Source organism: Protopterus annectens, chromosome 3.part0 (genome assembly GCF_019279795.1).
Source record: "Protopterus annectens isolate FY-2018-M chromosome 3.part0, PAN1.0, whole genome shotgun sequence".
NCBI lineage: Eukaryota > Metazoa > Chordata > Ceratodontiformes > Protopteridae > Protopterus > Protopterus annectens.
Genome location: NC_056731.1, coordinates 74608692 through 74680780, shown reverse-complemented (window position 1 = coordinate 74680780; position 72089 = coordinate 74608692).

Here is a 72089-nt window from a genome sequence, read left to right as displayed (position 1 = left end):
TTGTAACACATAATCACTGAAATATGGCAAATTGCTTATTTATGTGTGATGCCACATATATTTAGGACATGCACAAATTAACAGGCTCTGTGCAAATAAAATGACAGAAAGGTAACTGTGTGAACATCATACTTGTCTATGTATGGTATTCTTGTGTGGCATAGCAGATGTCACCTTACTGGTAACACTCAGATACCCCATGCTCACATTTTTCTCTCCATTGCTAATCTCATGTTTCCTCAACTACTTCTTTTCATATTCCTCATCCCTGATGTCCACATGTAGGAAACTTTATGCTGTGGTGGTACATCTTCAGCACAAAAGGTTGTGATATCACCATGCTTAGATGTTATATTATCCAACATTGCACAGATTCTGATCATCAATGCTGATTTCTCAAGTGTCTGAAGAAGACAACCTAAACTCATGCTCAGTCAAATTCCTTGTCAGCCTGTATGACAGGTACACTGTATGACTCTTCTACAGGCGATGGCTGATGGTAGCTTGGGCTCAGGGTCATTAGCTAGGGGTCCAAGGGGTACCCCCTTGATGATATAACTGAATATATAAGCTCGACACCAAAACTCATGAACATACTTAACTTTATCCACTATATACCTTTTCCATGCATACTATCCCAAGAGATGATCTTTGGATGCCCATTTACTGGGAAAGCTGTGCCTAATTTTGCAGATTTTCAATATTCAGGAGACATTCATAGTACTAGGGAACATTGCTGATAACTGTGTTATCATTATATCTGCTACACTCACCAGTCAGTGATTAAGTGAATTCTACCCTCTTCTGATTCACATATATACTTCCATCTTTCTTGAAGCAATTTCATTGCTATGTGGAACTGATTGCATCAAAGACATGAAAGTAATGCATTGTGCTAAGGAAAAGTCCTAGGCTACATAATATTTAGCTACTTGTCTTGAAATATTTAAATATTTATAATTTCTGTGGCCGATAACAGCCCAGAACTTCTAAGACATTTGGGAATGTACAGTCTAGCACACTCCAACTGTGACACTCATGTGGTACTGGATTGTCACAGATATGAGTGCACCCATCAAAATACATGCTTTTATTTTCAGTGCAGTTGAGTTATCCACTGGCTTTTTGGAGTTCTGTGCAGCATGTGTTTACAAGTCTCGCTCCAGGTGATAGTTGTCAGTATCCTCATCCTGGTCACAAATCTGGTCTAACAGAACATATAGACAGCACCCAGCTAGTTCTGACAACTTCTTAGCCATCAGCTTCAAATGCACATTAGTTCATGCTAAGAAATAAAGCACTACTGTGTCTTTACCCTACGGTACACTAGAAATATCTGTCATTCTCCATCAGTTTTTAGTTTCACCATATAAATATATAACACCATTCAGTACATGTATGGCATCATCTGCAAGGCCTCAGATAATAGATACAGTTGTATCTTTTTTAATTTTCCTATCATTTTCATGGGCTATCCTTTGTAGTCCCAATATTTCTGCAGCTTGGTGGAAATGCCTTGCCCCAAGCATAAATTACTTTTGAATCTGGCCAAAAAAGGAATGAAGCAACATTCCACACCTTATCTATAGTACTCAGCACTACCTCATTTTAAGGAACAATCCTCTTATTTGAGTATTTAAAAACTCCATGTTCCGTGCAGTTCCACACTGAAAAGGCCTGTTACACATTCATTATTGCAAAATTTTATGATCAAATACCCATGGTCAGCAATATTGAATCATACTAAATCATCAATAGAGCTATTTATAAGCATGAATTAACAGTTTTTTAACAATGTTCTGAGCCTTCTAAAGCTGCTGATTCCACAGTTTGCCATTTGTTCCACATTATGATAGGTACTTTCCACATTTTGGAGACAGAAGGATGAGATCTATAATTTCATTTGATCTGCAAAACATGCAGGATGTTTATAAATATAATATTAATATAAATACCAGTGTTGTCACTGGCTTGTGTTGCTGTTTTACACTATTAAGAAGAAAACAGTAGCATAATGAAAGAAAATTTTAAAAAGCTATCATAATAAATCAAATTACAACAGTGTCAGTGATGATGAACAGCGTTGCTTCCAACAACTGACAGCTGTAGTGGCCCTTGAAACATTAATATTATGATCTAGCTCCAGGAAGTTAGGCAGACAGTAAACTCAGGAACACAAGAGAAACTTCAGTGTTTCACTAACTTCTATGCTTATGACTGTCTTTTTTCATTTAATGGGAAGAGAACGGAATCAGTATATGGATTCCTATTACATTTCAGCCAGCCTTATATTTGTTTTGGCTGAGAAATGTTGAATAAACACAGGTTTAAGCAATACAGCTTCATAAAAGCACTGTCTATAAAATGTATTTCTCAGACAACTTTTTCCCCTGTTAATACAGCTGTTAGCTTATCACCACTGTACTCAACATGAGAAAAATGGAAAAAAGGAGAAACTGAGACGCACGTGGAAAGCAATTTAGTGCCTTTTGGATGTTAATATTTTGTAACTGTCAAAAGAAAAGCACGTAAGGCACTTTTAAAAACAAGTGCAAATGAAACTAGCTGACAGTGTAATTATTGCCAGACTGAGTGTGCACCCAGCCACGTAACACAGAGCAGGCTAGACATAAGGTTACTAGGACACCATGTAGAATCTAGAGTACAGTGTATAGAAAATTTGCAATGCTGCATTGCACTGAAGAATAACAAGCAATGCCACTAAAATGTGAGACAAATGTTTAAGAAGTGTTAAGTCAGAGTCTGTATTATACAGATTAAAAAAATAGCAGAATATCTAAGGCAATCAGGTGAGAGTGAATGGTGAATTGTGAAATATATAATTAGGTGATCTGTATTTAATTAATGTAGCAAGCCTGCTGGAGGCAAATGCATTTTTAAGGGCTTCCAATTAGTGGATGAAAGCAAATGCGCTGAGTATCCGAATCCTGCAACTGTAATCCTTGAAAACAACTTTCTGAAAAATACTTTTTTATCTGTTTTTGCAGGGGGAAGCCCCTCCATCCCCTAAACTTATATATTCCAGCTCTGAGGTCCCACTTAACTGAAGAAGAGGGAAATTTCCCTAGAAAGGGAATCATGTTTTTGCACAACTTTTGACAGTGATTTCCAGTGGAGGAAGCCTGATTGTCAGGGAGTTGAAGCTTGGGCAGTCTAAACTCCAGAGATTACGCATCATCCACCAGTAGGATAACATTTTTATGGGGATGATTTAGTAGTCATGTTTGGTTAAGTGACTTGCTCCAGGTAAGGACTCATAACTATAGGAAGAAGAATATTAGTGGCAGATGTCCTTAAAACCTGATGTGCAAGACAGCCAGAAGGCACAAGATGACAGGCCTCTGTATGTTACAAGAACCTTGATGCCATGAAATGACATCTATGAAACAGCACACAGAAACCCACATTCATGTCAGACACCATGCATTGGAAAGAATACAGTAAATGGATGTCAACAAGCATCACACAAACAGTTAAGAGAGGTGTGGTATGACATTCCATACATAGTGAATTCTGACATACTACAGTGAATGGGTAGAGGAGAACATTTAGTTACTGAAACCAGGCCCTTATAATAATACTACTCCTAGTACTACTACTACTAATAATAATAATAGTAATAATAATAACAATAATCCTGTTTGTTAACCATGTACTCATGTAGACAAAATGGACACACAAACCCTTTTCAAGGGCAACCCAGAAAAAAAATGTCTGGATAACTGACTTACTCAAGGTTCCACAGTAGGCAAATAAGGGCTGAGGAAATCAAACTGTACCACAAGAATGGTAACCTTAATCTCTGCAGCAACTGACAGCAAATGAGGTATGTGCCATATTGTGCCATATTACAGCACATATATAGGTATAGATGCATATAGACAGAGCATGAAAGACGTCATGAATGCACAGTAGGTAACCATAGTTCTTATACAACAGAATAGAGGTATAAGTACTGCATGTCATCACAGACTGTGAAAGCAGTGTCAGACACCATTGTTGCAAACATGCGCAGTCAAATATGGATAGCATAGAGAAAAATAGATGGCCCATAGGATGTGAAGGGAATAGCCTGCTTCTCCCCATTCAGATACAGATAGAAGAATATGTGGAGTAACACAGTGTACTGTACATTCAACAGGGTGAGCCCAAAATGTCCTGCTTCAGTGGAAAACAAGTCCACATATACACAATACTATATGGGCTAGTTATGTTCAGATGTAGATTTGAGCAGCACATAGAACTTCTTTCTGCAGTGGGTGTTGATATGCACAGATGCAACAAAGCAGTAGACAACCAAGTAACATTTGCCTACTAGTGCTAGATACAACATATGCAGGAGCAAAGAAAATGCTGGACAAGCACAGTGGACAAGCAATACTAATGAGAGGAATATGAAAATGAAACAGAAATGGCTGAATTGTTGTTAACATGAGAAATGACAGTTAGGCAGACAGATGGTCAAGGATTAGGCCGGTTTCAGACACAGAAGATCTCAGTGTGTGACATCATTCAGGAAGCACAACACTATTTTATGTCTTCACATAAAGTATCAAATATGTGGTGGGAAATAAGTGGAGAAAATAGAAGTCTGCACATATGCACAATAAAACATAAAGTTAAAATCTGAGCAAAATATATAAATTTATTTATTTATGTGTATCTGTCTGTGTGGGATACTCTGACTGTGTAAGAACAATTTTCCAGGGATGCCTAGGGAAAAAGGCTCCTGTGTACAACAGTAAGATGCTAGTTACATATCTGATACAGAAAAGTCCGCATTTATAGAATAGATTCAGGGAAGATACAGAGAAAGTAGGCAAGTATTTGCAAAATAATATATATATATATATATATATATATATATATATATATATATATATATATATATATATATATATATATATATATATATGTGTGTGTATGTGTGCTGGGGGGATGTCATCAAGATATTAAAGGGTTTCAGCTTGCTGACACATGCTAGACATGGTTCTGACAAATGCTGTGAACGATAGCAGTGAAACACTGACTGTATGAATTAGGGATCAGCTGACTGCCTGTGTTCTGGTGGATAAAGAAAGACCTTGGGGAGTGGGAGGTTGGTATAATGGTGATGATGTTTACCTTACAGACGCAAAGCTCAGGGTTTGATTCTCCCATCGGGTAATTGGCTAGACTTAAAATGACCACAAGGGTAATTAGCCTAGTACTAAACTATGAACCTATTATGGTAAACCAGTTTAGAAGTACCAGGTAATGGACCGAAATAGGATAGTACTCAGAATAATAAGATCAGTGCCAAGTAATGAACTGAAATGTGATAAGACTCAGAATAGTGAAATTAACTTTGTCAAAAATGCTTTTGACAAATCTAGAAAGATGGCCAGAGTACATTTACTGTTGAGTTTTTTCTCTGATTGGTGAAGATTTTAGTATTAACAGTACAGTTTCTCTGCCATGATTGTGCAAGAATCCATGCCACCTGTCAGAATACAGGCTTTTGTATGCAAGGTATTTCAGAATCTGACAGTGCAGAACCGGAATAGAGTGCGCCTTGATGGGTCTTTCTGTGATCTGAGAGGTTTACCGAGGCAGCCATTTACATTTGCAATATTTACATTTACAAATACAAGTTCATAGGCGATTACTATGCAAATGACCTCAGAAGGCCTTTTTACACCTAACCATGAATCGACAAGTGAGAATTAATCCCTGTATCTTGTGCCTGTGAGGTGAACACCTTAACCATTATACCATCAGCAACCTCTAGTAGTTAGATGTGGTGGATGACAGTACCTGTGTTTGGTACTGGATGTAAGAAAGAGTTACACTGACTAGCAGTGTAACATCACTTGCTGTTTTATATAAATATTTTTTTTGGAAGATGTGGTACTCATTCATTGTGATCTAAGTGTCTCTTTTATGAGGCTTTAACAAGATTGGCGAAATGGCTAGTATACGAATACATTACATTGGAGTGATGTTAAAAGAGAATAGCCAACTTATGCATTAGTTGTATGATCTCTTTGTTAATGATAGGATTAGCAATTAATTATATGAGTTCCTAAGCACTGTATATCGGAAGGTGGGACTTATTTTTAGTAGTCTAAAAGTGCATAACAACAAGACCCACCTCGTGTGGTTCTGGGCACAGCTTCTTTCTGTTTTTTGTTGACAGAGCACTGGGAGATATTGTGGCTGTGTATAGTTATTTAATTAGGGAATATTTTCATTTTATTGTCAAATTAAAAACCATTACAGTATATGGTGATGATGTTTTGGTCAGAAAAGGTGTCTGTGCACTTAATGAATCAATCTTATTAATTAGAGAACAGTCATTTTTCTATCAATAAACTGAAATTCTTCTTAAAATACACTGGTCAAGTATTAACTAAAGAAATGTAACTGGGAACTATTACGCACCCTTGAACTAGACCAAGCTGCTGACTATTTCAATAGTACTCTTACTTATATCCTTAACCTAATAGCCCCCATAAGAAAGATTAGAGCTAAAGTTAACTTTGCTCCCCGGCTTAGTAGGTCCACTAGAGCCTTACTAAAAACTCAAGACAAAGCATGGAAAACCTGGAAAAAAGAAATAACTACACTATCCAGACAAACCTACCAACAACTCAGGAATCAAGCTAAAAAACAAACACTACTGGATAAGCAAAACCACTTCTTAAATATCCAAACCAAACACTACAAACCCCCCCAGAAGTTCTGGCATGCAATAAACTCACTATTAAAGCCTGGAAAAACCACCAATCCAGCTCCCACCTCCACTAATGGTAATACTGACACAGCCTCCCAATTTAACCACCACTTTATTGGATCAATCAAGACACTATCCACTCAACTATCTAAAAATAGCTACTCACCCCCACCAAAATTAACTACAGATACATCATCCTCTTTTATGCTCTCACCAGTTCCAACCTTCTCAATCAAAAAATATCTCTTAAAACTAAAACCCACATCTCTTGCCGCTGATGGACTACCAGCTTCCTTCCTAAACTTATCCGCTGACTCCTTATTCTACCCAGTCTCTGTCCTTATAAACCACTCCATCCAGGAAGCCTATATCCCACAGATATGGACAATTTCATATATTATTCCCCTTCATAAAGGTAGCAACTCTTATGATTTCTCCAACTATCGCCCCATTGCCATCTTGCCTCCCATATCTAAGATACTTGAAAAATGCATCCATTCCCAGGTCATGCACTTCCTAAATACAAATAACCTTCTGTCCAGCACACAACACGGCTTCCACCCACACCATAGTACAACTACCGCTCTTCTCTCTTTCACTAACCTGGTTAATCAACATAGAAATAATAATAACTTTGTATCTGCCACATTCCTAGACCTCTCAAAGGCATTTGACATGGTCTCTCACCCCGTGCTAATAGATTCCCTTACCTCCTTTTCCTTTGCCCCCAACACTATTGCCTGGTTCAAAAACTACCTCTCCAACAGACAGCAAGCTGTCAAATGGGAAGGCACACTATCACCCCTTCTTCCCACAACAATAGGCATACCCCAAGGCTCCATACTATGTCCACTTCTTTTTTCTATTTTCACCAACAATCTGCATACCTCTACTCAAAATGCTGCACTCATACAGTATGCAGATGATTCCACCCTAATCTGCTCAGCCCCATCACTTACCACTCTTCAACAACTCACCCAGGTATCATTTACCTCAGTGGAAAACTGGATCTCAAATATCCAACTTATCCTCAACCCCAATAAAATGAAACTACTCCTGTTCACCCCCAATAAATCACAAAAACCTCCTCTTTCCTTCTCTATCACTTCCATAAATGGTACTGTAATCTCCCCTTCTCCACATACCAAACTCCTAGGCATTGAAATAGATAACAAACTCCACTTTGACATCCATATCTCACAAACCATCAAAAAAGTCCACAAAAAAATGAGTACACTATATAGACACAAAAACTTTCTTTCAGATCAGGCACAAGTCACCCTAGCCCTATCCCACCTACTGTCTACATTAATGTATGCAGCACCAATACTGACCCAAGTCAAAAAAACTGACCTTGACAAACTTGAGTCTTGTTATAATAAAGTGGCCAAGTTTGCTACCAGTTCCATCTACAGAACCCATCACTGCCTACCACTAAGGGAACTTCAATGACTGGAATTCTCACAACTACTGACTTTCCACCAACTAGTCATCACATATAATATTCTAAAATTCCCAGACAAAATCCCAGCACTAAAGCAACTAGTAACACACTATACAGCAAACTGTCCTCTTCGTTCTTCTGGTAAATCGCTTATCTATATCTCCACAGCCAACAACACTGCAGGCAAAGCTCTTTTCTCACACTCTGTAGCTAAATGCTGGAATAACCTCCCCTTAGCTGTGACCTCTGCTCCAAATACCTCACAATTCAAAAACAGGCTTAAATCATATCTTAGAGATTCATGGCTGTGTCCATGTACTACATAATACTATAGCCACACTTCCTTCCTATTTTTTACCTCTGCGCACTCAATAAACATAACATCCTATATTGAAACCTATCTTTGCCTGTTACTATCTATGAAGTTTAACTTATGTATGTATATGATCATTTTCATTTGTTTTTTTTTTCTTCTCTTTTTTTTCTCTCAGTGTAACTTTCTACTATAGAAAAAATGGTAATAATGTTTGTTGATAACAATGCTTTTATATGTTATGTAAAGTTGTCTTTATGTGGAGCTTTTCTCCCCGGGCCTCCACTGAAAATGGACCTAGTCCAGTCGGACCATCCCAGTTAACAAATGTAAAATAAATAAATAAAAAATAACTAATATTTTTCGTTTTATATTCAAGAATATTTTCTGACAAGTGAAAGGAAATGCAATGTGTTCACTATGGCCACTAACCGAGGACTTACTGGGAAGAACATTTTCTGTTTCACAATGAAAGGTTTAGCTAATTAACTTTTTATTGCTGTTGATCTCCAATCTTCAGCAAAGGATAGGAGAATGGAATACAAATCTGAAAGCACATGGGATAAAACTAACCATAGATACGATGGTGGTAATGGCAGCAAATTGGGGAAATCAGAAGAAGCTAAGAATAGAGATAAAAGAGAAGTTAGAGGAACAGGTAAACGGCTTCAAGTATCTGGGAGGAGTGGTTGAGAAGTGAAGTCTGAATGAAAAGGTCAAAGCTAGAATCAGAGGGGCTGCAGCCAATTGGCATAGAGTGTCAGGTATATTCTGTGATAAAAGAATGTCAAGGAAACTGAAAAGTAAGGTGTACAAGACAGGGATGTGACCAGTGCTACTGTATGGTACAGAAACCTGGCAGTAAAGACAAAACAGTTTAAGAAGTTAGAGGTGATGGAAATGAAGTGCCTGAGAAAGGTGATAGGATGCACACTGTGGGACAGATGAAGAAATGAGGACATAAAAGCAGAAGCCAAAGTAGCTCCAATTGCAGAAAAGATGAAAGAGAACAGATTACGGTGGTTTGGGCACATGTGTAGAAAAGCCAATCTGGTGAGAAAGATTTGGGACAGACAGGAAGAAGGTAAGAGGAAGTGAGGACATCCAGCAAAGAGGTGGCTAGATTGTGTGAAAGAAGATCTGCAACAGTCTGGCATAAGCGTTGAAGAAGGCAGGAGTGTGGCACTGAATTGAGAGAGTTAGCAACAGTTAACATGATACCCCAACCCCATGTAGTAAAAATGGAAAAAGGGGGCTGCTGATGATGATGATGTTGTTGATTAATAATATGTTTTAATCTGGAATGATGGTAGTGTAAGAATTTATAATCTATTAATAACAACACTTATTTTATTTTCACAATGAAAACAGATGCTTTCACTATTTGCTTCTGGATGTTTTATTGTGTAAAGAAGTTAAGAGAAACAAACATTTTTTTTAAATATTTCTTTAAAAAAAAGTTGTAACATCTCCTACATTATTATTCTAGCACAGATCCTAAATATATGGAGAGAAATATGGTCAAAACTCAATGTGTGAGCCTGAGGAATTTAGCCAGTTACAATGCTATTTTTCTTCAAAGCGTACATGTACTGTTATAGAAATTTTTTAATAGAGGGTAGTCCCGTGAGTTGGCAAATGAGACATGCAACAGTTTAAGCATTCTGTAGTTAGTGACCCAGTTAATACATAACTTTCACCACTGTGCATTCAGTTCACAACAACCTGTAAAAAATAATAGGAGGATTTTGTTTGCAACAGTTGATGTGTTTCTTCATGTTGGTTCTGAATCATCCTTTATTGATAAAACAAGTCAGAATTTTGAAGATGTTTTAGAGCTGTGCCCCATTAGTAATCATAAAGGCATACCCAATTCTCAGAGCCATACACTCCAGGGATCTAAACCTTGTCATCACAATAAACAAAACATGCTGGAGTGATAGGTTCCTGACACAGAGACTCCCCAGACTCTGGAACAGACTGCCCATACATGTCAAGCAGAGTGCCTCCTTGGCCCTTTTCAAAAGGAACCTTGACGATTGGATGGGAGAAAGGAAATTCACCCTGGGGATCACGTCAGTCACCTTGCTAGTCAGGGGTCCAGGGAAGTAAATAGTTTGGAAAGAAATAGCCATGGAATTGTTATGGCTAGGCTTGTATAGGCCCTAGGGCCAATAACCTAGTACCAACCTATGAACCTATGAACCATACAAGGCACATTTATATGTGCAGCTTTATAACATGTACATGTTTACAGATAACAGATGTCACTTTTTTATTCTGCTATTAAAACAGCATATAAATGTCCATGACTTTGGAATATTTTCGAATATATGGGCATATTTATGCCATCAATTAGAAGGACTATATTGATGATTTTTATAAGCACATTGGTTTGCTCCTGTTTTGAAAGATTTTGTATTATGTTCATTTGATAGAGATAAAGAGTTAGCTCTGCAAAATTATGAGTTTCATTGGCAGCTGATCCCTAATGCATGTATGTTTTCCCATTTGAATTTGGAATCAGTTTTAAAACACATCTATGAAAAGGCTCATAAAGAGCAAGTAATGACTTTGGTCAGTATGTTTTTCATTTTGTTTTACATAATTCTTTCACACTTCTTGAGGCATACATTTTATTTAGTGCATTTGTGTTGCGACTTTTTAAAATTATTTTAATTAGCTGATTAATTGCAATCAATTTAGACTGATGAAGTCTCAGTTTTGTGTGATACCAGATAAAAATGCTTACTTTAGATTAATGAAAGTTTTTTTTTAAAGACCATGGCCGGGATTCACTAATCCTCCATGTAAGACTAACGAAGTCTTACACGGAAACTGCAGTGTAAGGGTATGATGTCAGCGCGTCATGCATATTCATGAGGGCACGCTGACTCAACTCTAAGGCTTACACAGAGCGTGCACGACTGCAGGGGGTGTGTCAGACTGCCGAGCAGTCCAAATATCCATGCCCCTGCAAGTGCCAAAACGGCAAATGTCAATATCCGCTCAAATGCCCACATACCCAACACTACACTCCCCCACATTATAAATCCCTGTACAAGTTTAAAATGTAAAGGTTCCTTTTTTTTATTATTATTCACGATATAGCTGCCCGTATTTATGCGTGTATGTGCGGGTTTGCCCATTGCTTAGCTACAGTTATCAGTGTAGACATCAAAGAGGATAATAAACTATTTATATGCAAATTAAGCCAAATAGCAATAGTGAAGTGGTAGAGCCCTCGCACAAAGAGGAGGCATTCTCAGTTCGAGTCCCACCACTCCCCTACCTATTTTCTGTCTGAAATGTGTCCATAAATAGAATTCCTGACATTTACCTTTTAAATCTCAGTAAAATGCATTGAAATGGTCTATGTGGTAGTGAACTATATTTTATATATATATATATATATATATATATATATATATATATATATATATATATATATATATATATGAATGTGGAATGGTCATGCATACTGATAAATGCATAAGTAATGTATCTTAAGCAGTGTGAAGCACTACTAAGCAAAGTTTACTAGTATTAAGCACAGTTAAGTTGAATTGCTCATAGCTGAGCACTGCTTTAACTAGCGCAATAGTTTTGCATGGAGCTGCGCATCGTGCCAACTAGCGCAAACAAAACATCTTCGCACAGAGCTGCTCACCATGCTAACTAGCGCAACGTTGGGCAACGTCGGGCAGAGTAGAGCAACGTAGAGCAACATCGAGCAAGGTTGTCCAAGTTGAGCAAAGTCGGCTAAACACAGCCACACCTCCAAGCTGGTCTGGCCAGTAGTAAAATAAAAGGCAATGGTAGGCCTCGAACCTGGGATACTGTGCACCATAATTACAGTACTAAACCACTATGCCATGACAGCTTTAAATATAGATGCATTTCCAGCACACTCATATATATAAATGGAAGTTTACCCATTGCTAAGCAGGTCTGCTCTTAGCTGAGAATTTTCAAAACCGGCCAATCACAAATAAGTGCGGGAAATGAGGCATATTTAAGCTCCATAGGCGGGAATAATTGCCATAACTGGTTGTAGCTCCCAACTGCAGACAGTATGGCTGGTGTTGGAGAGGGCTCTCATTTTCAAGTGCAACGGTGGGGCATTGAGGAGTCAAAAGTAATGGTTTGGCTCCTCGTCCATCATCATGATGCAAGACTCCTGCAGGGCCAGTTTCAGGGCACTGAATACAAAGCGGAAGCCTGGAACTGTCTAGCACATGATCTCACCAGTGCCACAGGCATTCCTCGGACTGGTGAGCAGGTCAGACACCACTTCTCAGACCTGAAGAGACGCAAGGAGGACCGACTGAACCAGTGGATACAGGAGGCCCGTCAAATGGAAAATGCCCCACTACTGAATATGTAGCCATGGAATGAAGTATGTAAGAATTGGTATAGTAGTCCATGTTATGGATAGGTATGTCTCAATATCCCTTCATTTACTTCACAGCTGCAGGTGTCCGTGCTGCGAATCAGCAAGCCTATACAGAAAGGCTGCTAAGGCTGCGCCACCAGGCAGGTTAGTAATTATTCTGCATGTGTTGTCATATAAAAGAAGTGAGAGAGACTGAAAAAGAGTGTTGTAACCCATTAATAAAGGTATAATGAGTGTTGAATAACTTCTCTGCATGTAGTGTTATATAAAATAAGTGAGACAGCATGAAAAGGTGTTGTAACCCATTAATAAAGGTATAATATGTCTTGAATAAAAGACCTCTGCATGCACTGATATATCAAATAAATGAGAGCGCCATTAGAAAAGTGTGTAATGTAATAAAGGTATAATTCCTGGAGTGTGTCTGTGTCACTTTCTTCGATATGTTGTTGTACCCTTGCATTATAGAAATAGTACTGTTGTAGTAAGCGCAGTCAACCCACACATGGGTAGGCCCATATAAAGTGGATGAAGGGAGTGCCAGTAGCTGTTTAGCATATATACAGTCCTCAACTGTCGGTTCATGGCCGGCATGTACAGGTTAAGCTGGCACATGGGTAGCTTGTTATTCTGTTCCCCAGAAATGTCAGTGTGCTGCTAGAAATGTAGGGGGCTGTCAAGATATACCTGATAATGTCACCTGAACATATACAGACATGTAGATATTTAAATATAAATGAAATATGTAATATGTAGCAGTAACATCTGCATCCAGGACAGTTTGTAAGTCAGATACAGGTCAGGTATATCAAGAACTAGCAAAACCCATTTTACAATTTAACAGACATTGCCAAGTGTAATAATACATGTAGGGGATGTATAACTGCAGTCAATAGGAATGTAGTGTAAACTACAAGTATATATAAGTTGTTAATGGAGGTATCTTTTTACACCCTACTGTATATGCCTAAACAATGCAATTCCACACCTCAATTGGTATGTCTAATCTCATAACATTTGTTGGGACACATGTCCTATTGGTTTATAAATATCTGCATTTACTATGATGCATGTGCCCTGTTCACATACCACAATCTTGGTGGCCTGTTGCCACCCATCAATCCTGCATGCTGTTGGAATGTTCACTGGTGTTCTATATATGCATGTGTTATGCTTGCTGTTCAACTGTTGGAACTCTGGTGTGTTGGGTTAATGGGAATACTACTGTATGCTGTTACAACTAAATTGGAATGCTGTTGGCTATTACTAACCCATATTGTCATTAAATCCTCCTAAACATAGAACATATGGGAAGGCTGGTCCCAGCGGACCCACCTGTCCCACCTCAGCTGGCGATGGCACCTGGCACCAGCAGGTCCGGTGCCCAGCCCGAGACCTCCTCCTCCATTGGTCCTGTGCCACCTTTGGGTGGAAGTGCTGCAGGGGATGGGACTCGTCCCCCCCATGCAAGCGTGGCCAGAGGAGGGCCACCTATCTCCCTCCGAATGGTCTGGGCTGTGGTGCGTAGGGAGATTGAGTGTTCAGTCACTGATCCTCTATGCCAGCTCAAGGCAAGAGTGGCGTGACTCACGGGTGAGCCTGCCCCTCCTACACAGCCCCCAGCACAGCCACCCTCCGGGCTGTGAAGGTGCAGTGGTGACTGCCCATGGGTGGGGATCTCAGTTCCACTGTTGCCATCTGTGGGCTCATGGGCTTGCAATTTCCAAACACCCTTCCCCGTCAATGGTGTTCACCCACCCCATGTGTCATATTCTGCCCCTGTATGTGTCTTGTTTGTCTTGTCTGTTTACCTCCCCAACCTACCTCCCCAAATACACCTACTTCCCCTACCCCACATTCCACTCTCACCTGAAAAAAAAAAATGGGCAATCTGCTCCAACAAAAAAATTACGCCCCATACATAGCTGCCCATTTTGTACACATGTCCGCTGGACACATAAACTGAAATTTAATTGGCAGTACAACATACTTCGTTTTCCTCACCCCTCTCTCAGGGGTGGAAGGTTTCAAATTTCCATCCAAATTATTAGTATATGCACAGCTGTTGCTGTTAAAGAAATGGGCAGCTATGGACCTTCCCTACACCTGCCCTGCACATCCCGAGCTGTTTTCCCTACTGTCTTTCCCTCTTTGTGCTCCTTTTTCACCACTTTCCTATCTCCCCATTTTCTTTTCTTTCAAAGAAATGAGCGCGGGGGTTAGCGGGAGTAAGCACTTTTAAACAGTAGTTAGTGGGTTTGAGCGAGTGTGCGTTTGTGTGCGCTTAGCTAAGTATTGCTAAGCATCACACAAACCCGCGCAAACCCGCTTACAACTGCTTAAAAGCGCCTTAGTCACTCTGTATGTCAGGGCCCTTGTTCTGCTCAGCAGCAAAATAAAATACCTCTGTCAGTCTCGAACCCTGGACACACTAGACTGCATGAAGTACCACTAAGCCACAGTAGATACAGAGCAGGCTGTTGCTGAAATATATATATCATGCATCAGAATGAGTGAATGTAAAGGAAAGATAGGAATGCCATAACACGAAACCTGTTCTGTGGAACTTTACCAGCAGTTGTGGAATTGCATTACATGACTGTGATAACAGAATCAGACATTCTAGCAGTAAATAATGTTACAGCAGCACTTTACAACCCCCACACAGTATCATAGCAGGACAATCCCCACCCAAATGTACAAAATACCTGTGTGCTCAAGGTCCAGCAAGGATGTAGGTAGGAATACTCAGTACTGGAATTGTCCAGTTTTCATGAGCATCCTGTGCTATTGTCAACAAAAAGAAACACAAACTGTGCAGAAGTGAGTACATTAATATCCACAGTATAGCAGTTCACAAACAGTTCATGTGCCAAATGAAAACATCTCAATAACTAAGTATGTATGGCAACAAATTGTATAAGTAGAAAAGAAACTACATACTCCCATGTATCTTGTGTTAGCATTTGTATGGGTGAGTACAAATTTACACTGTCAACTGTGTACTGGAAGTGGCAACATTCAGGTCTAAGTACAACATTCAAATCACTGGCTACACCCCTAGCATCAGTCACAAGAACTATACCAACCTTCTGACTTACACAATGGTGTCCATAGTAAAACAAGCATGGTCCCCACTTCGGAAAGCTGAAAGGGCTATGCCTACCTGACTTAGCAATTTATAGCATTGGGTTGCTATGACACTGAGTACTGCAAGTACCACACAGCAGGCTGCATGCAATTGCCAAATGGTGGCTACCAATTGGTGTAGGGGCCATCACATGCACATGTGCAGATACCTATAAAAGCAGGCTGTACTTGCTGTCCACACATGCAATCATTTCATTGCAGCTACAGAGGGAGAGAGAGAGAGAGCAAGAGAGAGAGAGACATACAGATACAGACAACAGCTGCAGAATAAAAACATATATATATATATATATATATATATATATATATATATATATATATATATCGAAAGAATAAATCATATATTGAAAGAAAAAAAGAAAGAAGAAAAGAATATATTGAAAAAAAAATATATAGACAAAAAGAAATATATTGAAAAATAATATATTTGAAAAAATATATATATATAGAAAACTAACAAATATATTGAAAATAAGAAATATATTGAAAAAATATATATGAAGAAAAAAATTATTGAAAAAATATAATGTAAAAAAAATGTATATATTGAAAAATAAGTAATATATTGAAAAAAACATTTTTACTGAAAAAAGAGAGATATATCTAAAAACATTACTGAGATATATTGCAAACATCTATCAGTAAACACACGGAAACGAAAGATACGAACACATAGAAAGGAAAGGTATGTAACAGCTATGTATTTACTGGCATGTAGTAGATGTTTATGAAGAGTACTCTACATAGTTTGAATCATCCATATGTGGCAGCAGTACGTATCTATGCACAGATGTCCTGCATAACTATTGGCATGGGGAAATCAGTGTGTAGCTGTGTGCAGTGAGATATGACTGTGACATATGTAATTCAGCATTAAATGTCAAACATCTGATTCTGTACAGTAGTGTGTACAATGTCTATTTGGGGGTGCAGTGCATACGGTTACATAAACATGGATGTGACAGAGTAACAAATGCATGATAGTCATATTAATGTGTAGCTTAGCATTGGCAACAGCTGTACCAGGCTAGTATGCTAATCTAGCATTTGCAGCTATATATACACCCTCTAATATTACTGTGTGCTCAAATGTGACACCTGTTCATGTTGCAGCAAGGACCAACAGGTCAGCCGTGAGGTACACGAACTTACAACAGTGTGGACCTTGTGTGTGTATGGCACACACATATGGAGAGATCTGTCTGTGTCAGATATATTAGCATCTGTACATGTGCATAGAGCAAGGGACATACTGCAACTGTTTGTGAAGGGTGGACATATATATGTTGTTGAAGGTTGTTATGTGCATATTTCTATGTAGTTTGTATTGTGTGGCAAACAAGACAGCATACAGTGCTGATATATGATATGTGGTGGTTAAACGCTGTGGGTATGATTCATCAAGTTTGCAGGGTTGTAGCCAGTGAGGCCTGCTAAAGCTACATGGGCTGAGAACACCTTCAATGCATTCCGCACAACACTGTGCAATATTATGACATAACTGTATACCTCACAACCTTCACATAAGTGATATCCCCACCATGAAAGGTGGACTGTATATGTGCCTATATGTATATCTATATGTACACCAATGGATGTTTGTATGTATGTGTGTGTGTGTGTGTGTGTGTGTGTGTGTGTGTGTGTGTATATATATATATATATATATATATATATATATATATATATATATATATATATATATATATATATATATATATGGGTCCCCTTGACTTCATCGACACGCCGAAACACCAACGCTAAGAAGACGGAGTCGAGAAGACTGACGAGACAGATGATCGACAATGTGAAATCTCGACAGCCGAAACACCGACATGGGCAATGTGTGAGCGCGAGTCGGTAAGTGTGCGATAGTGAGGGATTTAGCGTTAGGGAGCGGACAGGTAAGTGTGTGCTAGTGAGGGATTTAGCGTTAGGGAGCGGACAGGTAAGTGTGCGATAGTGAGTGATTTAGCGTTAGGGAGCGGACAGGTAAGTGTGAGCTAGTGAGGGATTTAGGGTTAGGGTGCGGGAAAGGTGAGTGTGCGGTAGTGACGGACTTTAGGTGTAGTGGCGGGTTAAGTGAGTTAGGGTTAGGGTGCGGGTAGGGTAAGTGTGCGATAGTGATGGAATGTAGGTTTAGTGGCGGGTTAAGTGAGTTAGGGTTAGGGTGCGGGTAGGGTAAGTGTGCGGTAGTGTCGGACCTTAGGGTTAGGGTTTGGGTTTGGGTTAGTGCATGTATAGTTGTGTGTAATATGTAGTTTATGTTTTGTGTGTCGGTGTTTTGGGTGTCGGTGTTATGGTGTTCGGTTTTGTGAGTTGCCGGTTTTGTGCATTTTCGGTGTTTTGGTGTCGTTGTTTTGAGTGTTGGGTTTGTGGCGTGTCGGTGTTGTGATAGGGATCCATATATATATATACATATATATATATATATATATATATATATATATATATATATATATATTTATATATATATATATATATATATATATATAGAGAGAGAAGGGGGGGCAGGGACATATTTACTGCAACAGATGCCTGGTGACAAAGCCATGGACTCAAGTTCAATGTTGACACTGCATTGGCATCCCTTCTTGCAAAAACTCTGTACCCATTAACTAACACATAGGTGGTAGTCTACTAAACACCGAAAGTGTGATGAGAGACCATGTGACACAGGTGGACAGTAGTCTCTCCTCTGATAATCACAGTGCCACACTAGTCATGTCATCTGTCTACGTGGCACACGTGATCACAAAAGGTGTGCCATCCAGGGAAATATAGGTCAGTGTTCCCCTCTACTCATCACACATAAAGCCCATTATAGAGTACAATGCCCCATGTGGTATGTGCCTCACAAGACATCTACAGCAACTGGAAACGACATAGACATACCTCACAAAGAGTAATACTGGCCTCAAACAGATGCCCTATGCAGACCATCTCACAAACACACAGCTAGACTGTGTCGCATACTCTGCTTGTCAGGGCCACATGAAACATAATTACCTGTGTGTCAAAGGCCAGGGTAGCGTATGGCTAGACCTCTATAGGCCCTAGGGCCAATAGCCTATTACCTACCTATGAAGCGATACACACCCACATGTACTTATTGCAATAATTGCTATGTGAGGTTGACTGAATGTGATGGTGAATGTGTTGGTGAATGTGTCAGTGTTCTGTATATGTGTGATAGCTTACTGGGAAACTGTTTCTGTCATGGTATTATGTGTCCTAGCTGTGATCCCAGCAAAAGATGTGTATGCAATTGCTAGGCAGAAAAGGCAGTACGCCATATGGTCTGTCGTAGTCCCTTGGTGTCGACTTGGGTGTCCCATTGCAGGCTAAAGCAGTACATGTATGCTTATTGATTGTTACTGCTGGTGAATACAACTCCTGTATAAACTGTAGTACTACCTGAAGCTGTATGCCTAAACAGCACAGTATGGTGTATGTCCACATTTCTTGGAACCACTGTTATGTGTGTTCCCTGTAGTCCTCACAGATTACATACCTCAGGCATAAGTTTTCGTAACTACTGACACACAGTACTGTATGGTACACAGGTAAAGGTCATCTAAGTTGCCATACCTTTGTGTCTGGTATGTATGTCTGATGTGTGTGTGGGTATGCCTGTACCATGGCCTCAGTCATATGTGTGTTACAGGATATTGGTGTTTATCTAGCAACATGTATAGTGTACTACAGCAGTATGCCACCTATATTAACGAATGTGCACATTTGTTAGGCAGAGGTTTGCCATCAACGACTAGTGTGGTATACTGGTAATACTGTAACTGCACTGTACGATCACTGCAATGGATTACATAATTCTTGATGCATTAGCTTGATATATACCTCCTGTGGCTAGGTGGTGCATTGTGTCGCATACAATGTGCCATGTACTGTTTATAGTCTTACATACTGGTTTATCTTTGTTGCTGTGCAAAACATGGTTCGATATATAGGGTGTGCCAGGCACTGTCAGGCAGTTGTGGGCTGAGCACTGATATGTGGTATTGAAGGTGTGTATCCTTTGACAGCCAATAGGTTGCTATATATGGCAGTTTATTGATATCTGTACTTTAGAATGTTAAGTGTGCCACATGACTTGCTCACACATATTGTTTCATTGTCTTCCAGGGCCATGTCCCACCATCGTAACCCCAGCTATAGCCCAGCAGAGGAGGAAATAATAACAACAAGCCTGGTACAGCACTATGCCCTGCTCTTCTCCAGAACCAGCCAGGACCAGCATGAGCGGACTGCACCGTGGCAAGATCTTGTCTATTGGGTAAATGACATAGGCATGCATAACCGGACATATGAGCAGGTACACCATCACTGCAGTGATTTAATTAGACATGTCCGGCAGCATGCATCTGATATCCATGGGCAACAGCTTGCCACAGGTGGTGGGATAGCCATCCATCCCCCCCTCACCAGAGTGGAGGAGCTGCTCCTGTGCCAGGTGGCTCCTGGCCAACAACAACAACAACTAACATGTATCATCATGGAGGCTGGAGCCACACAGCAAGTTGACACAGAGTGTGCAGGTAACATGGCATAGCTGTAGACTACTATTACCTCTATTGTTATAGCATGCTTATGTGAGATGTGTACTGTGTGGTTAGAAGATGTGGTGCCTAGTGTTGTGCAATACTAATAATTAGGAATATGATCTGTATGCCTGTGACTGTCAACCGTTGTACTACTGTAACATTGCAAACACACAGTAGCAATGCCACAGTTGTTGCCACTGACAAACTGTCTCATATCCTTGTATGTCCCTCTGGTGTGACATCAAGGCAGCAGACCCATGCTGGTGAGTGTGTTCTACATTTAAAATTGCTAATTATATGTGCATGTCATAGGTGAGGTGTAGGCCATGTACACGTATCACACCTACGCATAATGCATGCTGTGCATGTTTGCTGTGAGACTATGCACATCCCAGTAACATGGGTAGCTGCCTAAAACACATACAATACACAGAGCATCCCACACAATTGTGGCAACACTGTAGTGGACATTGGATAGGCAGAGTCGATACACATGCACACAATATACACAACATTGTCATACACAGTACACGTTAACATGCTACACATGGCGTATTCAGACACCCGCTGTAAGGTCACACTCCAGTATCCTAAATGTCATCCACACAGTACACATGATATACCTGAGGGGTAGATGCCTCTCATGTGGCTGTGCAACACTCTTCAACACATAACACATTCATGTTAGGCAATGCCCCCTATTGGGCACCATACAAACCCATGTAACAACTGGCTGTGAAATGGTGAATGTAGCCATGGTACTGCAGTTCTGGTACAGCATGGTATGTGCCAGTCTGGCACACATTAGTAGCCTTAAGTGACCACATGATGCTGCATGATGATGGCTCATGGTACTACACCCCATCCAGTTACAGTGACCACAGTACCACACATAGCATTAACTGCTATGCACCTCAATGTTGTGTGTGTGCAAACATATGTACCGATACACATTATGCATAGCAATCACCATTTGTACAAAGTGACACATATATGTCATGTGATGCTATTGAGTGTATAGGTCACATGACACACACTGTGTATGTGTGAAGTTTAACGTTACAGTTGTGTTGTAGCATGCCATGTCATGGCTGGCACTGGCATGTCCACAATATGTCCTACACTCACCATAACCACTGTACAATGGCTATGTTGAGTAATGGTATTCCATCAGGTATACATGCACTACTCATCCTGTGTGTATACATAGCATGCATGCGCTACACCTGTGTCCACAATCATCTGCTAAAGACACAGATGCACTAATCAGAAATGGACATCTATGTGACACACAGATACACATCCAACCATGGTATGTATACCTGTGAGTGATGGTGCACAAGACATTGCAGAGCTTTTAATACTTGCATAGCAATGTTGTGTCCATGTACACATTGCGTTCCAAGGTGAGGCTGATCACTGAACAACAACACACATGCATCAAAGCCATGTATACTGTTATTAGCAAGGGCTGTCTACACCCGCACTGCATGCTGTTGAGCAACACACGTCCTGCATGCTGACATGTGTGATATAACTGATTGCCTTGTGATACTGTACCCCACCATCACCCGCTATTGTGTATGTTCTGTATTGCTGGTGGTGTGTGTGTGTGTGTGTGTGTGTGTGTGTGTGTGTGTGTGTGTGTGTGTGTGTGTGTGTGTGTGTCTGTTTTAGTGAGGAGTGCATTTGTGTGCATGTGTGCATGTGTGCATGTGTTCATGTGTGCATGTGTTCATGTGTGTATGTGTGCATGTGTTCATGTGTGCATGTGTTCATGTGTTTATGTGTGCATGTGTTCATGTGTTCATGTGTTCATGTGCTCATGTGTGCATGAGTTCATGTGTGCATGTGTTCATGTGTGCATGTGAGCCGACATCATGTACAGGTCGTAAAGTGTGTTTCCTGTCTTCCTCTCAGAGGTGCTGACTTTGGGCTGGTTCAATGCAGCGGGGAAACCAATGTCACTGAGCAAAACAGTGATGATGATGATAGGTGTGTTGAGGCACAGGCATGTTTGCCAGGGTCTGTCTTTGGGCCGCCAGACGACAGTACACAAGTGTCCACCCCATCCATGCACACAGTCATACTGCCAATACATCCATCACCAATGCCCTTAGCTGAGGGGCAGTGTGGTATCCATGGCACATGCATCCCAATACAGCAGCCATACCCAGATGTCTGGAAAGGCGCCACATAGGCAGATGTCCAGGGGTTCTTGCCGGAGCACTGCTGCTCTACATCATGCCACTGGCAGATGTGCCACAGGTCTAACAATGTCACGCATGTTCCAGGCTGTTATGGAGGCACAGGCATGTATGGAACGGTACACCAGACAGGGACTAAAGGCACAGAGGGCACATAACACAGCTGTAATTGACAGTATCCATGACCTGGCAGGTGCCAGCCGTCATTACACTGATGTCACAGATAGACGTTGGGGAAAGACATTAGATGTCCTCTACAATGTCATGCCCATGTGTCAGGACAGTTCGGGACGGTTGAGTCATCGACGTGGACGTATGCCAGCAACATCAGCAGCTGGCAGTCACCACGGACGTCCCCCAAGTCACAGCTGCTCCCGTAGTGCCAGTACCAGCCCCAGCAATGTTGGGGGTGGGCTGTCGATAGAACATCTTAGAAGACCACATGAACGTGGCTCTGGACAGTCCCAGCAGGGACCTGGGTCCAGTGTACATCCGTCTACCTCTGGGGATAGTACCCAGTCTGGCTTAGTACCTGATAGTGTCAGTAGCACCTCTGCCAGGCACAGGTACCGTACCCATGGCCAGAGATGGTGATCTGTAAAGCCTGGCAGGTACAGTCTGTGGCTGTCCCACAAATACCCGTATATGGCAGTCACATGGTGGAACTGTGTGCATGCAGACACACACACACAGGAACCAGACACCTAGGGCTAACACATACCCATGCACATTACATCAACATTGGCCCATAGCAGTACTTTTTCCCCTCACACACACACACACACACACACACACACACACACATACATGTCAATTGGGTGGCTCACTGTAGGCCTCTGGCAAACCAAGAACACACCCTGTGCATATGATGAAACCTGTGCCACCTCCTGTCATCTGTAACATCGATGCAGGAACAGGCTACCATAGTGCTGATGTACAGGGTGACTTTATAGCAGTACAGCAATGTTACCATGTTGTCAGCAGTAGAGTGTAATGATATGTTTGAAGGTGTAGCTGAGCAGGCATGATGCATTAAAGCTATGATTGTCATTGTAGTATTGTATACCCCAGTGTTAGTTAAAATAGTGTATTGTCCACCCAGGTGCTACTTGGCTGATGTGTGTAGTATTGGCAGCATGTGTTAGAGAGTGGACAGTATGTATGGGATGTGTGTAGCACAGATTTGCAGGTGTACATCTGTGAACATGGTGGAGGTGCACTGTCTGCATGTACGTGCATAGTGGACACATGGGCAGGGTGACATGCCCTGTATTACACAGTAACACTACATAGTTTCTATTGGTGGCCAGTATGCAATGTACTACACACATTTCGGACACATGTGTGTATGACATGGTTTGACAATGTGCTGTGGGTGATACTGTTACTATCTGTCATTGTTCTGCATTCTGGTAGTATACATAACTTCAATAGCCTGACCATAACCAATCGTTAGATGAAGTCTTCACGACTGACACACAGCTGTAGGACACACAGCAAAATTTGCATCCTTCAGGTACTATACTATGCCAGTAACCAGTGGTATTCACCTGCACCCATTACTGAGACCACTCCTGTTTGGCATATAGCTCTCTTAGGTACAAGCAGTCACAGTAGGACTATGTCCGTCCAAATCTGGTAATGCATACTGTGGCCTATAATGCATTCTCCAGATGACACACACATCCTTCACAAGGTTTCCATACAGACAGATAACTGTTGTCAAGCCCATGCTGTAAAGCTATTATCCAAACAAAGCATAGTCATCCACCTTTACGGAACATAGCATCCCCACAGTACCACATAGGTAGTAGTCACCAACATGATGAACAGGTACTGATGTGTACATGCAACCAAGTGTTACGTCATCTCTCCTTTGATAATCACATTTCCTAAGGTATTTTGAAATACCTCGGTGGGTCACATAAGCAATACGGGGCTTGCATGCATATCCACAAAGGTTGTTGTACACCTATAATGAATAGTCATCATTGACAGACGTTGCTGTGTTACAACCGGTCTAACATATACCTTGGCCATAAACCCTCACTCACACAATTCAATAGTAACCGTAATGAGTGTGTGTGACACGGATGACCTAGGTCAGGGATCACTGCAGTGGCTGGCCTTGTCACAAGCATACAGATGTGACCTAAGGTCTGGGTAGCAGCAGCACAGTCTGGCAAAGATGACAGTGTCCTTGGAGAAAGCAGGGTTCACACACATGTAATAATTGAGGTAACATGTGCGTATATTTATTTGCCACACAGCTACTTCACATGTGCAATGCATACTGACATGTCATACAGTAGTAAAAGCAAAACCCACTACACATTGACCAACAGTGCCACACATAGAGCACACACACTCACCGAGTGCAGGATTCAAACACCTACCTAGCTACTTTGTGATACTAGAGCAGTACGCATTAACACGGCGTGCTATACACATTACTGGGATGTTTCTTTTCCACAGGTATATTTGTAAGATGGTGACATCATCAGATAAGTATACCACTTGTATGGTGTTCTACTACTCTACAAAAAGGTTTCGCCTCTCCAAGGTTATTACACACAAACACACACAGGTTTCATGTGCAGGATTCAAACCCCTACCTAACTGGTTTATAATACTACAGGGATACACATTTACACAACTCGCTATACACATTACTGCGAGTTCTCTTTTCCACAGGTATATTTGAAGGATGGTGACATCATCAGACCTGACAAAGATTAAAATACCACTTTTAAGGTGTATGAGTACTCTCAAAAAAGGTTACTCCTATTCAAGGAGATCACACACAGACAAACGCACACTTGTCAAGTGCAGGATTCAAACGACTATCTAACTGGTTTATGATTCTGCAGGAGTATGCATTTACATGACATGCTATACACATTACTGTGAGCTCTCTTTTCCACAGGTATATTTGAAGGATGGTGACATCATCAGACCTGACAAAGATTAGTATACCACTTTTAAGGTGTATGAGTACTCTCTAAAAAGGTTGCTCCTCTTCAAGGAGATCACACACAGACAGACACACACACACTTGTCAAGTGCAGGATTCAAACCCCTACCTAACTGGTTTATGACACTACAGGGGTATGCATTTACATGACACCCTATACACATTACTGTGAGTTTGCTTTTCCACAGGTATATTTGAAGGATGGTGACATCATCAGACCTGACAAAGATTAGTATACCACTTTTAAGGTGTATGAGTACTCTTCAAAAAGGTTGCTTCTCTCCAAGGAGATCACACATAAACAGACACATGCACACACTTGTCAAGTGCAGGATTCAAACCCCTACCTAACTGGTTTACGATTCTACAGGAGTACACATTTACACAACACGCTATGCATATTACTGTGAGATCACCTTTCCACAGGTATATTTGTAGGTTGGTGACATCATCAGACTAGACAAAATGGGTTACATTAGGTGACATTGGGTGGGCTACATAGAAGGAATGTCTAAACACTTTGGCCATGTGATCATCAAAGAAGAGTGTACTATCTAACTGTGTCCCCAGGGCCTTCATGACTTTCTCCATACATACTGGAGTACCACCTATGCGGTAATTTGTTTGCACTTTGTTTTAGCCAAAGGGGATGACTATGCATTATTTGCCATTCTTCTTGGGACATTGTTTTGACACCAGGTATCTGTCTCTGTAAGCCCCTTCTGGAGGATGTGTCAGCCATAGAGTCGGTTATGGACCACAGTTAGCAGTCATCTGCAAACCTGTTCAGCCATACTCCTCCCATGCTTGCCTGTACCTCTGAGCAGTGTCTACTGAACAGGTGGGGTCCCTGGGCCAGAACCTGTGGGATACCATTTGTGACTGTCTTAGAGTCGGACGTGGCACCCGCAACTCCGAACATGTGTGTTTGATCTGTGAGCCACTTGGCCACACATCCTGTGACATAGCTGCTGATGTTCAGGCTGGTAAGCGTGTCCATGATGACAGAGCGAGGAATGGTGTAAAAAGTCCTTAGTGAGGTCCAGGTGGGCTGTGTGGACTACTTTCACCTCCATCTATGTCCTTGGTAACTGTTTGTAGTAAGTCAACTATGTTTAGGAGGCAGGGTCTGTCTTTAATAAGGCAGGGTTGTGTAGAGTCCAGTGTCTGCAGGTCCCCAATGTCACTGTTTATGGGTTCCATGACAATTTGCTCAATAGCTTTGTAGACCAGGCTGAGTAGATGTATAGGGCAATGGTTTCCAGGTTCTGTTGTGGCACCCCCTTTGTGGGGCTGGATGACTGTTGGTGTATGCCATTCTTTGGGTACATACCCTGTGGTACGATTGAGTCTGGCCAGTGAATGTAGGTGAGGGTGTGGTTCCTTTTGGGCCTAGTGTGAGACGCAGCCTGGGACACCATCCAGTCCCACTGATGCTGTGTTCTTGGCTTTGGAGAGGGCTGTCCTTACCTGCATGGCCATGATGTCTGGGGCTCTGCATCCTTCTGTGATGGACACAGGCCCTTTTGGGGGTGATGGGGGGGAATTTGCACTGAACTTGTCCCCCAGGATGTGGGCAATGAAAGCTGGTTCAGTGTATTCCTTGCCATTTGTCAGTAGCTGATAGCATATTTGGAAGTTGACACCTACATGTGTGATATAGCTACCGCAGGCTTTGTGGTTGTCATTCTTACAGTCCTTGGCAATTTGTCTTTTGAAAGTGTCCTTGAATTATTTTATGAGCGATCATTGCTTCTTCCTTATAATGATCAGTGATGCCTTTCCTTTAGTGAAGTTGGCTCTATCAGGTGTTAGTTTCCTCCTTCTGTTGTCTAGCTTATTTATGGGCAATGACTACCAGATTGTTTTCTTGTTTTTGGAGAAGTGCATCTTGGTTTTATTTGTGATGTCTCGATCCATGCATCCCTGTAGATGCTCATAGGATTCACTTGTAACTGATTTGGCAGATTGTATACCATTATCCTACAGCAAGAGGTCTTTTGAACTTTCCATTTTTGTCATGGGATGTGTGCAGTTTGCTTTTGAAAACGTCTTCACGGTGGTTTCATTGACTGGGTGAGGGCACGGGAGGTGGATGTCCAGTGTGATTACTTTATGATCTGATATTACCAGCGAGGGCTTTATCTCTGTTGTGGAACACTGGTACCCCATATTGGTGATGATCATGTCCAGTATGGTGTCACCTCTAGTGGGCATGGTGACCAGCTGTTCCAGGGTGTTAGAGCTTTTAATCTCTAGGAAACATTGGGCAAAGGACGTTGTACACAAGTAATTCTCCCATTCACTGTTTGGGTAGTTGTAATCACCTCATATAATGGTGTTTGATAGGACCTCTATATTTTCCACTGTTCTCAGGAATACTGAGTGAGGTTCCTGTGACAAGGTAGGTGATCTGTAGCAGGCTACAATCTGATGAGCAGCTTTTCCCAATTAGTTGCACTTGCATGGTCTCCAAGGCCTCATGCTGTGCTACTAACCTGAATGTGTGGGTATCCATACGGTAAGTGGGTACACCCCTTCCTTTTGTATTTCACTCGTGGTCTGGGGTCCGAAGGTCAGAGGAATTGTGAGTGTTTTACATGGAGCATGTCCAACAGCTCTGCGTTTGACATAGCTTTGTATGTTAAGCAGTTAACACATCTGAGTAGATGATATGCAAGGGAGTACAGATGGAGCATTTTGAGAGGGTCTGTGTATGGCATGTATTTCTGGCCGCTAATGTTCTTTGTGAGGTATTGTTGCAGGCTTTACAGTTGTTGTAGTTGTCTTGTGAGGTACATTGCAAAAGTGGCGTTGTACTCTATTATAGTTCTAGTGAGTGATGAGTAGTGGGGAACAATGTCCTCTTCTATCCTGCATGAGACACATTTTGTGATGTGGTGTGCCACATAGCAGGGTTTCCTGACTACTGTGGGGATGTGATTATCACACTTGTGTCCAGTGTACACCTGTGACCCAAGGTCCCTTGTCACACTTTCAGTGTTATGTATACTACCGCCTATGTTGTAGTTCTTGGCTACAGAGGTTTTAACAAAGGGAATGACAATGCACCTTTTGCCATTGAGCTAAAGCCAATGGCTTTGACAACAGCCATCTGTCTCAGTGAGGCCCTTTTGTAGGATGTCCACGTCTTTAGTGTTTACAATTATGGCTCCTAGTTTGCAGTCCTCTGGTAACTTCTGTAGCCACAGACCTTCCATGTTAAAGTTTACTTCAGGGAAGTAGATACTAAACAGGACAAGACACAGGACTGGACCTTGTGGTACTGCACTCATCACAGGTCCAAAGTCATACTTGGAGTCTGCTACTTTCACAGTGTGTTCTGTCAGTAAGCCTGTTGGCAACCCATCTTATGACATAGCAATTTATACCTAGTTTAGTGGGTTTATCTATATTTCCAGAGTGTGGGGTGGTGTTGTAAGCAATGGCAGGATCATCGTAGGCTGTGTAAACACCTTACCCTTGTCGACGGTTCTGTTGACTGTTTCAATGTCATTTATCAGGTTTAGGTGACATGATCTGCATTTTACAAACCCAACATGGTTGTGGTCCAGGGTTTGGGGATTACAAATGTAATTGTTTATATGTTGTATGATGATACATTCCATGGCCTTGAAGAGCGGGCTCATCAGGCTGATGGGACGCTAGTTCCTGTGGTCCGTGGAGTCTCCACCCTTTATGTAGTGGGATAACCATCACTGTGCACCATTCAACAGGCACAAAGCATGAGGTGAGGCTATGACTGCACATGGTATGTCAGTGTGGTGCCTGTTAGCTCTGTGGTTTGTGTGGAACACAGCCTGTGAAGTTATCTGGTCCCATGGCTGCTGTGATACTGGCTTTGGAGAGTGTATTTTACCTGTGCAGCCATGATGACATCATCTTTGCAGTCTTCCATTATAGAGGTGTGCTCTTTCATGGGTGAGAGGCGGGTACAGTTAACAGTGATCCTATCTGCCAGGATGTTGGCAATATCAGTTGGGTCTGCATATTTAGTGCCATTGAGCTGTAACTCAGTACAGAACTGAGTGTAGCCATGACATGGACCTGTCTGTTGGGCAGAGATCTCCTGAGTAGACAGTATGCAACAGAGTACAGATTGGGTTACATTCAGTCTTGTTGCATGGGGCAACTGTTTGAGGCCAGTAATCCTCTTGTTAGGGTACTTCCATGGTCTTTCTGGCTGTTGAACGTGCCTAGTCTGATTCATCGCAAGTGTGTTGTGGTACTCTCTGACGGGTCTGATGTCTGATGAGTACTGGGAACCTCCTTTGACCTACATGTACAGACCTTGGAAGTTTATGTGAACACATAGCATGATTTTCTGACAACTTTGTGAATGTGTTTCTGGAAGTAGAGATGTCTATCCACATTTGTCCATAGATCCCTTATTATCACCTCCATATTTGGCATGTGTGTGAGCATGCCCAGTATGACCTTTCAGTGTGATGCTGAATGCAATCCACTACATTTGTTGGAGTGTGTGAGCATGCCCAGTATAGACATTTATACTATATGTATATGGAAAGTCAAGCTGTATCTTTACAGCAGGGCTCACCTTTGTGTCATAGATCAACAGGGATCATGCTGTGCCTGCAAGGCTTCCATGATTCACTTTGCATAGACTTATCAACATTGCTACATACAGGGGGGACAGCTATTCTTTGTACATTTCTACCCAGGGGCACACTTGATTGTTACTGTGGGTGTACATAGGATGAGGGTTTCACCTGACACTTATACACATTTGCTATGCCTGCACTGCTATGTACCATACACCATTTCATTCTGTACTGTTGCCTATCATACTGGCTTGAGGCATACTACTGTGCTACAGATCCTAGCATCCAATGTCACGTATATTAGATTGCAACTTCATAGCCTACACTACCCACATCACACCACCTGGCCTGATGTTCTCTGTCTGCATAGGCCTGTAGGGGAGGTTACCCATATGCCTCTTTAGGGACATGATACAGCATTTCTTTGTGTTTGCATTACTGTAAAATTGTCCTGCTGTGTCTGCACCACTGCAATGGTATCATGGCTTAGTGGTTCAGTACTGTGACTATAGTGCATAGTATCCTGGGTTTGAACCCTGTCACTGCATTTTATTTTCATGCTGGACAGAGCAGACTGCTTAAGGAACAGTAAAGCAAATATGAGCATGTTTACCTGACTTTGCTCAACTTTGCACGACTTTGCCCAACCTTAGCCAACATTACTCAACGTTGCCCAACATTGCGCTAGTTAGCACGGGCAATTTTGCTTACATATGCTAAATATTGGTAAATGCTGCTTAGCACTGCTTTATATTGCTTAAAACATGGCAATCATGCCTCCGGTGGTGCTGCAGGGCTGCCTATGTCGGATGCACATGCTACACTCCCTATACATGTTTGGAAACAGGTAGTGTCAAGTTAGGCATCCCTTTTATTTTATGTGTGAGTCAGAGGGAGGTATCATTTCCAGGGTTACTACTGAGCCAGTGTATGTGCTATGCGTTGCCCCTTTGCCAAGGCCAAGGCATACTGGGCACACCTCCTTCTGCCTACTGGGCCAGGCTCAGGTTGTTCCTCCTCCGAGTCAGGCTGTGCCTCTGCAGGCCTTGGCAATGGTGGGGGGCTGTTTGGCCCTGCCCCATGCTGTTCCTGCTGCAGCTGTTTTTGCAGGATCATATTGTGTAGCATGGCACATACCATGACAATTTGGGTACATGTAGTTGGTGAGTACTGCAAGGCTCCACCGGATGTGTCCAGGCACTGGAACTGTGACTTGAGCATCCCAAACACACGCTCGATTACATTTCATGTTTGTGCGTTTGCCTCATTATGGAGTTCTTGTTCAGGTGTGTGTGCATTTCTGATGGGTGTCATCAGCCACGGCTCCAGTGCGTATCCAGCATCCCCCACTATGTGACCGTTAGGGATGTCCCCATTGGCAAATGTCTGGTACAGCTGCATCAGATGCCAGATATGGGAATCGTGGTAGCTTCCAGGGCAGCCAGCACACACATTCAGTATTATGCCTTGGGCATCACACACAACCTGGCAATTGATGGAGTGGAAGCCCTTGCGGTTGATGTAGGCCCTACCCCGCTCACCGGCTGGTGCTTTGATGTGTATGTGCGTGCAGTCAATTGCACCCACTACCTCAGGGTATTCCGCTATTTGCTAGAAAAGACGCATATTGCTGACCAATACCTCATGGAAATTGGGGAAATATACATGATCATTGACATGTGCTGATATGGCATTCAGGAACTGGTGCAGTACCCTGGATACTGATGCCTGTGAAATCCCCATCATATCACCAGTTGGTCTCTGGAAAGTACCTGTTGCTAGTATTCTTAGGCCAACACATACCTTGGTTTCCACTGGGATGAGGTCCCCTCTGTTGGTTCTGTGTGTGAGGCGTGACCTGTACAGCTCAACAATTTGCTGCAGGAGCTCTCTGTCCACTCTATAGCGGTCCACAATCTCCAACTCATGTAGACCCTGGTAGGTTACCCTGGGTCTGTACACTCTTCTCCGTCTCCTCACTGTGGGTTGCTCAGCAACATACGCAATGGCACCACCCTCAACATCATGCACATGTTGCCTTATAATAGCAATGGCAGCCCCTAACATTTTTTTTGTCAGTTAAGCTTAAGTTTTCACTTCTCTTTTTATACTGCAGTGTTGCAGTGTTTCTGAGTAAAACATGGGGGAATGTTGTTTGCAGAGTTTTAAGTGCTGGGCTGGGCTAGTGTACTGCCTGCGTAATTGGCTGATTCTTATTGATTTCACCTGGCAGCTCTGCTAGTTCTCCTTGGTTAACCACTGCTCAGTAGCCATGTTGTCTTCAGCCTGCCATTCACTTGCATGGCAGATGGATATTTGTGATAAAATGCCTATTTTTGCCTTTTATTTTTTTAGGGGGTTTTAGAGCGCCGCACGTTTACTTGACACTGCGCTACGCTTAAACATCGGAGATCGGGGAAAAAAATATATATTTTTTTATTATTTTGCAACACATATAAATGCCAATGGCCTTATATTTGGCCATTGGCATGCTTCCTCAACTGGATGCATCCTTTATTTGGAGCTGTCATTGCTCTGTTTTGCTATCTGCAGAACGGTACTCAGTTACCAACCGAGTACATTTCTGCAAATAACACTACTCTTACTCGGACAGTTTAGTGTTTCCTGGATCACAAATTTACCTCATTTGCATAGATTTCAGCAGCAAATGAGGTAATTTGCATAACCTAACACTGTCCGTGCAAGAGTAATTTTAGGAGCTCTCCTGCACGCCCCTGCCGGCTGTTCCTGGATTGCTCGGCAGACATATTGGCTGTCTGGAGTCTTACACTATTCTTAGACTCCGTGCAAGCCTTCGTGAATCCGGCCCCATGTATTTTTCTTCACTTTAACCAGTATTTTCTGATGTGGAAATAAATATGAAAGGGTTACATTTTCTTAGGTAATCAGTTTTAAGTAAGATGATCTGGTAGATGAGCTCAGAAATGAATGTTGAGAGCTGAAGACTGCATTAGTGAGCTGCATAAGGTTATTGCTTGTGGGAAGAGTACAAAGCTCACTGTTTCACATTAAAAATATTTCTGCAAGGTGGGGGAAAACCCCTGCATCCCCTCCATGTCGAGACTGCACCCTCCAAACCTATTTTACTAACATATGCTATCTCTCAGATCACTGTACATTGGAGAAGGGGGAACTTTCCAAGACGCAGATGTTTTGGACTATCTCTCTATATAGATATAGATATAGATATAGATATAGATATAGATATAGATATAGATATAGATATAAACTCAACCATATTTAATACAGACCCATTGTAATCATCTCCCTCTATCAAGAATACTTGCAAAATGTATTCACGCTCAGCTTCTACAACATCTAAATTCAAATAATCTGCTCCCACAGCACAACCACCAACCTCATTCCCTTCTCCAATACTATAAATCAGCATAGGAACAATGGTAGCCTAGTGTCAGCTGTATTCTTAGACTTATCTAAAGCTTTTGACACTGTATCGCACCAACATTTACTTGTTGAACTCTCTTCTATAGGTCTCTCTCAAACCTCCCTTAATTGGTTCCTTAGTTCCTTAGTTATCCATCTAGAAGGCAACACATAGTCAAATGGCAACAGAACTTCTCTTCATCTCTTCCAGTTAGCATAGGTGTCCCTCAGGGCTATATACTAGGACCCCTTCTTTTTAATATTTTTATAAACAAGTTTCACACTGTCATACACCAAGCAAATATAGTACAATATTTAGATGATTTGACTTTAATATGTACAGCCTCTACAATATACAAACCACAATAAATCTCTCCAATTTTTTTTTTCTTTTCAATCGAAATCTGTCTGAAAAATTCAAACCTGCTCTTTAATCCTAATAAAACAAATCATACTATCTCCATCAAAAACAATATTTCTTAGTTGCATCTGCAAATAATATTAAACTTGAAGTAGTACCACAGACTAAATTACTGGGCATTGTAATAGATAATAATATTAAATTTGATCAGCATATTGTTCAAACAATTAAGAAGACCAACCTGAAAATAGGCCTTCATTACAGGACAAAAACAGTACATTATAGACCCAGCAGAAAAAAAACACTAGCCTCATCCTATTTACTTCCAACCCTCTTATATGCCTCCCCTATCTTTACAAACCTAGGGGTTGGGAGGGTGGCCTAATGGTTAAGGTGTTTGCCTTACAAACACAAGATACAGGGTTTGAATATCACAGGGAATAATTGGCTAGACTTAAAATGGCTTGCAAGGGCAATTAGCCTAGTACCAGCCTATGAACCTAATAATCCAAACCATCTTCCTGTTACACCAAAATAGCTACATTTGCTACCAACACTGCACATTGAGCTCACCACTGCCAAGTCTTAAAGCAGCTAAACTGGCTAGAGCTTAACAACTACATAACACACTCAAAGCTAATTAAGCAAGACAAACTGATATATTTTCTTGAATAATGCCATACATTAAAAAATATATATTATTGTCCTACACCTATGCAAGGGGCCTCTGTTCTGGTGATAAATTTCTACTAAGCACTACTAAGGCAAATAATTAATTGGGGGACTCCCTATACTCCAGTTACATCTCCAAGTTCTGCAACACCATCCCTACACAAGTAAAAATGATTAACAAACTCCCAAGCTATAAAATCCAGCTCACATAATTCCTTACCCAATTCTGGTCAAGCTCATGGTCAGGTCGAGATCCCTAGTGAAAGCACAAACTTCTTATTGCTTATCACTAACATTTTTTCTCCTCTACTTTAGTAATTACATCCCTATCAACTTTTCCTCCTGTACTTGAATCTCTATATCCCTTTTCACATACACCCTCTTAAACAACTCTTCTCATCGTGCTCTTTTTCTAACTGCCTCCATCAACCACTTATCCTTCTTATGCATCTCCTGCGTACCCAAATTATAAACCTTCTAGATACACCAATTTGGAACAGGCAGCCTAAGTAGAACCAATTATATACCATTTTCTCTCATATGCTATTACCACTATCCTCCTATAGACGACTAATATCTCCCCTCCCCACCTACATAATTTTATAAATTAATTTGTTATAACTCTTGAACTTTTAAGAAACCTATGCAATACTAAAATTCCCTTCTTACACAATTTTATAACTTAACTTCATTACGTATTTTGAGTTCCTCGCAAACCTTTATTTACTGAAATGTAAGAACTCTAAACTTCTTTACAATAATGTTTTCCCTTCTGCAGTATCAATCATTTTACTTCTGCAAGATTTGACAGCAGGAAAAACTGTATAGATGTTGCAGTAAATACTTTACTGAATATACCAGTCTTGTAATTATGTTTGTTGTTTCAAGAGAAATATAACTGTTGTTTTTCTGAGAACTTTCTGAAATATACTTGTTAATATAAATATACCATGATCAAGCTTTTCTCCCTGGGCCTTCATTGAAAATGTACTCTGCCCAGTTGGACTTTTCCAGTTGACAAAGACAAGTAACTAAAGCAATGTTTCCTCAGAGTTTTGGAACTCTCACTGCCAAGTCTCAAAAATGCAACAAAAGCCGCAGTTTCTTTCTTTCTTTTTTTTTTTTTTTTTACTTTATATTTGCAATTTCGATGTGTATCCAAAGAGGACTTTTAGACAACTTGCAGCAATATATATCTGTGGGGTGCAGAAGTGAATTTTCTGAGCTAAAATGCATGTAACATTTTGGATTTATGTAATCACAATCCTTCCTAACAAAATGTGGAAGTTGAAACTCTTACCTAATCCTACTTTTCTGGTAGTGTCTGTCATTGTGAATGATTATAGAGATCATATGACCTAGACAAGTATAAATGTTGCACTCTTGCAGTCCCCCAACATCAAACAGTCATTTATTGTTTTATTGTCCAAAATAGAAAGGAATATAGGCCAATACATCAAGCAGTTATGGGCAGATTAGAAACAGTAAAACATCATTCAGCAGTATGGCCTACATGTATACAAGTATGAGGCTAAGGTGAGGAAACATTCCATTTTAACAACATTATTAAAAGGCAATCAGATATTTAAATATAACATACATTACCTGGAAAATCATGATATAGTTTATGGTTTGAAGAATCAATATATTTCAGAGAAAATATATAATATGGGAACATCTCTTGCTAGATTCCGCAAAGCTCCAAACTTGCGTAAAACTTGTGGGTAACTTTGTAATATATAAATGTACAACAAGAAACTCAGAATAGCTCAGCGCACAATGGGTTATAGCAGTATGAATGATGCATTAAAGAAATTTGCAAGTAATCTGTAAGTAATGAGAAATGGTTGTCCAGTCATGTTGTAAAGTAACAAAGTTACAGAAGGATAATCACAATTCAAGCATCCTGATAGTTATACAGACACACACACACACACACACACACACACACACACACACATATATATATATATATATATATATATATATATATATATATATATATATATTTTTTTTTTAAACAAAATCTGTCTGGTGAGGTTAAAGTTAACTACAAAATATAGCTGATACCAAAAAGGAAAAAAAAAAAAAAAATGCCAGGTATCCCAATTTAAGCCATGTGGCATTCGTAAAATACAGTTGTCAAGATCAGACCCAGAAACATCTTAGATAATTATGGATATTTCCGTAATTCCTCCACTAACATAAAATATATGCTGCAAAGCTACAATCCCATTTGTAATATAATTATATATTGACAGCATTCTTTCATTAAGCTGAGAGACAACTACAGATATCTCCATAATACATATATAAATAAACTATAATGTCTTGGACTTACAGATTCTGATGGAATCTGTCAATCTTCTAATAAAAGAATTAAAGGAAAAGGGTAAACACAGCTGCATCACCATAGTTAACAGTTGCTAGCAATGGGTTCAGGACTTGTGTGAGGAACACATCCAAGGAGAGTGGGATTTAAAAAAGAAGATGTGGGATATGGATGAAGAAGAGGGACACACAAGATGGATGTTGGAATAGAAAAGTATGAGAGAAAGTCAGAGGGGTATGGCCAATTGTTTTAGTGGGAATATGCCCATTTCTTTTTGTTTTTTATGTTTTTTAAGAATAGAAGGAAAGGTAAATATAGGAAAGAGGAGTAGAAGAACATCACAGTAGATATACCCATAGAACTAATAGCACAACATAAGACAGACAAAGGTTGGAAAAAGCAGTAACGACAGGCAAGTTACACATATAGCACACTGTACAATACAGGCAACAAAAAGTTGCCAAACAGGGTGGGGATGCATACCAGCCATGTGAAATGCAGGACAACACATCTAACTATGCACTATCACGGAATGACATGTTGTAAACTGTGTGGCAGTCATACATGGATGTGTATCACTAATGGTAGATATGTGTTCCAAGGTAATAAGGCAGGATTACAGTACACATTGGATAAATATACATATATCCAATTAGTTCATCAGCAGTGCAGGTGTAAGCCAAGCAACATCACAGATGAGCAAATGCAGGTCTAACAATGGTTGATAACTCCAACAGAGGACAGAACCAAACCTAAGAGCATGCATGTTAAAGACAGACAGCCAATCATAGTACCAGACAGAAGCACTGCAGAACATCAACAAAGGCTGCTACATGCACAAGTAGGTGTACACATCCCAAGCCTACAACGGAATGTGTATATGTTGCACACAAATGCAATGTCAAAGGCAGCATGCATGTGTAGATGTGTATGTATGACTGTCAGAGGCATAAATCTAATATACATCAAAGCAAGTTTGAGACACATGCATACACCAATGACATGTAATAGTATGTTCAAAAATGTAACAGTACAGCATAATGAAAATAACAGGTTGTACACATGGATGTGAATAATCTACAATGGGTAACATAAAAGTATGAGAACAAAGATGTTTTGCACACTTTAACCAGCAACTCGTGTGCACATGTTCTGCATTGTAGAATGGCCATACATGTGGCACATGTTCACTGTGTCAAATTAATACATGTCAATGGTCAGTAGCTGCAACAAAGGCAACATATCTTTAAAAAATAATAGTGAAATATGAAGGTGGGGTGGAGGTGGACAACCTGGGCCCACATTAGGGTAAAACAGGACAAGGTATGTTGACACAATGCAAATGCATGTGAACAGCACACAGGGCACTTAATCAAATTGAAAATATATGTCAAATGGATAGATTGATTGCTGATGTCCACAGAACTGGACATATATAAAGCACGCATAACAGTAATGCGTAATTATGTCACATCAACATGCATAGGTAAGCAAGCTAAAAATTGCAAACAAATACACATACATTGTCATGCAAATGTTGAATAAAGAAATGCAGGTGTAGGTCAACCACCCTACTCATTATGGAACAGAGGACAGTCCTATGAGCATCATTATAGAACATCAGCAGTAACTCAGTGAATTCTCACATCAAAGGTACATTTTGTGTCAGTATGTATCCGACTGTGCGCACACACACACACACACACACACACACACACACACACACACACACACACACACACACACACACACACACACACACACACACACACACACACACACATTCAGTTAATGTGCACAACTATTTGCAGATGTAAACTGATGTCAGTACATAATGGGTATAGAAATGCTACATAAAACAAAAAAAGGCATAATGTACTGTTACAGAATGTGTTATCTGTAAAACTTTGTATAGATTAATGTTGCACTGCTGTTTGATGCAGTCAGAAAAGGAGGACTGCACTTAGACAGGATATACCTGTATACATTTCTGTGTTGGAGGGAAGCCATCTAGCTTATCAGTGGGAGTAGTAAGCCCTAGGTAGCCTATCTACCACAAGAGGAGTAGTTTCTGGCCCATCACTAAGGGCTTTTCATCCAGAAAAAAGGAGGTCATTGTCCCACTGTACTCATTCCTCATTAGACCCATTATAGAATACAATGCCCCATTTGATATGTACCTCTCAAGACATCTGCAACAACTGGAAAGGCTGTAGAAATACCTCAATAAAAAAATCACAGGCCTAAAGCAGATGCCCTATGCTGACCGCCTTAAAAAACTCCAGCTATACTCTGTCGCATATAGTCTACTCAGAGGCAATCTCTGCTTAACATACAAGGCCATGTCAAACCCAGAGCTGTTGGACATGCTACACTTAAAAAAATCCCAATCCCTCAGAGCCACACACTCCAGGGATCTAAAACCTTGTCATCACATTAAACAAAACATGCTGGAGGAATAGGTTCCTGACCCAGAGACTCCCAAGACTCTGGAATAGACTGCCCATACATGTCAAGCAGAGCGCCTCCTTGGCCCTCTTCAAAAGGAACCTTGATGATTGGATGGGAGAAAGGAAATTCACCCCGGGGATCATGTCAGTCGCCCTGCTAGACAGGGGTCCAGGGAAGTAAATAGTGCGAGAAGAAATGGCCAGGGAATGGTTATTGCTAGGCTTGCATAATCCCTAGGGCCGATAGCATAGTACCAACCTATGAACCTAAGAAATTGTGGTTTATTGGCCGTTTGGGCAGTTCTTTCCAACTCTTTCAACTTTCTGGTTTAAAAGCCTGTGTTTGCACTTGTTTCACCTCTTTCCTGTAACTAGTCCAGTCCAGATACAGATTTGCTGTAACCAGGACTGTTTGTAAGCTTTTGAGCCCCCAAGCCTTTCTGTGTTGGAGGGAAGCCTTCTAGCTTATCAGTGGGAGTGGTAAGCACTAGGTAGCCTATATACCACAAGAGAAGTGGTTTCTGGTACAGAAATTCTAGTTTATTGGCTGTTGTGGCAGTTTTTCCATCTCTCTCATCTTTCTGGTTTAAAAGCCCATATTTGCACTTGTTACCCACCTTTCCTGTAACTAGTCTATTTCTATTCTAGATACAGACTTGCTGTATCCAGGACTGTTTGTAAGCTCCTGAGCAGTGCCAAAGTCTGCTCGTCAATTTGTCCCTTAGATCTACTAGTTCACTCCTCTCCTGCACTTATGCTAGCTTATTAGTCTAGCACTTTACCAGACTTCTTGTAGCAATTATTGTAGCACACAAAAGTGTTACCAGCACTAAATGTTCTACAAGGAAACTTATTATCAATGCTCACCCCTCCAGGCACGTCTAAAGGTCAGTTCCCTGTGCTTTCTCCTATTAACCTGGTGAACTTGGGCATCCTAAGGCAATGTAGCAACTGCCTCATGTACACCGACAACCCTCTCCTTTTACCTCCCACCACTCAGACTTGCAAGAGATTCACTTATATATCCAAATTGGAAGTGACGCACTCTCCAGCCAAGACCAGAATAGTTGGTCAAGAGGAGAAGGTCAACACTTGCACCACACCACATAGAACACATAGCCCTCCAGAACACACACCAGCACTGCCTTCACATAAAAACACAAACCACACACCCACCATCGTGGAGGCTCTCAATACAAATCTACCCAAGCAGCAGAGCCCTCCAAAGCAGAAACACACTTGACCACCAGAATATAGCTGTAATCACAAGACACATAACTGTCCTAAACAGTGTGCCACTCAACCAAAGCCCCTAAGGCAAAACAGCATGCCCAACACACTAGTAATAGATGACTCAATAGTGAGGCACACTGCTGTCCCACTTACTAGGTTGAATAAACAGAAAGTAACAGTCAACTGCCTGTCAGGCATCAGGATCAATCACATAAAGCATGCACTCAGGTCCCTCAACAACAGGTACAAATATAACTCTGTCACTGTACAAGTGGGTGTGAATGATCTGAGACGTACCTCCATGGACTACATGAAAAGGGACATGGAGGAGCTCTCGGATTTTGTAGCACAGGCGGGTATGACTCCAGCCCTGAGCAGCATCCTACCATCACCCAGAATGATAACACAGTACAAGCAGAAAATGACTGATTTCAACAATTGGCTAAGTTTCTGGTGTCATTCTAAGGGGATTCAGTATCTGTCTGCCTGGGATGACATGACTGACAGATCTCGATGCTTTGCCAGAGATGGCCTGCATCTGTCACCCCTGGGCTTCGGGATACTGGCCAAGGCTCTTGCTAACCCTATAGTGCCTTTTTTAGGTGGTGTTCCAAAGACCAAATTACCACCGCAACAGCTACAAAGAAATGCAATCTGAGGGTCATGCTGCTCAATGCTAGAAGTCTAAATCTCAAAATGCTCTCGCTCGAGGCACTCCTTAAAATGGAGAACATTGACATTTGCACTGTAACAGAGACCTGGTTCAAGGCAGCAGAAAGCACCTCTGCACTTCCAGGCTATAACTCATTCCACACCTTTCGGCCCCAGAACTTGGACCAAAGCTCCAAAGGTGGTGGTGTTTCCATATTAATAAAGGATGCCCACACCTCCAGACTGGAAGCCCAACATAACACATCAGAGATACTTCAGGTGCAGCTAACATTGGGTAAGACAGCGATTCAGATCTTGGCCTGCTAGAGGTCCCCAACCATGTCCCAAGACTCACACTCCACATTCCTAAGCACCCTGGAGAATATTAGGGCCCAACATAACAATCTCTTACTAGGCAACTTCAACTACCCCTCCATTAACTAGGAAAACTATTCATGTACCAATACACTTGCCCAATGATTCCTGGAGTTCACTAATTCCAATGCCCTAGACCAGCTCGTTCTTACCCCCACTAGAGGTAGCAACATCCTTGGTCTGGTCATTACTAACATGGGTGACCATTGCTCTACACCAATAGTCACCTCCTCCCTAATTAGATATGACCACAAACTAATCACCTTGGAAATCCACATCCCTCCCACCCTAACTGACCACACAAAGGTAACCACCATGAAAAACTTCTCCAAAGCTAACTTTGGGCTCCTAAAAACAGAGGAGTCTAACTTCACAGCACCCAAGCAAATGGAGAATAGTTGTATGACAGCTAAATCATACACCAATGCACTGTGCAAACACGTACACAAATGCATAGATCTCGCCATACCCAATAGAACCAAGACACTCTCCTCCAAAAATGGAAACCAATCTGGTGGTCCCCTGCCATAAACAAACTCTACAACAGAAGAAGGAAACAAATTCAGAATAAGGCGAAGTCCCAAGACTGGAATAACTTCCTTATCAGCCTCAACAAAAAGTTGAGATCCCTTATCAAATCCTCTAAAGCTAGCTATGAAAACAGAATTGCAGCAGATAGCAAAGACAACCACAAGGCCTTCTATAGTTATGTAAGGAATCTCCACGGCAATACCCATATTTGCTCTGAGCTACTGCACAATGGTACCTTCTAAACCGAGCCAACAGATATTGCCAGTATACTGGCCGACAGATTCAGTGCCAACTTTACCCCTCTCTCCCCTCCCAAAGGACCAATCATAAAACCAGCAGATTGCCAGGCATCCAGTATTATTGCTGCACAGGTTGAAACAGCACTGTCCAAGGCCAAGAATACAGCCTCTATGGGACCTAAAAATATCCCTGACTGTGTTCTACATGAACTTCAGAGTGAACTGCCATCACCCCTGTGTGCCCTGTTCAATCACACTCTCACCTCAGGCTTTGTCCTTACCAAATGGTGCACTGCTACAGTCATCCCTCGCCACAACAGAAGAGTGACTACAGACCCTGGAAACTATCACTCCATTAGCCTGACGAGCCTGATATGCAAAGCTATGGAACGCATCATCATGGACCTAATAAACATGGATATAGGGAATCTCCTACCTCTGGATGGCACACAGTTTGGTTTTGTGAAGGGTAGGTCATGCCTGCTCAACTTGGTCGACTTCTTTGAGTCAGTCACCAGAGCTGTGGATGAAGGCAAGGTGGTTTATGCAGCCTTTCTTGATCTGGCCAAGGCTTTTGATACCATTCCCCACTCAGGAATCATAGAAAAACTCACTAAGCTAGGCATCAACCCCTATATCACTAGGTGGGTTGCAAACTGGCTCCCAGATAGAACCCACAGTGAAAGTAGCTGACTCCATGTCAGACTACTGACTAGTCACAAGTGGAGTCCCACAGGGTTCGGTCCTGGGTCCTCTCCTGTTTGGTATCTACTTCTCTGAAGTCCAGGTAAAAATGAAGGGACTCTGGCTGACAATGTTCACAGCGATTGCAAATTGGGAGCTATTATTAACTCCCCAAGTGATGCTGACATCCTACAGAATGGCCTCACTGAGACCAACGACTGGTGGAAAACCACACCCTTAAGCTCAATGCCAAAAAAGTGTCATCATCCCCTTTGTGAAAAACTCGGTTCCCATGAATTACCACATTGATGGTAGTCCACTGAACACAGAAGGTGTTATAAGGGATCTGGGAACACAGGTTGACAGCAGTCTATCTTTTGATCACCACATTGCCACTGTGGTCAAAAAGTCCTTCTGTGTGGCACATCTCATTACAAAGGGTTTTGCATCCAGGAAGAAAGAGGTCATTGTCTCCCTCTACTCTTCCCTCTTTAGGTCAGTCATTGAGTACAATGCCCCATTTGGCATGTACCTCACTAGACACCTGCAACAACTGGAAAGGCCACAAAAGTACCTCACAAAGAGGATCCTAGGCTTTAAACACTTGTCCTATATGGACAGACTCAAAAAAACTCCAACTATTCTCTGTCTCATATTGCCTACTTAGAGGCGATCTCTTACAAAGCCATGTCTGACCCAGCTCTGTTAGATATGCTACAGCTAAAGAAATCCCAATCCCTCCACACCACACACTCCACAGACTTCAACCTCATTACCATAATTAACAGAACATGCTGGAGGGACAGGTTCATAACCCAGAGACTGCCCATGCTATGGAATAGACTTCCCATACATGTCAAGCAGAGCACCTCGCTGACCATCTTCAAAAGAAATCTTGATGAGTGGATGGGAAACAGAAAATTCACCACAGAGATAACTTCAGTGGCTCTACTACACAGAGGCACTGGGAAGTAAGGTCAGGTAGCACTACGCCAGGGTAATCCTGTGGCTAGGCTTGTAAATGCCCCTGGACCATTAGCCTAGTACACACCTATGAACCTATGATCCCACATGGCATCAGTACTGCCAGTCCATGACAAAGAACACCACATCATGCAAGCAGGACATTATGACAACTGTCATCCAAAACACATGAATGCTATGTCTGATGGTTGCACATACCTGATATGACAAAACATATTTCCAGATATATCACACTGTTAGTGATGGTGTATGGAAGACATATGTTGTCTGTCATTCACCTCAGTAAAACATACATTTACAGGCTACCTCTTACAGCACTGGCAATGCAGAGACAGCTGAATGCGGAAGAAAAGTGCAATGTGCTAATGTGTGTCAGGCACACATTGAAACAGAAGTATATGTCACATGACAAAAACACATAAGCATGACAGATACATGGTATGCATGCACAAGAGTGCATATGCAGTCCAATCAATGAAATGGCAATTGCCATGTTGGCAGCGTAACACAAGTGGAGCGCACAGACAATTCTTACAAACCAGAAGGACCAAGCTGATGAGGCTCAGACTCCTAAATGACCTCATGAGCTATTACCCTGAATTAAGTTCACATAGCCTGTGCCATAGTCTCAAAGAAGGACCCCATCATATGTCTCACCTGTGTTTGGAACACATCAGTCATGACCTCCTGGATCTCCTCCGGATAATTGTTTTGATTCTGGTCGTGTCAATCTCTCCTCTGGGGTGCAGGCATGATGATTCAGCAGGGGTGGGTCCAGGTTCCTCATCAATGTCATCATCATCATCACAACCATCATCCTTGGCAGACTCTGGCAATAGCCTGGCATGCACTCATCACTGGCTTCTGATTGGAGAATGCCCATGGGTCTCATGCTCTGTGAAGATTAATTGCAAAACACATCAGAAACGAAACACAAATGTCTATCATTCAGAACAGTCCCATGAATAACATATCACAACAGAATAGGATTTTGATGACAGTTTACACAGGGACTGACACATGCCCATTATGGACATAGTTACCTCAAAAATGCATGGCCCTATATGTCTTATTTGTAAACATGACATCAATATTATTTTTTTAACAATTCTGTATGCTTAGACGTACCCACCCAGGTCATTCTCTTTGTAAGAATGTATGAATGCTCATATCAAGAGATTGTACTGTCTGCATTCAATGATTTATATGAACAGCCACAACGTGTTATTGTTAAAATGAGGTCAAAGTGATATGACAATATTTTGGACAATAGGAAAACAATATGACAAGTAGCTGAGACACACAGCATGATTATTGCTAAGCATACATCAATATAATGATTACAACAGTCAACACAATGTGATATATTCAATCACCACAGCTAGTGACATATCAGAATCTGATATAGCTGGTATTAATAGTCTTGTAAGCGTACAAATGTATGTATTATCTACCAAAAATATTAGCAATCAGTGGCCTGAAAAATCAAAATATTGTGAATATGCTTGCTGATAATGAACTGCAGCAATCAAATGTGTATTTGCTCAAATTTCAGTAAAGCTAGGCTTTAACTGTGCTGCTACAAAAATATGCAAGGTGTTCAAGACATATTCAGTATCAATGTTGAAATGAAAGGCATGCCATGCAGTCTGCATAAAACAGTGCAACCACTGACACAGTAGACATCCATTCACTCTGTAAAAAAGGCAGGATATAGACAAGAGATCGATCACTGGAAAATGCAGCCATAAATGTAATTATGCTACACAAGGCATCATTAACGTCAGTTAAAGCACTTATATACGAAACCTCCACCTCCAAATATGTGTGACAGATTCACCAACCCAACTGATATTTAGGTTGTGGTGTATGATTCCAAAACCGTGTGCTGATGCAATGGCCCAGTGCCGCACTAAAGTTCAACATTTTTAGATTCCAATCACAATTATAAGGTCAGCTGTCCTGTGATGATTTCATTTACCTTACTGATGCATGATGGGTATTCTTGCATTCTAATCAATATACATGTTATTGTGAAAAATACAAGCAATAAACAGGGGAAGATGCATTTCATTTCATAAAACATTAAAAATAATCAACATACCTCTCTCCCTCAATTGCTCATCAAGCCTGTGCATCTGTTTGATGCATCTGGCTCTGTCCCTGCTGCAATCCTCCTTCCCTGAAATCAGAAAATAGAATATATGAATAACATATTCTTCAAATAACAGTGATATGCATTTCTCAGCACAATTTATAGACATCTATTTCTGAGGAATATTAGCCAACCAAAATATAAAGTTGACATTTTTTTAGATAATCACAATATAAAGATGACATTTTACATCTCAGTGCTAACATCTTTAAACACAGGTTAGAAGCTAGGGGATTCAAACCTGCAAGTATAATCTATATCCAAACTCTAATCTCAAACGCTACTTGCCTACTTAACACCTATTGACTGGAAAAGCATGCTTTGAATGCAGTGAAACTATTTCATTTTATGACATTAGCTGCATGGGGGATGGCCATCTAATAAGGATCTTGGCTTAGGATTTCAAAGTATGAACATGTGCTGGTCATTCAGCTAAACAGTTTGAAAATGACATTTATGTCAGAACTGTGTTCAGAAACATTAGCAGTAATGGAGAGCATTGATTCCTCAGGTAGTGCCATGTAGCATAGTTGTATGAAAAGAACCGTACCTGTTGCTGTACATAAGGGACACAGTAAGGTATGCGTGAGAGCCATGATATTCCTTGCTAAAGTGCGCATCACTAGGAAAATACATCCATCTTCCCTGTTCTGCATTTCAGCGGTTAGTCTGCCCATCCCACTCACACAAAACTTGAGGGTAATGTTCTAGAACTGACTGCAATATTTCATGAGAAAACAGACCTTGGTAGCACTTTTACAAAATATACAACATTAGCTAAAGAATTTCTCAGACAAATAACATTATTTCGCAAGCTTTACTGACCCTACTGTTAAATAACTGATGTTAATGGAAAGTTACAGATTACAGATATGTTCGTATTAACTCAACAAATAACTGAGTTCTTCATAACCATGCTCAAAATATATGTTAATATCAGTAAGTGGAAAATTCTTCTATAAATAAATGTTATGGTTAGATTAAAGCAAGGTAGCAGTTTCAGATATGTGTTCCCGCTCTGAATTTGACTGCACAGCATGCTAAAATGCAGATATGTTAGCCTGTTTATTTACAGGCTGAGCTAGTACCCAGCATGTATGATTCACAAATAATACTGCTCTACAAACCCTGTTGTTAGAAAGCTGATGTTATCAGAGCATTATGGATTATAGGCGTATTCGAAAGAATTTGAAGACTATCTCAGTTATTAATAACCATGCACAACATGAACATTAATATCAAGTACTGGAATAAGCTTCTTCAAAACATGCTATGGGTGAATTAAACCAGGATAACAGTTACAGATATATGTTTTCCCTCTGTGGACAGGAACCCACAGCACTCCAAAATTTAGGTATGCAGGGCATTTGCCTTACAGGACAAGCTAACATTCAGCACAAACTGTGCATAAACAAACAGGTACTGTTCTACAAACTCTGTTGTTGGAAAGCTGATGTTAGAGTTCAGTGGATTTCAATGCAAGTATTTGTAAATATGTACAACAGAAACATTAGCATCAAGTTTTGGAATACGCTTCTTCAAAAATATGAATTGGGTGAATTAAACCAAGATAACAGTTACAGATATTCTTCCCCTGTGTGGACTGGAACCCACACCATGCCTAAATTTACACAGGTTGGCTAGCTAGCTACCTTACAGGCCAACTTAACAGTCAGCAGAGGTCGCAGTTTGGAAAGCAGGTACTACAGGGGTTTATCAGAAGTCCTGAGGAGAATGGATGAATACAAAAACTGCAAACAATTATTGGAAATTTTATTGTAAAGAAATAGCAGCTATCAACACATAACTGAAAACATATGTGTAAGCAGTCAGGCAGGCATTCCTTTTTAGCTTAAATACCCATGCCTATGTACTTTCTTAGGAGGAATGATTTAATGAAGCTATGTATGTGTTTTTATTACAGGTATAATGGTGCAGGAGGCAATACTGTGATAAGGGAAAACTACAAAGTGAGCAGTCATTCGTGGCCTAAGCATTATAGGTGTCAATAATGCATGAGGATAGTGGCTATGTTAAATTATGTCATTAGATGTTGAAGATGAATGTACATCTACAAAGGTCATAATTATTGATATTATCCACATAATTAAAAAAATTAACAACCTGGAAATCAAACCAACAGTTAATAGAACAGTATTTACCAAGTAAAAGTAAGTAATGTCTTAGCACAGTTAGGGGTTGCTACAGTGGAACTCAGGTCCATTAATGATTAGCAGTGGATTTTTTACAGTACTGAGTCGCCAGCCCAAAAAACAACCTTCAAAGAAGACACACCCACTCACCCTTGCATGTCTTTAATGTCACTTAACCGCTGGGAGAACATGCACACTCCACACAGAAGATGCTCTAGCCGAGAATCGAACCAGAAAACCTCTTGCTTGAGGCGACAGTGCTAACCCCTGCACCACCACGGCCTTTCCACTTCATTATTCCCATGAGCTAATTGGCACAGCAGCAACTAAATGTCTATAAAAACATCTATCTGATGTAGAAAAGTATCTGTAATATCTGTAGGAATACTCAGGTATGCAGAGGATATTCACACTTACTGTAGGATCTACAGGCTGCCTCCATACCTCAGTGTCCCTCCTTCAAGGCTCCTGCGTGTCACTCTGATGCAGATCATGATAGTGGTGGTGAACCTACACACCAGTGCAGTAGATCTCTGTCCTCCTTCAGTGCTCTCCCACAATCTGGTTCCATACATCTTTCATGGTGAAGTTCCTGGGATTGGCTCTCACCCTATGCTCCTATCCACTGTATACAGTCGACATCTGGGTCATCTCCTCATCAGTCCAGTTTGGCACATGAACATATCTCAGCCTCCTTGAAGTAGTCATCATGATCCTCAAGTTGAAGAAATCTGGAAAATACAAACACAGAGAAATGCTCACTGTAGTACCACTCAGTTCACAGTTAGCAATGGTCTAATCAGTAAATGTATCAAAATCAATATTTGAAAGTTGCGCTGATGTCACATTATCAGATCATTGGATGATAATGGGCAGTGCAACACATGGTACTGTTTATTCATACCCATTGGATGTTTACACCATATACCTGTGTGCTTCAGTGCATGAAGTAAATTTATGTGGAAGTGTATGAATGGGATTTCAAAAACTTCAAATTTAATGAATGTCATTAATTATGCATGGAACAAATGGAACTTAAAGGTGGGTGCACATTAGGTGCACTTTGATTCTGTGATACGGCATGAGCGGTACATTGGCAATTGGTAGCATTTCTGTTTTGGTGATTAGTAAGTCCCTTCATGTCAGGCATTTCCGAAGGTCCCTATTTAAACTAATTGTTACTGAACAGAAGTTGTTATAAGTTACTGCAGTGATATTGTTTTGAACTTTATGCATACAGGTGTTGATTTTAAATAATTGATTTGAGTCCCTTACTATACTATGCAGTTGTATAGACAAACTTATATTGCAAATATTAACAGTATATGAAGACTGATTTATGGATCATCCACAATTTTTACTGGTAAATTTTTGTATTCAGTAATGTAAGTACCGAAACCTACAGATTCCAACACTATCCATATCTTGTATGTGATGTTGATATCATGGATATTTCTTAATTCATGTTCACTAAAAAAATTGTTAAAATGTGCGTTCTTGCTGTTACAGATATCTCTTCAATAATGTTTCTTGACAAAGGTGTTATCACTTCTGGCACCATATAGTAAGGATCCACACTATCTGTCCTGTCTGTGGATCCTGAGTTATTCTGACACTTTCTGTAAGGTGTTTAATTGTTAATGCTGTAGTATTTTAATATTAAATACAAGCAGAGTCATGTGTAATGATGTTCTTGAATCTGCATTCAACATGTATGTTTTATCATGGGTTCTATTCCCCTCATGATCTGTAGAGATATTGCAAGTTATGTTAATTTTGCAAATGTTATGTATGAAGGCATTGTTGTTCCTTTTTATATGTCAAATTAGTATTTATCATAGTCAGTCCCCAGGATTCATAAAGCTTGCGCCAGGCGCAGGCATAACATAGGCGGCATAATGCCAAATATGGCCGCCGAGCGATTCAAGAACGATCAAATTCCATGTGCACTACCGGTATACGCCAGATCTGTGCAGCTCCCAGCGTAGGCATGCAAATCACCCCATGCGCCATACTGCAGCATGCAAATGAAGGTACATAGTGATTCATGAAGTGGCGTAGGCATAGCGTAAGCCTACAGAAATGTAAACCAAAAAAAACGGTTTACATGTTGACAAAAAGAACATCGTAGCCACGGAAGCGGACCAGACTCATGTATAACAAAGTTAACATATGCCAGTCGCTAAATATACAGCTAATGGCATAAGAAAAGATGCACAACACATACAAAATAACATTTAATGTCATGGCCACAGTAACGCAAAGGACAACCGTAGGGCATGTGTGCGCAAACGGGAACACAAGGAAAATATATACAAATGTCGTAAAATAGCAATGTAACAAAAATCATGATTTCACCATAATAGTCAATGGTATGCATGCTACATCACAATCAAGCTGTAAGGGTTGCTAAGGGCTTGTGACATCGTTCAGTGCGGTAACTATGAATTAGTAGTCAATGCCATGCAAATGAGGCAAGTAATAGTGAATCGTAAATGTCCCGCCGGCCGAAGGATATACAATATGGTGCAGCGCTACAACACCGAGGAGTGGTCTGTAGGAATGCATGACATCAGCAGTGGGATGTGCCACTGCAGCTGTAAGCACATTGGAGCAATGCAAATCTGGGCTGCCCATTGCTAAGCAAAGCCACAGGACAGGGGCTTGGATGAAGGTATAGCTTTGCTCAGCTGAGAACATACATGGTTCCTTGAAAGCGCACGTGTACGTGGATGAAAACGTGCCCGAATCCTGGTAAGCGGACTCACGCGCTGCGCACCACAGGCCAAAAAGGAAGTTTAGGGGAAGACAATAAGGAAATGCTACAGTAGGGTAATAGGAGTAGAACCGAGCAATTAACACCTATTAATTCATATTGGGCAATTGACACCAGCTAACAAGGCTGCTAGCAGCAACCTGCAGAACAGAATATGGGAGGTGTCAGATTGCAGAGAAAAGAGAACTGTAATTGCAGAGCAAAGCAAACCTGCAGTAGATTGGCAATAGAACACATTTGGCAAGACAATACTGGTTCGGGAAAGTACAAAACAAGAAAGCAGGCTGCTAGATGCATGCCAGACAATGGGAGGGGAACTGTTAAGAAATGCGGAGGCAAGGGAAAGAGGTAATCCACAGCAGCTAAATGCAATGTAACACCAAAGGCAGCACAATAGCAGTATCCATGGTAAAACACAAGATACCCTGCAGCCCCTAATGTACATACACACCCTATGACATCATCAGTGTTCAAAGCACAATAGTATAAATTGTGAAGGCACCTCACACACACCTGTGTATTCCCAAACACTGCACCATTGGTGTAAACAGATGGGGAACTTTTACAATATACATGTTGGGAGCTGCCATAGCTGTGATTCATCAGCATGTGTTGGAGACTGTAGGTGTTATGGAGGATGATGCTGACAACCACCTCAAGCCCCGGCGGAGGAGAAGATTGCTCAGACCAAGGGTAACCTACCAGGGGCTACATGATCTGGAGATAGTAGAGCATTGCAGGGTGGACTGGGACATCATACAGCAAATAGTGGAGCTGTGCCGGCCACACCTGAGAGCCAGAAACAACAGAGGAGAACCCATCCCAGTGGACACGAAGGTATGTGTAAGCCTGAGAATACTAGCTACAGGTACCTTTCAAAGGCCAACTGGAGATATTATGGGGATCTCACAGGCATCAGCATCCAGGGTACTCCACCAGTTCCTGGATGCCATGTTACCACATGCCAGTGAGCATATATACTTCCCCCGAACTCAGGAGGAGTTGGCCAGCAATATGCGTCTCTTCCACCATGTGGCACACTACCCGGAGGTACTGGGTGCACGCACATACATATCAAGTCACCACCTGGAGACCATGGTAGGCGCTACATAAACCACAAGGGATACCACTCCATCAACTGGCAGGTCATGTGCAATGCCCAGGGCATTATTACGGATATGTGTGCTGGCAGCCCTGGAAGCTACCATGATTCCCACATCTGGCATGCCTCACAGCTGTTTCAGGTATTTGTCAGGGGGGGCATTCCATATGGCCACCTTGTGGGGGATGCTGGCTATGCACTGGAGTCGTGGATAATGACTCCCATCAGAAATGCACACACATCCATGCAAGAACGCCATAATCAGGCACACGCACAAACCAGAATCATCATAGAACGTGTGTTTGGGATGCTGAAATCATGGTTCCATTGCTTGGACATATCTGGTGGAGCCTTGCAGTACTCTCCAGGCATGTGTGCCCACATCTTCATAGTATGTGCCATGCTACATAATATGATCCTGCGGAAACAACTGCAGCAGGGACATAATGGTGAAGGCCCTCACAGCCCACCGCAATTGCCAAGGCCATCACAGGCACAGAGGGCTTCAGACCATGAACACACTGTGCCAGCCCCAGTAGGCAAACGGAGGCATGCCCAATATGCTCACGCCTTGGCAAAGAGGGGACGTATAGCACATACACTGACAATGTAGGCCCCTACGGACTGACACACTTCTTTACCTGCACACACAGTAAAACGGATGGTGCATACACATGACCACCTGCAAATTGTAATGTATAGGTGGCCTACTGTGTGAATCCTACATAGGCAGCCCTCAACTATTGCACACACAACAGCTACTGGAACAAGGAAAGTCAACACCTGATCAGTAAACGAAGCTAACAGCATATGTTGATACTGAATGTATAAGTGCCTAGGTACATTGGTAGGTACATGCCCGATTGTCAAAGGCTATGCAGCAGCCTAGGCAAAATGTGTCTGCTATCGCCGCCCCATCGGTCAACCAACTGTCCCATCTGTGGAGCAGAGCCAATATCCAGATCCACGTGTGTAACCACTGTTCCCCACCTACTCTGCATGGATTCCCCAGTGTGTTAATGATGGCCTCCATATAGTGTAAGTAGGGATGTAGTGCCAAAGCATGGGGAGTACCCATGACAGGTATCTGCCACCCCAGCATTCTCCAGTTATGGTTGTGTTAAGGTGTAGAACATGACAGTGTGCGGCTCACTCTGACATAGATTCCCAATGCTGGAGCACATCCATTAAACATCACTCGGGCATACCATGAAGTGGTATCATCCATATGTAAACAAACTGAGTTACACATTTGACTGCAGTATGGAGGAACAGCCATAGTACAGTCCACATACAAAACACCATTAACACTTGTACAAACAACAGATAACCAAGTGGTAAAGCCACTGACGGTGTCGTGTATGTACCCATTTCCATGTCATGCAAGGTCCGTAACGTAATCCCGATGGTACGAATAATGGATGTTGGATGTAGGTCAATAGAGCACGTGGAAGCACATATTAGTGGGTTAATGCGACGGCAAGTGACGGTAAGCGTCGTTCAAACAGGACTACAGGGATATGCGCAAAACAGGTTTAAGCTTTGCAGAATTCCGCGCAGATCACGGTCATGGATATCCAGAACAGGTGAAACCAGCATTATTCAGTCATGTACTAACAGTGCCTGCTCTGAGAGGTAAAACGACTACTGGCAGGAGTAGAACACGCAACCATGTACACACTCACCCACCAGCAAGCTACACGAGATGTACCAATGGCAAGTGTGTATTGTGACAGGTTAGAACACAAAAGTGCGGGGTTCAGCAAACAGAATACACCACCGTGTACCCAACGAAAGGTGTGTACACTCTCTCTCCTTCTCCCTGTCTATATATATATATATATATATATATATATATATATATATATATATATATATATATATATATATATATATATATATATATATATAATAGGGATAGAAAGGGTGATAGAGAGATGTATGTCGATATATACGGAAATAAATATATCTGTGAATATAAAGACAGGTTAACAACATGTACACAACCATGGAGGTACAAATGAATAGGATACTGCCAACTACCAAATGCTTTACATACCGACACGCGTAATCACAAGGATGAAAGACAGAAAGATCACAGTACCTGAACAGTATAACCGCGAGTAATATTATCACGATGTCAAGGGACATGTAGTTATCACTGCCAGTGCTGTGGTCCAGGTTGGTACTGTGTATAAGTGTGGTTCCGACTGCTGTAGTGTGTGTAAGTTATTGTTGAGAGTGTATTGTGTGTTTCCGTGGGATTTTAATGTGTGTGTGTGTGTGTGTGTGTGTGCGTGTGCGTGTGTGTGTGTGTGTGTGTGTGTGTGTGTGTGTGTGTGTGTGTGTGTGTGTGTGTTTGCATCGTGGGTCTGTTTGTGCAAACTCGGAGGTAGATTATTACAGTAGTTGTGGTCATATTCGGCCTTAAGCATACGGTTACCACCTGTTCCACTTTGAGAGGGACAGTCCCTCTTTGGGCAGTTGTGTCCTGACAACAAATATTAAAAATGGCAAATGTACCGTGATTTTAGGACATAGTGATGTCCGATATATGAAGTAATAGTTGCATGTAATAGTTATGTCCGTCTCTCAAATACATAAATTTGTGAAGAAACATAAAAAGCAGCTAAAGTGCTACAAGAATAAAAGGTTCAATGTAGGGCAAAAGTAAGTTCTATCCTATGTACTGACAGTGTTTGTGTAGGTCTCTAGACCCTGTTGTATGCCCAACAAATGTCCCAATATGGCCAATTGAAAAGGTGGCAACCCAGGACAAAGAGTAGGAGTCACCAACACAACAGCAATGAGTGCAAATACTTGTGACAGAAATACACAAGACAGCTTTCATGTAGCAACAGTTCAGTACATATTGATGTATTTGGGAGGAATTGAAGTATCAACATCACCTGCATGCTATGTAGGAACCAATTAACAATGGTTTAATGAGTAAGCCTGCAATAACCATAGCATTAGTCTACTAAATGACAGGTCTTCAATGAGGGAAGGGGCCCCCACACACATATGGAATATGTATAAATGCAGTCCCCAAAAACCTTTATCTGTTATGTACACCCACCTACATCTGCCCCACAGCCGAAACAATTGCAATACAGACTGTAATAACATCAGAAACATCCACTCACTCAATGACATCTGCAGAAGTGTTAACATACCTTGTGAGAGACACACTTGTAATGGCGCCATGTGAAATTGTTGCTGTTGTACAATGGAACAGACGCCGATGTAACAGGTTTCATTTGCAATAGTCTCGTAACAGACGGTTGAGATAACAGCTACATTCACATGTAGAACTATTTACTGTAGCCGTCACACACAATCCACGGGGGACATGATTTCAGAGTATCCGGGTCTCTCCATATAGCTGTTGCAATTTATCACAATATAATACATCCATACCGTCTCCCTCAAAGGTAGGGCAAAAGGACAACGCCCAAGTGGAGTATTAAATTATACACCACTGCTGCCTTGTGATTGGCCAATGGAGTAGCTGCACAGCTGATGTGCATGTAATAATTTACTCCAGAACACCAATTGGTGGCAGGATACCACATGTTACAGGTATCCACGTATAAAACGAGGGCTTGCCATACATTCAAATCGTTTGCTCATACCATTGAATCGTTTAAAGAGGAAAGGTGTAACACAGATAGTATTGTATACTCGGACCACTAAGAAGGTATGTAGAATACTCAGTATGTTAGCGTATGTAGTGCCTGTGCTGTAGAAATGAAAGTGTACGCAATGCAGACAGTAGGAAAAGGCATTATGTAGTGATGTCTTGTTGAGCATAGTAACGTTTGTAGAAATTGTGTGTACTGCTGTAGGCCACAAGGTAAACTCCCCAGACACCACAAGGGATGCTACATAAGGGCTTTAAACATAACAATTGCACTCCAGCCACTGTTGGTGGTAGGGTATGTCCAACAAGTATGTGCCATAACAGGGGATAGCGTATGTTGATATACAGTAACAGTAGGCATATGTATGGGCGTATAATGAGAATAACATGCCTCAAGTGGTCCTGCTGTGCAATTATGCTTTGCATCATGGGATATGGTTTCAAATATGTGTAAAGTACAGTATTGTAGGTAGATAAGTCAAATATTTTACATAGCATGACTGGTATATTATGCAAACATAAGTTATGTGTACTGGACTGTACAATACACATTAACAGGATACATATGTCTTGTAGTCACCAGACAGTGTAACAGCATGATAGCTAATTGAAATGGAAGAGATATGCAATAAACCATGCACAAAGGACATGTAATAGCATCATAGATTCACAGTTAGGTACTATGCTGTCTGTCCAAGTCCATTTGTAAGCCCTAATACAGTGTTGTCACTGGCGGCACCTCCCTAGGTTACCATCCTGTGCCTTTGAACAGCACAGCCATTTGTTTTCTGCACCTGTGTACAGTACAGCCACTGCAGTAATCCCTGGCATACATGTCTGTCCCCCATCCACCCATCGAGGTACATCATGAAGAGTGCTAGTGAGTGTCCCTGTCTGATGTTCATAGGAATCATGTTCCAAAGCATGGTGGGTGTCCGTTTCAGGAATGTATCCCTCCAGCACATGCTACTCATCGTAGCGTTTGGATACATATCCCAGAGCATGTCGCTCTTAGTGGCCTTTGCTTATGTTGCTTATGTGGAGCATATCCATCAATATTGGTGTGTACATGGACCTTGTATGTTCAGCAGAGGTCACCTCCGAGTATGCAAATGACTACAGTTGGGGTTCCAGTAGTTGTGCTGCATACGTCATCCTTTGGAGGTGAGTAATACTGTTGGTGTGGTAATGTGGTATTTAAAGCTATTGCTGTCCCATAAGGTACACCCCAAAGGGGGTGTTGTACCCATGAATGTGTTTCATAAGTCAGAAATATAGAGGTACAATGGCAGGCTTTGTTCCAGCTACAAACCAGTACAGGTTACGGTGGCCATGTAGAAGGATATCCACTCCCTCTTGGCAATAGGTTATCAAAGGATTGGGTGCTATATATGCGTGTAGTATGATCCCTTATAATGTCTCATGTATGTTGTGGACCACCACCTATGTGATAGTCACAGGGTGATTGTTGTAATCCAAAGGGTATGTCTATGCACTGTCTGCCATGCTGCTTGAGGCCATGTTACCGATGGCAGGTATCTGTCACAGTGATATCCATATGGAGGGTGTGTATATTAGCTGGTGAATCAATCATGGCCCTTAGTTTGCAGTCATCTGGAAACCTATTCAGGGAAAGTCCATCTGTGCTGGAATGTACCTCAGGGAAGTCCATAATGAACATGAGGGTCCCTATGACTGAGGACTGGGGTATGCCAATTGTAACTGATGTACAGTAGGAACTACGGTATGCTACCCTCACTGTGTGTGTCCTGTCCGTGAGCCACTGTGCATAACATCCCAGGATGTATGGGTCGCTGTGCAGGTTGATGTGTATAGTGACAATACCAGAATGGTGAACGGTGTTGACAGCCAATGAGAGGATAAGGTAGGCTGTGTGAACCACCTTACCATCATCTACGACCTTGGTAACTGTCTTGCAGGACTCCACCAGGTTTAGGAGCCATGTTGTGGATCTAACAAATCCAACCTGGGTGGTATCAAAGGTGTGTAGGCCAACAATGTCTCTGTGAAGGACTTCCATGATGATGTTCTCAATAGCCTAGCAGAACAGTCTAGTCAGGTGTATAGGGCAATAGTTCCTCTGGTCCATTGTGACATCACCTCTGTGGAGTGTGATAACTGTTGCTGTGTGCCAGTCAGGGTCCACAATGCCTGACACAAGGCTACTAGTGAATCTGGTGCCCAAGTGGGGATCCATGTCATTCTGAGGTTTATGTAAAATGCAGCCTGGGATGTAGGATGGTCACATGGAGCGTGTGTTCCAGGCTTTAGAGAGAGCAGGTCTGAATGGCGTAGTTGTGACTGCAGGGACTCTGCATCGATCCTGTATAGATGTGGGCCCATGAGGGTGTGAGAGGGGTGTAAAGTTAGCTGCCAGGTTGTTGCCAATATCAGTCAGTTCTGTAATGTGTCTGCCTAACCATTGTATGTCAGAGCAGATGTGGGTATTGCTATCGAGAGTAGTGACATACCTCCATAATACTTAGTGGTAGTCCTTTGAATGTGTCACAGTAATGTTGATGTAGCTAGTGTTGGTGGATGTAAGAAGGGATCCCAGAATACAACTGAGGCTGACTAGGGTGCCATACCACCCCTGGGAGTTTACCCTACTTTGCAACTGTCTCCTCCTGTCGTGCAGTATGTCCATGGCAGTGGACCTCCAGAGGGGCGTCCATTATGTGGTGGGTACTGTCATGGCTCTGTGTGGGATAGCATGATCCATGCAGTTGTGTAAGTGCTAATGAAGTGCAGTTGGGAATGTTTCTGCATTTGTAACTATATTGTCCATCTGCACGGGTGTCATGGCGATTACTACTCCTGTCATACAAAGCGTGAAGCTGGCTCTGTAGAAATATTGTACTGTGTTTTCTGTGAAGGGTGTGGTGCCGTGATGTGGATAACAAGGGTGATTAGCATACATTCAGAACTGACCAATGAGGGGATACCCCAGGTGTGTTACACCAGTCACACATGTTGGTAATGTCCAGATCTACGATATTGTTGACCTTGGTGGTGGTGTGTATATGTTGACCCAGCCCAATGGAGTTTATCAACCCACGACGGTGTTGGCCTAATGTGTCTGTACATGAGTAGGTAGCACATTTAGGTGTGTAGTAGTGTCAGTGTCACATCAGTAGTGCCTGTGTGAACCCTACTTTCCAGTACACTAAGAAATGAGGGATGTTAACCATGGGGTATGTTGTGGAATCCATAGCAAGCTACAATTTGCACAGCACTTCTGGCCACAGTTAGTTGCACTTGGATTGCCTCTGAGGCATTGTGCTAAGCCACCAGCATGGAGGTGTGTACATCCCTGTGACATAGGGACACACCTCTGCCGTGGGTGTTGTGGTCCTGGTTACATGACTGAAAGATGTGGTCTGTGTAATAGCCTGTCAGTGCAGGGGTGTTCTCCGGAGTCTAGAAACAGGTCACGGTCATGGCAGAGACATCAAAGTGATCCATTATAAGGAGTGCCTCGGATGAGTGCATGTGAGATGGAGATGTCAAGCATTGAGTAACAATACCCTCAGGTTTTGCTTGCTTGTACTTGCTCAGGTGGTGAATATGTGTCTGAAATGTGTCTAAAACAGGCAGTATAGGAGCAGCAAGAGCTTGAGATGTTAACCATAATCCCAGGGCCGACAGGTGCAGGACATCTGTGGCAAAGCATTGAGGTTTGTTGACCATGTCAGTCAAAGCAGACAGATAGTGGATACCCTTGGAGTGACACCAGACACATAGGCAACTGTTGACGTGAATAATTCCGTTGTTCCACTGTGTCATCAGTCAGGACTAACGCAGAATGCTTCTCAGGGCTAGGGCGATACCTGCCTGGGCTACAAGATCGGAGAGCTATTGCATGTCCCTGTACATGTAATCCAGGAAGTGGCATCTCAGGGCACTCACACTAATGTGGAGAATGACAGTCATATTGTACCTGTTGAGGAGTGACCTGAGTGCATAGGTCACATTGTGGATCCTGTTACCCGACAGCCAGATGTCAGTGATTATCACCTTGTGTGGCCTGCTGAGTGGGACTTCAGTGTGACCGCCTACAGAGTCACCTATGACTAGTGTGTTGTGTATGTTATAACACCCTATTGGCTATAGTTGATGGGCACACATGAGTCTGTGGCCTATAAGCAATTGGTGTTGTGTTTGGTGATGGGGCTGCCTCTGTTGCCTACATAGAGTAGTATGGTGGGGCTCTGCAAATGTTGTACACTTACTATGTGTGGCCTGTGGTGGCGGAGATCTGCTGAGACTATGTGATGAGTGGTGTGTGCTGCAAATGTTTAACATCCCCACATGATTGTCAGGGTAAGTCTGTGTTGGATAGAGCATTACCTCCAGCATGGCTACATATGTGCATCTCCCACAGGCTGTAGTGTCGTATGTTAGGAGGTGAGCATTGACTGCGTACATGAGCCAATTGCTATATTGCCACATGTTGCCCACAGTCATCATATAGACAGGCAATAACACTGGTAATTGACATTTGGACATGCCTGTCTGGTCAACCAGTACTCACAAGATATGTGAGGTAAGTGTGTACAACAGCTGTCGTACTGCAAGCATGCTGGAAATGTAAGAACAAACAGTGTTTACCAGGAGGAAATTAGTAGGTTTGAGTGATAAAGTAATTAGTAGCTCATGAAGTGTGTACATGTTCTGAACAAGTGCTGAGCATGCATAAGCAATACAGATAGGGTGTCGAGTAATTTCAACTCACTCCCCCCCCAATAGGTACACAATCACAAATCCATGAACATGACAGAGCCCCTGAAACATAACTATCATGGTACAAGGTACACTCTGGCTGCATGTGACCTGTCCAAATCCCCGGTCGTACAAAACACATATGGCAAAACAGTTGGCTCTACACGTACACTGCCATGTAAAACATAGGTTCATGGCAGTCTGTGAAAATACGGAATGGATCACACTAACAGTCATCACAACCCACAAAGCGGAGATGCCACTCATAATGGGAGGCACAGCACTATCACCCTGCTGAGTATGATCTGAAAGCCTATGAACCTTAATCAATGTAGATGTTGTTAGCAGTACAGCTGTAGATTACAGTACTGATGTATACACACCACAAAGCATACCTGTGACAGGTCAGTGGACATCATCACACATACTGTGTTCCACCTACAATCAGTATACTACATGTACCATCATATGTCACAGGAGTGTTCTAGCTGTGTCCTGTTCACAGAAGCAACACTACATAAGGTGTCTGAGTGACATGGACATAGCACACCAGTGGCAGCTACAGTAGACTGGGTTAATGTGTTGTACTCCCCTGTCATTGTAGCCCATACCACACAGACAAATGGGTGGCATCTGCATATGTGAGAATGTGAATGGCCATGACCTAGGAGCAATAGCTGACTCAGTGTTGTGGATAACACACAGCATGGGCTTTGTGGGTGAGGTGTGTGACATATGTGCACAATCTGACAGCAGCTTATTGCATTGTCACCGCTATGTTAATAACTGTGTACCCATTAACTACCACCTCGGCGGTGGTCAACATTATGGACACTGTATGTAAGGGATAGTGCTGTGCAGTTTACCTCCTTGAGCTAGTGACATCACCAGGGCTATTAGGTAATCATAAGAGGCAACCTAATTCATGACAGGGTGCCATCCATGAGCATGGAGATCATTGGACAGCCATACTCAGCACTCATGTGACCAATATCGGATCACATATCACCTTTAAGGGGTATTGGCCATGCTGGGATGGGTGTCACCAGCCTTCACAATCCTCATTTCTACTATGCAGCATGCTGCCTACCCTACATAAAAACATGTTGGACATGCTACACGTACATATCCTGATCTGAAAGGCATACGTCATGGACAGCCACCGCCCTAGTACAGGGGTCGCCACATGCCTGACAGATCCCTGTGCCATATATGTGACATACTCCTGCCATACCATGCAACCCTGTCCAGCAAAGCTGTACATGTAATCTCTGTCATACATGGTGCGATGACCGCATGGTAGATGTATCAGTGACTGTCTGGATCAGTAATGTGGCACTGATTCACCTGTTGCTGGGAACATGGCTGTTGGATACAGCTAGAAAGCCTGGCATCCTATGGCCATACATGGCCCAGGGCATACAGGATACTACATGAACCTGGCCGTACATGCTATCGTTGATAACCATCCCTGCGAATACCATCCGGATAGCCATTGTCCCATGTGCATCACATGTGCAACAGCGGTGATACGTGGCAGGATGTTGAACTGTTGTACAGTGCCATGTAGATGTATGTGGCAAAACACATGCTAGTAAAGGTTTCCGTGCGCATGCCTGCATTGTCACTGCCCATGTCCGTGAAGGTAGTGTATGTGATGATATGTGACATATACACAGCATCAACGTCAACAGCATTCATGTGCACACATCCAGGCATGTGCTGATAGGTAGGAACACCAATACAGGCAAACAGACATGGCCACATCACGACAGCATTCACATGGAGTATGAGCAATGTAATGGGGTGACACACATATATGGTGATAATATCCAATACCCATTGTGTGTTACACGTGTGTGAAACAAACATTTCAGTCGTGTGAGTGTCATGACGATTTGCAAAGACAACTGTTCATAAGTACTAACTGTAATACACATGAATGTGCATCTGTGTCTCTGTGCATCTCTGAGATGCTGTGACCTGTCTCCATCATTATGTCTTACAGATAATGCCTGGATCACGACTGCCGGCATATATCCACATGGAGGATGATGCACTTATACCATACCTCCATAACAACTATGAGGAACTGTTCAGCCATTTACCACAGCATGGCCAGCAGCGTGATGACCTGTGGCAGGAACTTCGCAGGAGAGTCAATGATGTGGGTGGCCATAACTGCACCTACCAGCAGGTGCGCAGACATTGCACGGACCTGATCCGACATGCTAAACAGCATGCCAATGCAATCGCCAGGGAAAAAGGTAGAACAGGTGGTGGGCCACAAACCCACCCCCACTCACCCCTACCGAGGAGCTACTGGCCAGCCTGGGGACCCCATCAGAACAGCATCCTCAAACTCTAGCTGCCATCATGGAGGTGGGTGTCTCCTAGCCACAGAGCCTGGAGTTGCCTGGTAAGTCACTACTGCACATAGAAATATTATATCCCATGTAGTTGCATGTGTCACAGTACACTATGTAATGTAACATCATATGCAAGGTATGTTTACACACATGCCACATACTATAGTATGCTACCCTGTGTATGCACACATGTGCATACTCTGTAGTATATGCTATTCTACTGGCGAATGTGTTAACATGCAAAGTGCACCCTGTAGATATCATACAGTCATGGATAATGATCTAACTGCTGTGTCACCCCTATACAGGTACCTCTGGCATGCTGCAGAGACAGCAGTTCATTGCAGGTGAGACAGTTATCAGTATCAGGCATGTGCATGGACAGATCTATTCGCCATGTGGCCACTTAACACTTGTACACATAATGTATGGTCTAGTCACGATATACAGGTTGTAGCATTCATCAATCACACTGGCTACCCATGTGAAATATCTAAAAACAAAATGAAACAACAACATGACCTCACAGTAACTCTCATTGATAGATGTGTGGACAGCTGTCCATACAATGGTGGAGGCATTGTTCAATGTATGAATATGTACTATACATCATAACAACACATGTGGGGTATGCAAACAGTACTAGACAGTGAGTTGGGATATGGGCAGCCCACATGATCCACCATTGTGGAATGTGCCCCTGCAATGAGTGCAGACACTGTGATGTGCCAGCTGACATGTCCCAGACATGTAGTGGTCTGGCTGCAACATTGTCACACTATCCAATAAAACATTCCCCACGTACCAAACATACAACTCTCTATCTGTATAACCCTGTGGACACTGGAGTATCTAACATCTATGGGTGTATGTCATATGGGACAACAAACAGGTGACATAGACGGCCATCACAGACCTCTGGCTAACACATGTTCACACATGGCCATGGAGGATGGCCAGATACATGTAGTAAAACACAGTAGATGTGATGTGTATGTGTGTACACCCTGTTGCACATTGTGTACACATGGTCCGTCTATAGCCTTTGTTGAATGGTTATATAGTAGATGTGGAACACTGGACATCCTAATAGCCCTGTGCACAGCTTGTGGAGGTGTCACTTAATCTGACCACATACCATGTGTTGCACATCATGACTGTGTCGCAGCATGAAGGTTGTCACCTGTACAGCTTACACACACATACACAGACACCACATCAGGCCAGAGATGCCATACAGTTCCCTTGCTGCTGTCGGACATCACTGTCAGCTGTGCACCATGTGTGTGTGTGTGTGTGTGTGTGTGTGTGTGTGTGTGTGTGTGTGTGTGTGTGCGGTACACACATGTCATGTGGAACATGGTATATTGAGCAGTCTGCCATGTGTGGACATGGTTGACAGGCAGCTAAGACATGTTAGCAGTTGTGCAGGGCTGTCATCGGTATATTGTCCGGTGACCTGTCACACATGACACAGCATGGTTTACTGTGTATACACCTCAGCGACGTGGGTCACAATCCACAGTATGTATGTATTGTGTATGCACGCAGTCATGGCTATGCACTGTATGTGTATTCCACACTATATATGAATGGAGACGCCTCAGGATTCCATGCAATGGCACAGTGTCTGTACTTCACACTGTATAGCAATATAGATGCCTCATACCACCCTCAATGGTCATACACATCTGCTAAAAGTGCATTCTATCTGTAGGGCATACAGTCAACACTGCAATATGACACCATTACACCGCTGTACATGTGTCAGGACACCATTGTGTCAAACATGTATGCATGTCACTGCACACAGCAGCAGATTACATGTCATACTACATATGCCTCACATCAGCCATGTGTACTGTTAACCTGTGCTGGTCCACATGGTGTATCACAGGGATGCATGCTTACTACCATGATTGTGTGAAATGCATGTCTGCTGCTATGACACATGCTTGTTGTTGTGTGCAACCCAAGGATGTAATCCAACTAACACTGTTAATGTCTGAGATGCATGCCGTCTGCTGTAGCACATGCATGCTGCATGCCTTCTGTCATATCACGTGCGTGTGTGTCTGTACGTGTGTGTCTGTGCGTGTGTGTCTGTGAGTGTGTGTGTGTCTGTGCCTGTGTGTGTGTCTGTGCGTGTGTGTGTGTGTCTGTGCATATCCATTGTAATGTAGTGTCTTTGTTTGCCTTCACAGGTGATGTAGGTGCATTGCCCTCCTGCGGTCCATCTGATGTTAGTGTCCCCACAGACTCTAGCAGTGATGAACATATGCTTGAGGTACAGGCAGGGTTGTCAGGGGCTGAATCTGTGCCTGTGGTTGCCATCCCACCTATATCCCCCTCTTCCATGCACACAGTTCTCATGCCAACACATACCCCATCACCAGTGGCCATAGAGGAAGGACAATTGCCATGTGTCAGCTCAGAACAGGAATGTGTTGTGGCCACGGAAGGTGTGTTGTCACACCATAGTGTCAGTGAACTGACCACAGATGCACCACACAGGCATATGACCAGTGCTGCTCGTAGGAGGACTCCTGGCCGACATGCACCTGCACGACATAGTGCAGCAGCTGGTGTCACCAGACACATGTTTCAGACTGTAATGGTGGCACAGGCATGTGCTGAATGGCTGAACAGAGAAGGGCAGAGGCTTCAGAGGGCTGCTATCCATTCTCTGAATGAAAACATCCAGGCATTGGCAAATGCTCAACAGCAGATTGCCGATGTTTTGGGCAGGCGATTGGGTGACATGGTTGGAATCCTTGACCGTGGCATGGCAATCCGTGAATGTGAGCTGTCTGTGCTGGAACATCTGGTAGGAGTGAGGCGTAGGCCACCTGGATGTAGGCCAGCTACATCACCTGGTGCAGGTCTACATGAACGAGCCACCTCACATGCCCGTTCCCATAGTGCTGGTAGCAGCAGCAGTGCAGCTGGTGTTGCACTGTCCACACCAGGCCACAGCAGGCCATGTGGACGTGGCCCTGGATGGTCCCAGTGGGGACACAGTTCCACTGGACATGTGTCATCGGACAGTACCTATTCTGTACCTCTGTCTGGTAGTGCCCTTGCAACCCCTGGCAGGCATAGGTCACGTGGCCATGTACAACCTGTTCTGTACAATCTGGAGCTGTCAACAATACCCCTGTGTAGGCCCGATACATGGCAGAACTGTGTGCACACATACACGCACACACCAGAAACATCTGTAGGGCACCGACACCCTCATGCATAATAACCACACATGCCCAAGTAGATCACAGGCCCTAACCCACACACATGATGTCATCCACAGGTGCAGCCTAGGCCCCTGGCAAACATTATCACCCTGTGCATATGATGATGCCTGTGCCGCATCCCTGTCATCCACACCATCGGTGCAGGGACATGCTCATATGGTCTGATGCACAGGGTGAAGAAATTAGTGAGATAGTTGTATATTACGGTTGTTGTGTACTGTTGGCACGCAGCAGACATACCATGTAGTACAGGATTAGACTGCATTGTTATAGTTATATGTTCACAGTATGTGTCTTGCAAACAGTCTGAGCATGTTGGTAATGATGCCCTGCTTCCCTCCTTAAGGTCTAAATGCATGTGCCATTAAGCACCAGTGTGTCCAGTTACAGATGTGTACATGTGGAGTATCACAGACATGGATGGCAATACCAGCATGCTATACGTAGCCTCTACCTCACTGTTAGTAAGGCTGACATTCCATAGATCTCTACACACCTAACGATCCAGGAGCATGTGAGCTGTGTACTAGGCTACACTGGCTAGAGACGGGACATCCATACCAGGTGACTTCACAGGTACAGCTACATGGTGCAGTGGGTTTACTCAGTGGTCTAGCTGATGTCAAGGGTGGGGACCAGTTGATAGCATGGGGACTCACTGTGTAGCAGTAGAACACTGTCACATCACAGTATGTAAACACACACATACACAGACACACACAGTAACACGCCCACACTCACAGGGTCAACGACACTGTAACACACACTGGTTAGTGTTGAGGTGAGGAGCCCTGCCTCTGTGCTAATTACCATTACAGTACGGTACACCCACATGACGCAACAGAGTATGGACATGTACAGGTACTCAGTAATGCGTAAGACTGAGAGCATAAACAGGGTGGTAGGTCGCATCACCTTGAGGGGTTGGGGCCCTATCAGTTCTCAATGGTAGCATACCTCCCTACTCCATGCACCAGACAGCCATACATACATACACATACACACACTGGAGTCCACATGTCATGCACATACAGATAGTTGACGTGTGTGATACACACACCACCCCTGCCTATGTCTTTCTATCTACACTGCAGTATGTACAGATCTCTACAACAGTGTACAGGTGTGGGTAACAATTGTGATGTATTCTCCAACATCCGTGGCATAAATGGTCACACAGGCAAACACACATGGCAGTACTGTGAAACAAACACCTGCTATCTACTGATACATCTGACAGACATGCAGCAGGATTGCCCGCATAACAATGTGTACCGATGCTACCTTTGGCAAGTGTGCTGCTATATGAACACAGGGGGACTTATGTGTTACAGGTGTCAACTGCTTTACAGTCAGTGACACCCTGACCGCTTTGCAGGTTGTATATGTACACCTTAAATTACCGGAAACATAGCCTACTGTTTGCACATGTTTTGGTAGGACAGCGTGTTACACACCTGTAAGCTGTCTCCAGCAAACATCCACCTGCAGAGGTGGCCCACCACTTTATGTACACATGCCCATCCATACCTGATGTACATCTTTCCGTTATGTCAGTATTTCACCATATACAGGTGTCAATGATGGGACTGCATTGCAACTGCACGTTGTAGTCAGACACAGATAAACTGCAAACATCAGCTACTGCTCATGCATTGCAGATAAATGCACACCACTACATGTACATGTGTATAGGTCCTACATTCCTGTCATGTAGCCGTGTTTGTATGCAGTGCAATCGGTGAGCATGTGACATACATGACACATGGACTGTTGTATGCTATGATAGTTGTCACGGGTAACCAGTACAGAGGGAATGTCAACTCAGTTAACATTGCTACCTTATGTACTGTTAGCATTAAACAGCCATGGACCTACCTTCCATGTGCATGTGTGTAATCACTGTAGCCACGTGTGTGCACAGAGAACAGCATTAGCTATGCTATGTACATATGTGTTGTGTGTGTGTGGGGCATGTACATATCCACAGTGGTTACATGTATGTCACATCCAAACATGGGTGTGTTGCCTGGTGTACAGCAACAGTTATCTGTTACAGCTGTATAACACCCAGTGCCCCTGTTATGTGTACAGCTGACCTGGTTAGGATTAGTGGTATCACTGCATTGCATAACACATGATGGAACCCTGCAAATCCAAGCACGACTTACACAAAAACTTAAAGAACTGGATACTGAGCACTCCAAACGTACGCGGCACTTCCACCAATGTGAAAATTCACAAAAAATCACGAAAATGTAAACGTGGACTCCGACACTTTATTAAAGAAAAAGTTAAAGTTAAAGCGCTTTTCGTCATCCGAATAGGATGACTTCCTCAGAACAAATTCAAACAAGCAGCAGTCATCTTAAATAATCATTTACCCTTAATTAGTGAAACCAATCATCATCAATTAGTAGTTAAACTGTTTTCCACATACTAAAAAATTAGTTTACCCAATATTCCACTAACTTACTCATGATGGAACCCTGTCAGTACATGGGTAGTCTGCACAGTTGCTGTACAGCTAGGTACAGTACACTGGTCATGAGTAACATGGTGTTGTACTAATGTATGGATGTGTTTCATTGGTCCGAGGACACAGTGATATGTGAGGGCTACAAACTACAATGCAGCATTTACCACAGTGATCTGCACACGATATATCTGTGATGACTTTTGAGAGTGTACTGGTCAGTACATGTGAGTGGCCTTCATATACGTGGGGACACTGACACCTGGAGTGGTCCGTAATGGTCTTATGGCACACATGTCAATATCTGAGGTATACAGTGGTAGTGCTATCGTGCACAACTGTGCCTTATGCCAGGTGCTCCTCACTGCACAGATGTCAGTATTCCTCATTGTTGCATCTAGATTGGCAGCTATGATTATGAACGCTACACATCCAGCACTATTTGGCATACACATACAATGCAGTTGTCCTGTAGGTGTCAGGGTGTTTACCTGGTCTCAGGTTCACAAGACAGCCCTTCGCTACTAAGTGTGTGAGCATGCTCAGTACGCCGTTTTGTAGATGGACACATAGTAGCACACGTCTGTCAGGAATGCACTGTGTGTGAGCATGCCCAGTGACACCTTGTGTCAGTTGTGTGCCCCTGTGTAAGGCCATGGCCATTTTTATCCTGTATAGCGATAGTGGTCATCCAAGCATCAGATGGCCATACCCCACATCAGGATGGATTCCTAAATTTAACACAGTGGTCCACAGGTTTGTACACCTTAACTGCCAGCATCCATGTCGATGTCTGCAATCCTAGAAGGTCATATTGACTGTCTTGAAAGGTGTACTGTCTGTGGCGCATCTCGTATCTATGTAGTGTTATACTACTGCTCCGTAGATAGCCAGTTGTCCTGCTCACACCACTGTCTTGTGTTCATCTTCGTCTGCCTTGGGACACTATTATGCTTTTAGACTGATCACACTCCATACAATCCCTATCTGTGTCTTTGCCTCTGCTGATGATGTCACCCACCTGGAAGTATGCCTCTGAGAGTGCTGTGGTCCAGTAATCTCGGTAGTGCGTTCTGTAAATGCGTAATGCTGTAGTGTGATAAGGTAGTCAGTTCTATGTTCAAATCCCAGCCCTGCCGTGTGTGTTTCCAGCTGCCTGGGGACAGAATAATGTTTTAGACAGCTCACTCTCCGTACACTCCCTATCGGCATCTTTGCCTTTACTGATGATGTCACCCACCTAGAAGTCTGCCTCTGGGAGTGCTGTGATCCAGTAATCTCAGTAGCGCATTCTATAAATGCGTAATGCTGTAGTGTGATCAGGTAGTCATCTCTATGTTTGAATCCCAACCTTTCTATGTGTGTTTCCAGCTGCCTGGGGACAGAATACTGTTTTTAGACAGCTCACTCTCCGTACACTCCCTATTGGCATCTTTGCCTTTACTGATGATGTCTCCCACCTAGAAGTCTGCCTCTGGGAGTGCTGTGACCCAGTAATCTCAGTAGCACGGTCTGTAAATCCGTAATACTATAGTGTGATAAGGTAGTCAGGTAGTCATTTCTATGTTCGAATCCCAGCCCTGCTGTGTGTGTGTGTGTTTCCAGCTGCCTGGGGACAGAATACTGTTTTTAGACAGCTCACTCTCCGTACACTCCCTATCATCGTCTTTGCCTTTACTGATGATGTCATCCACCTAGAAGTCTGCCACTGGGAGTGCTGTGATCCAATAATCTTGGTAGCACGTTCTGTAAATGCATAATGTTATACTGTGATAAGGTAAGCATTTCTATGTTCGAATCCCAGCCCTGCTGTGTGTGTGTGTATTTCCAGCTGCCTCGGACAGAGTACTGTTTTCAGACAGCTCACTCTCCATATACTCCCTATTGGCATCTTTGCCTTTACTGATGATGTCACCCACCTAGAAGTCTGCCTCTGGGATTCTTGCAATCCAGTAATCTCGGTAGTGTGTTCTGTAAATGCATAATGCTGTAGTGTGATAAAGTAGTCAGTTCTATGTTCGATTACCAGCTGCCTGGGGACAGAATAATGATTTTAGACAGCTCACTCTCCGTACACTCCCTATCTGTGTCTTTGCCTTTACTGATGATGTCACCCACCTCGAAGTATGCCTCTGGGAGTGCTGTGATGCTGAAATCTCGGTAGCGCGTTCTGTTACTGCGTAATGCTGTAGTGTGGTAGAATAGACAGATAGGTGCTCAATTCCAAGGCATGGCAGGTGTGTGTGTTTGGCAGTTATACCCTATGTGTTTATCTGTGGGTGGCTAGCTGCAGAATGTGTTCAGTGTGTTTTGTTGCTGTCCTATATAGTGTCCACAACCCGCATAATCTGCCAAGACACTGGGTTGTCAACACATACATTCGCCAATAGGTCTGTTGAGTAAATGTCAGCAGCCCTACTCTTACCCTTAATACAGTCTGACCCGTGTGACGCAACAAAACACACATGCCTTGATAGTAACAACACTACAGGATGCAGGTGGCACATGTAGTTTCCTTTTCATTCCTGTCTAATGCTTTGCTGCCATGTGGTCCGCTGTTGTGATATGAATGCAATATCTACATATGTGTGTAGATGTATATGTGTGTATGTATATATATATATATATATATATATATATATATATATATATATATATATATATATATATATGTATACATATACTATATATGATATATGTAGTTATAGAGAGATAGACATAGATATAGACATATATGTCTGGGGACATCAGCACTATTGAATGTTTGTGCAGGATGATCTGTATGTGATAACCTCGGATGTATGTATATCTGCCATGGCGTAGTGGTAATGCCCACCGTCTGTTGTGTGCAGGGTCCCTGGTTGTAGTCATGTTGACACTGGTTATTTTGTTCCTGGGAAGACCATGGGACATCGAATATGGTGATAGTAAGGCACCTGTTAACAGTTGTGTATGGATCTGAGCGACACTAAGCAGTGGTTATTAATTTGGAGGTTCGGTATGGGTCATATAACTATTCATTAGAAGACTATACTATGCAGATGAGGTTGACATTAGTGTATCCCATGTATCCCCAGGGTGTGATGCAGATCCCTGGAGTGTATGTGTGTAGTTAGCTGGGTGCAGGGCTCGAATACAG